The 60,948-nt window shown below is 39.1% G+C and overlaps 3 protein-coding genes and 1 long non-coding RNA gene across 4 annotated transcripts; all 4 read right to left on the bottom strand.

Annotated features, from left to right (window-relative positions):
- Positions 1-8,133: 8,133 nt before the first annotated feature.
- Positions 8,134-15,059, bottom strand: LOC148880483 (azadirone synthase LFS-like). Its single transcript, XM_088962388.1, has 11 exons — positions 14,782-15,059; positions 13,976-14,168; positions 12,682-12,759; positions 12,397-12,448; positions 11,835-11,956; positions 11,110-11,210; positions 10,934-10,992; positions 10,384-10,440; positions 10,166-10,211; positions 8,625-8,704; positions 8,134-8,393 (listed from the first exon to the last, which is right to left on the bottom strand). The coding sequence occupies exons 1-11, from the start codon at positions 14,887-14,889 to the stop codon at positions 8,330-8,332; spliced, it is 960 nt and encodes a 319-aa protein (XP_088818514.1). The 5' UTR covers positions 14,890-15,059; the 3' UTR covers positions 8,134-8,329.
- A 3,081-nt stretch (positions 15,060-18,140) lies between these two features.
- On the bottom strand, positions 18,141-20,214 carry LOC148880482 (transcription factor DUO1-like). The gene is made up of 3 exons (XM_088963874.1): positions 19,808-20,214; positions 19,363-19,600; positions 18,141-18,814 (listed from the first exon to the last, which is right to left on the bottom strand). The coding sequence occupies exons 1-3, from the start codon at positions 19,999-20,001 to the stop codon at positions 18,290-18,292; spliced, it is 957 nt and encodes a 318-aa protein (XP_088820000.1). The 5' UTR covers positions 20,002-20,214; the 3' UTR covers positions 18,141-18,289.
- A 1,320-nt stretch (positions 20,215-21,534) lies between these two features.
- LOC148880481 (uncharacterized) lies at positions 21,535-22,058 on the bottom strand. Its single transcript, XR_016104578.1, has 2 exons — positions 22,001-22,058; positions 21,535-21,918 (listed from the first exon to the last, which is right to left on the bottom strand). It is a non-coding gene; the product is annotated as an uncharacterized LOC148880481 (long non-coding RNA).
- Position 22,059: 1 nt separating this feature from the next.
- Positions 22,060-37,162, bottom strand: HOS1 (ubiquitin-protein ligase; the record flags this gene model as incomplete). Its single annotated transcript, XM_088976509.1, has 9 exons — positions 36,832-37,162; positions 31,308-31,698; positions 30,346-30,480; positions 30,052-30,227; positions 29,063-29,470; positions 28,814-28,972; positions 27,818-28,345; positions 24,234-24,371; positions 22,060-22,491 (listed from the first exon to the last, which is right to left on the bottom strand). Coding segments are annotated over exons 1-9 (2,484 nt in total), but the record flags the coding sequence as incomplete, so codon positions are not given.
- Between the last annotated feature and the right edge of the window lie 23,786 nt (positions 37,163-60,948).

Raw genomic sequence — 60,948 nt, 5'->3', positions numbered from 1 at the left:
CATGCACCCTCTAGTGATGATTCTTATTTTATGATTGATGCCATTGAATTGACAATTGATGAATGCTTTTAGGTAAGTAGAATAACTGATCCTCTTGCCTGAACGATAAGCCTAAATTCAAGGGAAAGGGGTTTCTTAAATTAGAGAACTTAGGCAAATTGCCTGGACCATTAGGTAAGCCATCACTCCAAGAACCCCCCACCCTTGAACTGAAGCAATTACCATCCCATTTAGAGTATACTTTCCTTGAGGAACCATCAGATCTCCCCGTGATAATTTCTGCAGTGCTGAATCCCTTACAAAGAGAAAAATTATTAAGAGTGCTGCGGGAACACAAAAATGCTATAGCTTGGAAGGTAGAAGATATCAAAGGCATTAATCCATCAATCTGCACTCACAGAATTTTGATGGAAGAGGACAGCAAGCCTTCCATTCAACCCCAAAGGCGCCTGAACCCCAACATGAAAGAAGTGGTAAAGGCTGAAATAATTAAGTTGTTAGATGCTGGGATCATTTATCCTATTTCTGATAGTTCTTGGGTAAGCCCTGTGCAAGTTGTGCCCAAGAAAGGGGGTACGACTGTTGTTCCAAATGAGAAAAATGAACTCATCCCTACTAGAACCGTTACCAGATGGCGTGTGTGTATTGACTATAGAAAATTAAATGAAGCCACCCGGAAGGACCATTTCCCTCTCCAATTTATGGATCAAATGTTGGAGAGGCTAACCGGGCATGAGTATTATTGTTTCTTGGATGGATATTCAGGGTATAACCAGATACCAATTGCACCAGAAGATCAAGAAAAGACCACTTTTACTTGCCCATATGAAACCTTTGCATACCGAAGGATGCCCTTTGGGTTATGCAATGCCCCAGCAACCTTTCAGCGATGTATGATGTCTATATTTTCTGATATGGTTGAAAAATTTATTGAGATCTTCATGGATGATTTTTCAGTTTTTGGCTCTTCGTTTGATACATGTTTGAATAATCTGGAACAGGTGCTTACTAGATGTAAAGAAACACATCTTGTGTTGAATTGGGAGAAATGTCATTTTATGGTGCAAGAAGGCATAGTGCTTGGACACAAGATCTCTCAAAGAGGTATAGAAGTCGACAAGGCCAAGGTGGAGGCAATTGAAAAATTGCCAACCCCAACATCTGTTCGTTCTTTGAGAAGTTTCTTAGGACATGTCGGATTCTATAGGAGGTTTATTAAGGATTTCTCAAAAATTTCCAAGCCATTATCTACCTTGCTTCAGAAAGAAGTGCCTTTTGAATTTTCAACTGAATGCCTTCATGCTTTCAACATCTTGAAAGACAAATTGATCCATGCACCTATCATGGTAGCACCAGATTGGACCCTCCCATTTGAATTAATGTGTGATGCGAGTGATTTTGCTATAGGAGCTGTTTTAGGACAAAGAATGAACAAACATTTTCAGCCAATTTACTATGCTAGCAGAACCTTGACTGGACCCCAACTCAATTACACCACCACAGAAAAGGAGTTGCTAGCAGTAATATTTGCACTTGATAAGTTTCGTTCATATATGATATTATCCAAGGTTGTTGTCTACACAGATCACTCGGCATTAAGGCACTTGCTTACCAAGCAAAACTCAAAACCAAGACTGATCAGGTGGATCCTTTTATTGCAAGAGTTTGACATTGAGATTAGAGACATGAAGGGTGCTGCAAACCTGGCTGCTGACCATCTCTCCCGGTTGGACACGGTAAGCTCAAAAGAGGAGATAACCAGCAACATTCGAGAAGAATTTTCGGATGAGCAGTTGTACTCAATACAGAAATACTCATATCCTTGGTATGCTGATTTTGCTAATTATCTAGCTGCACAAGTCCTTCCTCCTAACCTTTCATATCAACAGAAAAAGAAATTCCTTTCTGATGTAAAATACTATCTATGGGAGGAACCCTTTTTGTATAAATTGTGTGCAGATCAGATCATAAGGAGATGTGTCCCCGAGGAGGAGATGGAGTCGGTACTCCAATTTTGTCATGATAAAGAAGCAGGAGGTCATTTTGGAGCTAATCGCACCGCAGCCAAGGTTTTGCAATCAGGTTTTTATTGGCCCACACTTTTCAAAGATGCCCATAGGTATGTGTCCACATGTGACAAATGCCAAAGATCGGGAAACATTTCCCAACGGAATGAAATGCCCCTTTCCAATATTTTAATCTGTGAAATCTTTGATGTTTGGGGTATAGATTTCATGGGACCTTTCCCGAATTCTTTTGGAAATAAGTACATCCTCGTTGCAGTTGACTATGTATCCAAATGGGTAGAAGCCATGGCTTTACCCACAAATGACTCAAGAAGGGTGGTACACTTCCTAAAGAAGCTATTCTCCCGATTTGGCACTCCGCGAGCTATAATTAGTGATAGGGGAACTAACTTCTGCAATAGCCAATTTGAGAGGTTAATGCAGAAATATGGAATTACACATAAATTAGCTACCCCTTATCACCCTCAAACCAGTGGCTAAGTGGAGTTGGCTAACAGGGAACTCAAAAGAATTCTGGAAAAGACCGTAGCATCTGCCAGAAAAGATTGGTCCATCAAATTAGATGATGCATTATGGGCATACAGAACTGCATTTAAGACACCCATTGGCATGTCCCCCTACAGATTGGTCTTTGGTAAAGCATGCCATTTACCAGTTGAATTAGAACACAAGGCCTATTGGGCTCTTAAATTATTAAATTTTGACATTCAGGCCACAGGGGCTAAAAGGCGGTTGCAATTGAATGAATTGGATGAATTCAGACTTACCACCTATGAGAATGCCAAAGTTTATAAAGAAAGAATAAAAAACTGGCATGATAAGAACTTGCTGAGACGGAACTTTTATGTAGGCCAACAGGTATTGTTATATAATTCCCGTCTCCGCTTGTTTCCAGGTAAGCTGAGATCCAGGTGGTCTGGACCCTTTACCATTTCACAGGTTTTTCCCCATGGGGCTATAGAACTCACCCACCCGGTTCAGGGCACGTTTAAAGTAAATGGTCAGCGCCTAAAACCATATTTAATGGGCGGTACTGTACCCCCTCCATCCACTGTTTATCTTGATAACCAATAATCTTTTATGCTTGCTCATGAACAGGTTAAGGAATCTTTTTGTCATTTATCTTTTTAGAATATTAGTTAGTAAAATAAAGATCTTTTTCTCAAAATTCCAATTCTTTAAGGACTCAGTTCATCATTTTCTTTTCTTCAGTTTGCTCTAGCAAGTGTGATCCCCTAACACTACGAACATTGAGGACAATGTTCATCTTAAGTGTGGGGGAGTGAGCCCGAGGCTAGGATATGGGGGCTGAAACCATGCACCCCAACACACATATGCAGGCAATGACATAACCAAAAAAAGACTGGAACCCCTCAAATTCATTACTATTTATTTGATGATTTTTTTTTTAAGAAAGAATTCAATGAGTTGAGGGAGACTGATGTACTTGTTAAGTTTTTATTCTTGTGAATAACCCAGTTTGATATATGCATGAGAAAAGGAGAGCTGAATATGCCTTTCAGCATGACTAGCCCTAACTTCCTTCATGTGTATGGAAGCCCTTGATTTCATTGTTAATGGTCAAGAAAGCTAGTGCACATCTGAAGTGTTGATTCTTGAGGTTCAATAATTGTAAAGAAGGACAAAAACCCAAATTGACTCCGCTATTCTGAGCTGAATAGTAAAACTAGCAGCTTAGAACATGAGTCCTATTTACCTACCTCAAGCAAGTGACCAGTGTGAGATGGAGCATAAGATGCACTCACACCAAAAAAAAAAAAAAAGAAAAGAAAAGAAAAGTGTGAGATGGAGCATAAGATGCACTCACCCCTAGAATTAAGAAATTGTGGTGATAGCTGAGGTTCAAAGGGGCACTCTAAAGTTGAACTCTCATTAAGATTTAGTTACAGATGTGAAACTTAGTGAAATTTGATTATTAACCTTGACAATTAAGGAGCTGATTTATATATGAATTAGGAGTGAAGGGTAGACTATGATGAAATTCATATTCTCCTTTCTTTGGATCTTATACATATCTTAAATAGTAATTTACAAGAATAAGAGTTGAGCACCTACAAAAGTCCCCCAACTACTGAATGAATTTCTATCTTAAAAAGTTCACCAGGTAAATGGTGAGAACAGAAGGGGGAAATGTTAAGTTTATGGCTGATGTCTTTGCTTGAGGACAAGCAAAAGCTTAAGTGTGGGGGTATTTGATGAACCTACAATTTATCTATATTTTATGAGGTTTTTGCATGAAATTTTATGCTGGTTTAATTAGATTTTGCCCTATTTTAGATTGATTGCAAGAAAGATTTCAGGGGGAGCCAAATCAACAAAAAAAAGGCAAAAGCAAGAAAAAAAAGCCCAAAATTTATCAAGTTCAGCCCGGCCCAACCATGAGAGCAAGGGAGTTTCATTCGGCCCAAGTAGTGCAAGCTAACTCTTTGGAAAACCCAAGGGAAGAAGCATAGCAAGAAGGAAATTTTGGCCCAGCCCATTTTTAGCCCAAATAACAGCCTAGAGTGTAGCCCACATGAGCTCAAAAGCAAGCTAAGTTTTAGCCCAAATAGCAGCCCAAAGGGAGCTAGGGGCGGCAACTCCTAGAAGTTTCTTGAAGAGAAGGAGGGAGCACTCTAGAAGGTTCATGAGGGGTGTAATACACCCAATTCTAGAGACTTCAAGAAGGGGCAAGAGCCCCCTTGAAAAACTATATAAGGAGGCCTCTAGGAAGGGGGAGAGGTGTTCAATTGCTTGAGAGGAAGGCTCTCCCACTCTTAGAGGTTCGGCCACCTTGAGAGAAGAGAGGAGAAGAAGGCTAGGCGCAAGGAAGAAGAAGAAGAAGGGCTGAAGGAAGTTCAAGACAAGCAAGCTAGAAGAGAAGGTGAGTTCGAATTGAGGGTTTGTGATTCAAAGATCTTTTGTAATAAATCAATTGTATTTCATTCTCTTTTGATTCGAATTCAGTTTTCTTTGTTATATTTTCTTTCTTCTTTCTCCTTGTTAAAATTCTTCCTTGATGTATTTCAACTTGTAAAATTTCAGTTCAGCAATCCAATTCTTTTTTATTCATTCAAATGGTCATGAATTGTACTTGAAGTTTCTTGAATAAGGGTGTTATTGTAGATTAATTCGGCCAACTAACCTTCAAAACTCAGATCTGAATTTGCAAGATCTGAATTGCTTGAAAGAGAATTCAGATCTGCAATTTTTAGATTGGCCGAATTAATCTACAGCTTGGAATTCCTAGAGTGCTTGAGAGAGACTCTAGGAATTCAGATCTACTATTCAAGAACTGAATTGAGCGCAAGGTTAGAGATAACTTGCACAATTCAGTTGGTGATCAATTCATATTTGAATTGATGCCTTAGAAGTGTTTGAAGAAATGCATGCATGGGGATTAGATTCTTGCTAGACATAGAAGAACCGTCACTCATGCATAGGATGAACATGCGCTTGAGAGAGGCTGTTCATGACCTTGGGGTTTCACCAAACCAAGGCTCAATCATGATTTATTCGAATGATCCAAATTGATAGATTGCTGAATTCTGATATTGACATTTACTGCTTACTCTTCTAACCTGATTTGAAGGCAATTGGGCCAATGATTTAGATAGATTTTAATTTAGGATTTTTTTAGCTTTCATTAAAGTTTTGATTTATTTGTTGATCAGATAAGAAGTGCTCAATTTAGTATTGGTAATTGTTTTCTAAATCCTCGTGGGAACGATACTTCACTCACTACTTTATTACTTGAACGGCTAGTGCACTTGCTAGTGTCACAATGAGCCACACATCACATTCACCCAACTGCACGGGGGCAAATTCAACTTTAAGAAGAGTGACCAAATAGCACGACTCATCCTTTATATTCACTACAATTCTCAGTTCTCAATAACAGTTCTGCAATTCTTCTGCATTTCGGGTTTGGAAAGCATTCACTGATAAGTTCCCTTTCTACCTTTCTCTGTATAATTTTTACAACAATTAATTTGTTAGATATACTATACATTTTCAATATCATAGCAGGACCTTATTATTGGTTTTAACCTTCAAGTTTTCTCGAGCCACCTTTTAAGAACTTTCTTTTATTAGCACTATACCAACTAAAAAACTAAAAAAGCAAAAGAAAATGAGCAATTAATCATTTAAATTAGTAATTTATTCCACCATTTCCCATTATTTTCTTAGTATATTCCTTGTTTATAATAATTTGATCCTTATTGTTATTGACATATTACTGCAATTTTTGTGAGTTCCCTACTTATCACACCCATGCATAACCCGATAATATCCACAGTATCCATACTCAATCCTGAAATTTTGAACCTTGAAAGAAACTCAGATAAATGGAGAAAAAAAAGTGATAGCGAACAAGTAAATAAAAAGAAATGAGTAATGTATCTATACTAATTTGCACATCTAAAGTCCCATTCAATCAAAACTCTTCTTTTTTTGTTGGATACTCTGTAGGTGGATATTTTAGAACTAATAAAATCAATTTAGTCTTAGTATTGAGTATGTCGGTTATCCTGAAAAGTCATCTATATTTAATCATAGAAACATACAAATATATTGCAATATTTTAAACCTTTAGGCTCAGTTTGGAAGGAGTATAATTATAAACATGCACAGTGCAAATACATATTTGTATTTGTATTCCTTCCAAACTGAGCCTTAGTTGCGTTTGGATAAATTTTAGGATCTGTGCTTTTGAAGCCCAAAAACACAAATCCCAAAGTTAGGCTTTGTGTTTGACGCTTAAATGTGTTGGTTTCATATCATTTGTCTTTAAAAGCAACGCTTAAAGAACACAAAATATGCTCCTTCGCTCAATTTTGTTTTTCAGCAAATCTAAGATGTTAATGCACAGATGAGAAGGGCTGTGAAAACGATATGAGAATGATTTTGTGAAAATCAAATCCGATTTCGTTCTAAACGCTTTAGAACACCATTCTGGCCTTCCTTGGCCGTGTCTTATTTTGCTTTGGAAATCCGGAACTATCCTCACTTGCATTTTGCTGTATAAATAGACGATATAATACTAGGGCGCACCTTCTAGGCCAAGCTGCTAAAACGTCTGAGCACCAGCAATTTATATTTAACCATAAACCAGCTATCGGACCTTAAAACTAACACAGGAGTACTCGTATGTATGTTGTTGTATCAGACCATTGAATCCCTCAAACTCATCGGAACAGCCATCAGCCTTTCAACTAGTAAGTACAATGGATCAAAGGTTTTAAAAACCGATCTGGAACCGGAATCATTTTGGCTACCAGTTTTCAAGTCAACTGTTCAAATGCCTGGTTCAAACAGAGTCTGTTCCAACAAAAAATTAAAAAAAAATAATAATTAAGATAAAAAAAAGGCTAAAAACTGTTGAACAGTTCAACGGTTCGACCGCCTGAGTCAATGAATCGCTGACCCATTCAACGATTTTTTTTGCCAAGAATAGGATTTAGGGTAACAACTATGAGCCGTACAAGTGGATGACGATAGCAACGTTGGAAATTTTGGTTCTCATTGAACCCCACCAAAATACCAAAAAATTTGAGCCCACCAAGGCACCAAATACAATCTGCAACGTAAGAACTTGTTAACATTTCCACAAAATCAATGCGTTTATAAAGTTTCGTCACAGAACAAAATGTGGGCCAAGGATTATCTCTGCAGGTGTTATTTCTCGATTCTGAGGTGGTTCGGAGTAATAGGAGCTATAGTGAAAACTGAAAACCATGCAATTTCGAGAAGGTGGTGAAGAGAAACAACCTAGCTTTTAAACAAACCTTCCCTCAATGGTCAATACAACACAAAATGTAGCTAGCACAATACTATTTACCTAGGTCATAGGCTCAGCTCGAAAATAGGGAAAAGCTTCTTAGCTTTTCAAGTCAACCCAAAACACCAATAACTAATCAGTGATATTAGGACTAAAATCTAATGAGATGAGGGGGCCTATACACCATGAGGTTGGAAGAGCTCATCTACACTGAACATGTTCTAACCTCATCTTTCCCTGACAAAAATACTAGAGATTTTCCTTTTCTTTTCCCTTTTTTGGGCCACTCATGTGATTAAAGCTTGATCACCAAGCAATAGCATAGAAAACAGAAAGATAAGTTCGAAGTACTTGTCATTAATAGAAAGTGTACCATATTCCAACCAAGCTGCCCCAGAGACTAATTTTAGGTCAAACTGTTACCTAATAGACATTGTAGAAGATGACCGAAGCCGTTTTTATTTTACAGACCAACCAAGTAAAGATTTTCTAGGTCCCTCATATTGTTAAAGTCACCTTGTTATGAAGAATATGTTATCCTGAGACGCTCATTAAGATAGTCCCCACTGCGGATGGGAGGAAACCTGCAAGCACAATAAAGACTTTCTTTTGATAAATAGAATGCAACAAGAGTCAGGTAAATAGATTAACGTGAATTCTATTTATTTCCAGTATATATATATATATATTTTAACAACAATAACAAGTGAAAATTATCACAAGTAAGCCCACAAATGGACCATCTAGAGGTGATTCCCAACCCATCTGCATTTGCACAATGCTTATAGGACAGCTGTCAATAAATATATCCGTACCTTGGGGGAAACGTCTCTCTGCAGCAACTTTCCAAGCATTCAACTACACAATCAGAGTTGGGATCTAAAAAGAAGGCTGCCTGCAATATTGCAGGACAATAAGAAATATGTTTTCAAGTATAGATATAGTTTTTTAGTGCAACCAAAGCACAAGAGTTTCTTATAGTCTGAGACACAAGGCAATATGTGTGCCTGAATGAAGTGATACACACTTCATAGGTTGTACTCTTGTAAGTTCAAGTCCTACATAGAATATATTGTTCAACTCAACATCTGAAAATCATAGCTACAACTACAACCTACAAAATAATATATTAGCTTTTTAAACAGCAGGCTTGAGGTTAACTAATCAAAACATAGCAGCAAGCCAGGTGAGGAACACATAGGTTCAGGCATAGGTTCAGGCAAGGCGCACCCATAAAATGAGAATTGCCTGCAAACTTGGGTCTGCCTTTTGAACACTCTACTCAACAATAGCTCAAGTGCACAGACCAGTGTTTAAAAACAAAAAGAAATGCTCGGCCTTCTGTTATGTAACCAAGTAAAGAAATGGTAAGGTGGTGAATGGACTCATAATTAAAGGGCAGCCCAGTGCACAAGGCTCCCATCAATGCGGGGTTTGGGGAGGGAAAGATTTATGCAGCCTTACCCCAGGCGCATACAGAGACGCTATTTCCAAGCTTTGAACCCAGGTCACAATGGAGCAACCCAATCATTGAACCAAGGCCCACCCTTGGACTCATAATTCATTACTAAATTTATTAAAATGCACAAATACATTACAAAAATAGAAACTAAGGAAACACAGAGGAGAAGCCTAAGGTTGTGATGTCATGCAGTTAAAAGGCAAGTTCTTATGTCTTGGATGAAACGGCAGAGAACACATTGCACATCATAACAATTCTCAAGAAACAGATTAAAAGAAAATTTTAAGAGAATTTGAGAAACAAGCATATTGATATAGAGATAAATTTATAATCTGTTTCTTGAGAATTGTTATGATATGCAATGTGTTCTTCTCTGCAGACATTGAGTAAACCTAGTCTACTGCTGCTCTTTAACCTTTGTTCATCATCATCATCTAAGCCTTGTCCCAACAATATGGAGTCAGCTACATAAATCCTGCTCCGCCATTCTGTTGTATTCAATCCCATATTCACTGATAAACTGTTTAAATCATTTTGAACCACGTCAACAGTTCAACCCATGCCCTTTTGGTCTACCCCTAAATCTTCCAGCCCCTTCAAATTGTCACAGATAATTTCTCCCTAACCTTTATTTTTTCCTTCTATATTTTTATTTCTTGCTAAGGTTGGTTCCCTGTGATATATCTTCATTAAAATCTCCTTTCTAATTCATTTCTCTTAATATGTATCATGCGGGCATGAACCAAGCCAAGCCATCGTTCTTGGGGCCAGTCCATTTACTTGAGGCCAGTGGGCAAGTTCCTTAATAGAACAATGGCTTATTTAAAATAGGTACAACTATAAAAGGTTATATTAAACCAGGAAAAGTAAACTGGGAGGCAAATCAATAAGTACAGAATAGCGTTCTTCTCCCGTTGCCATAACTCGATGCAATGTTGAACTGCAAATGAGGAGAACAAGGCAAAATGAAATGTCAAAACAATGTCTTTCAATAAATCCAGTATTGGTATCACAATTTGTAAGAAAAATTGGAATCTTGAACCTAGAAAGGAAAAAGATTGTAAGTGCTGAAAGAAAGGCCCATAAATTATACAATGAGGAAGAGGAATTACCGAAACAAACAATTAGTCCATCTCTCAGTCATGTCACCAATGTTAACAATAAAAGCTCTGCAAGTCAATAATATGCGACAAGAAACTTCACAATTCTGAGGATATAATATATCTAGGCTGATAAAAGTGAAACAAACTGCTATTCATTAAAGTAGTCCATGACAAAGGTGACCTTACTAATTGAAGCTAAAGGCAAACTTCTGGAGTTCTGGTTTAGAAATCAACACAACATAAATAGCCAGTCGGCCAGACTTCCCCATTTACCCTATACTTGCAAATTTAGAAAAGCATGTTTACTCAAGAAAAGAACATCTGCTGAGGTAAAAGTTAATGTACAACTAGTCCTAGTGGAATGTAGATGCATCCTAGCAATGTAACTCCCTGAAACATAAACAACTCAGAGACTTTGAATTAAAGTCAACTCTATCTGATTATCTTATTCTTAGACTGCACTGACACTTCAGACAATGGAACAAAAGATTGCACTCTGCTCACGTGCCAGAGTTACATCATCAGGTATTATTAAACTGCATGAAAGTAATGCACTTACCCATTGAGATGATGAACATCCTCCCATACCTGAGGCAGATTATCCTTTTCTCTGCAGATCTGTTAAAGAAAAAAATGTGATATTAGAATAATGTCAGCAATCAAAATTTGAGAGACAATCATTTTTTTTACCAATAGATATGAGACAATCTTTTTTTGACCATTAGATATACATACCTGAAGTCCACGGACTCCATCTGTTGCTAGAAGAGTTATCATCCCATAATCTGAATGAGCAGAAGCACCATATGTTCCATCACTGGAAACATCCATTCCACCTGAAATCAAAGCAGTTAATATTTGTTAAAAAAATAAAATAACCCATAGAAGCAGAACATTTGCATGGTCGAAGTACCAAGCAAATATAAAAGAGGAAAAACAAAAGAAGAAAATTACCAAAGGGAGCTCGATGCCCTAACAGCACCTGGATTTGGCATATGGATCAAACCAAGTTGGGAGCTAAAACTGGGAGACGTCAAACATCCCCCCCCCCCAATAGGTGTGAATTGTATTTTAAGTAGTATAAACTCTCAATCACTGACTCGCTACTAGAAGTTGGTATGATGATCAACCACAATCATCAATCCATTCATGCAAAGTGCAAGCTTTGTTTCCAAAATACAACTTATGACAAAAAATGAAGCACCCAAAAATACATGCATGTGAAACAGTGTATAACTTAAATTTCCCTAAGATATATAGCCAACTAATAAACTAAAATGCTATTTGTAAATTATGTGTATAAAGGATAGAACAATAAGTAGCTTTCTGAAACACATTATGGCCATCAGTGCAGAAGAAAAAAAAGTCAAGAATACAAATAAATAGGATAAATGATTACCTGTGAAGAAACTACAACAAAAGAGGGAGAAATTTTAGAAAGAAAATTTGTATTACCAAACCTGGATAGTGTAAAAGGCGAAGAAATGCCATTGGTGAATCCAATGCCCCAATTTTCTCAAAGAAATTCTCTTCCAAGTTCAAAGCAAGAGCAATCAAGGAGATTAACTTTTTCCCAGCAGTGCTGACAAAGTAAAATGCAATATCCATTATGACATGTTCTTAGAGAAAGAAAAGGGAAAAGACATAGAAAAGGAATCTTGCCCCTATATAAGCACATGTACATCATCATCATCTAAGCATTGTGCCAACTATATGGGGTTGGCTACATGAATCCTGTTTTGTCATTCCATTCTGTTCAGTGTCATATCCATTGTTAGAAGATTTTAACAAAAAGGAAATTTATAGAAGACACAAGTCGCACAATAAAACATTGTGACCTGGGTGATCAGGGTTCAAATCTTGGAAATAGTCTCTGTGTATGGGTAAAGCTACATACATCTGTCCCTTCCCATACCCTGAATTTGCACTAGGTTGCCATTTTTACACAAGAAAACATTGCTTCACCCCCCTCCCCCACAAAGAAGTAAAGTTAGGATTGAATGATAAAATCATGAAACTTACAGGACTTTTTCATAATAAAATTCCATAGTTGGTCTCCAAGATGGCAGAGCTTCTACAATTTCCTAGCCAAAACAGTATCAAGATTTCTGTTCAACAAAACCTCTTCAATAAAAAGCAATTCTCAAGGTAACAGCAAGAAATGCAACAAGAGAATTGAAAAATAAAAAGATAATGTCAGACACAAGGCAGAAATTGGTTCATGCTTGTTATCAATCTATGATGATAATACTAGATACATGAAATAAAAACTCAATAACCCTTAAAGATGATGAGAACAAACAATACCATCCGAAGGCCATTGATTCAGATGACTTTGTGCAAGGCCTTCTATAGGGCCAATATAGAAACTCTCCTTCAGGTCACCTGGTTCCCATTACATGCAGAAGATCAGTATTGTATCATGTTGTGTGTGTGTGTGTGTGTGAGAGAGAGAGAGAGAGAGAGATCCTGACATCGCAAATATGAGTTCATGACATGGCCAATAGGTAATAGTGATCTGATAGAAATTTTTGCAAATCAAAGGGACTTCTGAATAAAATACCAAATAAGCCTTCCAGCGATGTAATAAATACCCCAAATCTGACAGACAAGAAACATAGACGCAACTCAAGCGGTTATGCTTAGTATGTATGATGTTCAAGGACCAATAACTAGGAGCACTGTTGCCAAGTTTTGTAAAACTAATCCAGCCTTTCAATTATAAATGCAGGTCGGGAGTCAAAATTAAATAATTCCTTCCAAAAGAATCCCCAGTAACAAGGATGCAGCATAGAATATTTAAAAAAAAAAAAAAAAAAAAAAAAAAAAAAAAAAAAAACTTGAACACCATATTAAGGTATGTCAACATAGGAAAAAGGAACCCAGATAGAAAATCACATTTTAGATGGTATCATCTTGCCAAAGGTGTATCAACGTAGTGTGACAAAAGATTAGTCAATTTTCTTTCAAACAACAGCAAACACAATTCAGACATGAGAATAAACTTAAACAAGGTGCAGGTTCAATGCAGAACTACTGGCTCCTACCTAAAAGTGCGAGTCTTCAGTATGTAAATTGAGGTTTTCCCATCAAGTTCTTATTAATCTATCATTTGGATTCCATTACTTATAATGGATCTTATTTGGTTTCTTCTGTTATGTTGCAGACTTCCATTACAATACATTGTGTTGGGAGACTCCATCCCTCAATATCCTCCAAAATGGAGAGACTACTTAATGTTTGTATCCGTCCAATTTACAATTCCTTTTTCCTCTCTACTTACTTTTTTATCAATCCTAGTTACCACCTGTACCTAAATGCTACCAATTCAAAAAAATGCCTCAATTCCATCCACCGTTTCACCCTTAGTGACATTTTAATCTCTCCATTTTTAAAATAATCATGTGTTATGATTTTTGGCATGAAACCTAACTACCAATTTGTTATGGTTTTCAGCATTATAACCTTCTTTATTGTCCCATTAATTGGAGGGTCCTGATCACCACAAGAACAAAATCAAGGCGAAGACACATATAAACAAATTCACAAGACTGAAATAGAGATGAAAGGCTAACAGACTGATAAGAGTACAGCGGCAAACCTCTAATATTTAATGAAGGATCAAGTTTCTCGGCATAAAAAGGTGTGTAACCTCTGTGTTCCTTACGCACGAGTTTCATCTTTTCTTCCAGAGGAAGCGAGAAGAATTTTTTACTCTCCGCAAATACTCTCTTAAGCAGTTCCTCCTCAACCCCATGATTCACAAGGTAAAAGAAACCACAGTCCTCGCATGCCTGAATTTTCCACTACAGTATTAAAATTACATGAAAAAAAAAAAAGAAAGCAGAGAAGAAACCAATTTTAAATTAAGCAAGGACTTAGAGTTCGAGATGAAAGTACCAAAGAGAAATTATCCCACTTGTAAAACAAGTGGTTTGAATAAATAAATAATTTCCGGTTAAGAAGGAAACTAGTAAATCAAATTATTCCAGATAACTAGTTAAAATCAATTTATCCCAGGAAACTGGTACCAAAGAGAAATCATCCCAGATAACTAGTTAAAATGTTAAGAAGGAAACTGGTAAATCAAATTATTTGAATAAATAAAGAATTTCCAGTGAAGTCAAGCTATCTGGTCTCTACGACGACATTCTTATTAAAAAGGCTCCCAGAGCAAAGAGAAAGAAAAAAAAAAAGGAATGATGAAAAACTAAAGAAAACCGATAGGTAAATTAATAAAAACCTAGAAACTGTTTAAGTTAAGCTGCTCAATATTCAATATAGTATGGAATTTAATAGTGAAGTCTTAAACAGTTAAACTACGAATACGCTTAATTTAATATCAAAATCATGGTGTTCGAAGAAGAACCAGAAATAGAGATAATTGTAGGGTTTTGAGGAACAAACCTGACGGATCGATTTGGCTGCTGATATGCGATCTGAAGATGATAAGTCGACGATGGGAAGCTTCAGAGTTGCCGCCATTTCTTTCCCTCCTTTTTTGTGTTCGTGCATCTGTTGACGGTTGTCTTGCCGCTCCGTGGTCTATCGCTTGGGAAGTTGGGATAACTAAATCCCCAAATAGGCAAATACCAAGTGATCGTGGATCAGGCCCAAGCGCGCTCAGCACCTGAAAGTCGGAATGGGCTCAACCTAGGCCTGAGCCCAGTAATGTTCGAGTGGACGCCCGGTAACACATTTAGCTCTAATTTATAAATGCAAGCAAGAGATTGAAAACAGCCATCAAATTCAGCTAATTCTTTCTCGTATCAAAAAATTAAAGTCAACCAATTTGTTACCGAGGATTATACCGAAACCAGTATTTTCAATCCATCGTTGACCCCAGCCGGTAGAATTATTCGAACCATTACCCAGTTAGGATTTTAGGTTTGGTTCTGTTAAAATCGGTCATTCAATCTTGATTTGGTCAAAAATCAACTAATCTCGGTGATTTAATTATTGACCCGTTTATAATTTGGTAAAAAATTGTTGACTTTCAGATGTTATAACTTTACACTCCGATCAATTGGGGTGATTTTTTCATCGTGTCCTAACGCATCTTGCCTGCTATTTTTGCGGGAAAAAAAATATATATTTGGCCTCATGTCACAATTTTGTACACATCCACACATGCACTCACCCATTCACACACATATATATATTAGGCCTTGTTCACTTTTCGTGAAATTGTTTATCCAGGTAGGGATGTCAATTTTTCTCTTTTCCTCAATACTCGTGGGGATCTGCCCCGAATGGGGCGAGGATGGGAATGATTTACCCCTTGCAGGGACGGGGATGGGGAAATTTTCACCCCCGTTAGTGGGGATGAGGAGAGCACTCCCCACCCCGCGGGGACCCCGATCCCCACCCATGGGATCCCTACTAATATATATGTATATATGTATGTATATGTCATATATGTACACATACATCTATATATTGATGTTTTAAAAATATGGTTGAATATGTTTAAGTCTTTTTTAATAGATTGTAAATTTTAGTTATTTTATTTATTTTTATTTTTAAATAAAATAACAAAACAAAAACAAAATTATTAATATTATAAAAAATTATGGGGAATGGGGATCCCCACGGGGAACGGGGTTCCCCGTGGGGATGGGGATGGGGATAACCTTGTCCCCATTAGAGGGGATGGGGACAAGGACAGGGATGGGGATTTTCGTGGGGACGGGATGGGGAGAGGCTCCCCGTCCCTGCCCTGCCTCGTTGCCATTCCTATATCCAGGTAAATATGTATCTGGGTAAGTATTTCCTAGAAAACACTTATTCAAATAAGTATATTTACTGATATTCTTTTATTTTAGGCAATTTTGTCCCATTCAAGTATCGGCAACTTTCCCCCATGTGAGAAAGTTAATCCACCTAGATTTAGGGGATGGGTATCGCTTACCTCCTAGGAAAATAAATTTTCCCCTCTCTCAAAAAAAATTGAAAAAGAAAAAAAAAAACAAAAAAAACAAACGATCAAGCCCTTAGTTATACATCGGAAACATCTTTGAATGATAACATATAGTTAAGGCCTATTGTGATAAACAGATCAGCTATGAATCCTCCATTATCAGGGTTCGGATCTCCCGAGAGCAAAAACTCTAAGATCATTGAACTGCCAATACTTGGCTAAAATCCTAAAGAAAAAACAAGTTTACTGAATTTCAGCCCAAAAAATTGTTGTATTTGGTTGCGGTGCAATGTTATTTGGAATTGATGCAAAATTTTGCACTATAGCCTCTTTAATTTGAAAGAAGTCTTTTATATATTAAAACTCTTTTTTTTTTTTTTTACTTTTCCTTTTTTCTATCAAACCAAACACACTCTTAATGCTTCTCCAAAACAAATCAATTCCACCAATGGAAAATCTATGATGCGGGAAAGATATTGTATGAAAAGAGTTTTGACCAATCAAAACTCACCCATGCATGAATTTTGATAAATAACACATGATTTGCTACCATGTTTATGTTTATGATTCAAGTTGATTGGTCAGATGTTTTTCTGATATCATATCTTTTCCATATCATAATTGAACCCATCCTGCTGTTACGGGGGATCAAGAGATTCAAGACTTAAGGTTCTGTTTGGGATATAACTTTGTATTTTTTTTTGTTATTTTGTATTTGCATTGTATATATTTGTATTTTTATCCTTCCCAATTTTCAAACTAGGACTCAGTCTCCTGGGTTGTGTAGGTCCATGGAGCGGAAAACAAAAAACCACCAAAGCTTCAACTAAGGGTGCAAATGGATCAGATCCTGATCCGATCCTATTTGGTCAAATTCATATCACCCTTGTTTGGATCTTCGGATTGGATTTGGATAAACCCCTATCTGATCCAAGAAGATTCGATCCAATGTATATTACATATTTTTAAACATAAATATAATATAATATATATATATATATATATGTTATATTTATTTATAAATATATTTTTATAAATTTGTTATATTATTTATTTTTTTATAAAAGACATATATATATGATCAAAATAATTAAAAATATTTGTATTTTTTGTTTTTATTTTATTTAAATTAGTATATTTTATTTTTCTTTTAATAGTTTATTAATTTCTAAAGAAAACAAGTGGGATTGGATCAGATATGAAAATTTGACTTATCAATAGGATTCGAGTTCAAATCAAGTCCTATCAAATCTGATCGGATCCAACATAAATAGTATCGAATTGGATCCGTTTGCATCCCTCCCAACTAGGGGTGTCAACGATATTCGAAAATTTGATTTTGAATTCTAGATTCGACATAATCGAGTCGAATTCAAATCATTTGAATATCTAATTGGTCAAATTCGGATATCCTATACATATTGAATAGCTATTCGGATTCGAATTCGGATATGAAGTGATTCGATTCGATAAATATCCGAATTCAACCAATTATTTAATTCTTATATATAATATATGAAATTTTTAAATATTTTATATAATTTATATATATATAATAATTAAATTATATAAATAGTTTATATATTTATATACTTTATATAATAAAATATTTATTATTTTATATATTTATTAATTACCTAAAACAATTAATTAGTCAAATTCATTGAATTGAATATTCGAATATTTAATCGGATTAAAACTCAAATATTAATTTTTAATATCGGTCAGAATTTTTCAATCGGACTAAAATTCGAATTCGATCCGTTTAAACCCCTACTCCCAAATAGGCCATGAGTGATGATATTTTTCTTACAAATAATTGATATTCAGAATATAAACATCCGACGTAACTAAGATTTTCTTGCAAGTAAAACCATGAATACAGGTCCAGACTCCAGAGTACAAAAAATATAAGCAATTACTGGTACTGCGATACTACCAACATTCATTTGAAATATACTATCCCGTCACCACCACCCTCATAACAGTGCTCCGTTACCCCTCCGACGAGATTGGATTTGGAAACTGCTCGTCGTAGTCAAACATGTCGGTCGGAAAGTCATCTAAGAAGCTATCAGGCATCACTGGGTTGTCATATCCTCTTCCACAACCACAACTATCTTGAGCAATCCCTCCCGATCCAAAACATGGGAGCCCCGCAGCGAACTGTGCACCATTACAGCCAGGTTCATCATCAGGAGCCAGATGCCGTGAGAACACGTCTAAAGGGTTTGTGTCTGCAACTCCAACCATGAGGTCTTGGCTTTCTAGCAGAAGTGGAAGGTCCAGGGGATGCTGTGGGAACTGGGGAAATGGGAACTGCGGTAGAAGCTCCATGCATGGCTTCTTCTCAAGTTGGGTAAGGTTTGTATCCAAATTAAGCAGATTTAGCTCTACCAAATCCGGCAGAGGAACCATCATCTTCACCATTTCTGAGTTTTCCTTGTAGCAAGGTGAGTCAGACTCATCCTTGGTTGATGACTCTTCTCCCACATGAATGGAACTGATCAACTTAGGAGCCTGAAAGAAAAACAGAATTAATGGGGGAGTGATGAAGCAAGATATGGAAGAAAAGAAAACTAGAAGAGTTTGAGTCGTCTTTTTAATCTGATTAAAATGTGAAAGTATACCCAAGAAAAAGAAAAAGGAGAACCCATATGGGATAAATGAAAATTCCAGGAAAAAAAATGGGTTACAGAGACCCATCTTCATCTTGTTCTCTGGAGAATCCATGTGTGAGAAGTTCGTATCAGTTTTGACTGCTTTTTAGCAAGATGTAAACCATGCTGTAAGAATAATCCAAGCTTAAAACAATTTTGACTGAAACAGATACAGAGACCAAAATGGTCAAACACACTGGAGAACAGCATTGTGGATTGTTATTCTGTGGAGATATATCTTTGAAAGTAAGACAAACACATGATAAAATTACAAACTTCGTCTCTCTGAATTAAAAAATACTGAGAATCTAACAATTTATGAGTCGAGAAATACTGATCAGTTCAATGACATTTAAAAGTCAATCATTTATCTATCTTTTTTGGGGTTCTTTTCCATTTTCGTCATACCTCCTCCAAAGGTGGCAATTCATGGACAACAAGGGTTCTCCCATTGTTCTTCTGCGACTTGCTTGGTTGTGGAGTCTGAAGAATCCTTGCCAACCTCTTCTGTCTGCTACTCCAGAAGTTCTTCACATCGTTGTCCGTCCTACCAGGCAAATACGTCGCAATTCTTGCCCATTTGTTCCCGAATCGTGCCTGCAAATCGATCACCACCCTCTCTTCTTCTGCTGAAAATTTGCACCCACTTTTTCGCACGAATGTTTACAGTATTAATCAGCCACAATCAATTTTGCAACACACAGCAACAATTACACATTTATAACTACTGGGAAATGTTCAGGAAATAACACACATTGATATCACAGAAACAACCGAAACAAAGAAATTCGAGAATGACCCATGAACACAAACAGAGAACTTGTATGGAATTAGAAACAAAATAGAGGCTTACGTCTTTAAATCAGGTTTAAGCTTATTAACCCATCTGAGACGACAGGATTTTCCTGTTCTGGGCAAGAGGCCTTTGAGTCGAATGGAGCTCCAATCTCTGGGGCCATACTTGTTCACGTAATTCAACAGAATTTCGTCTTCCTCAGCCATCCATGGCCCTTTTCTCACTACCATTTCGTTCTTCTTTCCTTCCATTAATAATTGAATTTTTAAGTTGTTAAGATCGTCGTCGTTTGATTCTACCTACGAAAGCACTCTGTATTTAGTCAATTAGTTCTTCTCTAGCACAATGAGAAGCATATGGAGATGGAGGAAGAGGTCAATAGTTCATCATGGCTTATCGCTCGAAATCTTTTGAGACTGACATGATGATGATGTCTTTTAACGTTTCCTTCATTTTTTCTTTTTCCTTTTTTTTTTTTCATTCCCGCTATTTAATGGTGATTTAAAAGTGACGGTTAAAACGGTTACGGGCAGTCTGGCACTATCGAGTCCCACTAACCCAACGCCCACATCCCCATCATTTCAAAATAGTGATTGAATTTACATTTATACCCTTGCAAACTTTGCGGAATTACCAAACTCATCAGAACTTTCTGACCGTGAAATGCATATGATCGAGCGGCAGATGAAAGCCTTTGATGTAGTGATGCGGCCCCACCTTGAATCAGATGAAATGACATCTTGGTGGGGCCATAGCACTAAATCTAAGGTCTTGATTTTCAGTTTTAACCCAAAATCATGGAAGAGGAAGTTCCAGCCGGTTGAACCGTTTAAACCATCATCTGACCAGGATTTTAGGCCTGATTTGTTTAAGACGTGTCAATTGGTCAAAAATTGTTGACTTGGTCAAAAACCATTTGACCTGGTTGATTCAACCGTCGATCCATTCAACTCAGTCATCAGATCACGAGTTGCATACTCAATGCATGCAAATTTTGGAAGCCATATCTTTGCACACCAATGTGGGGTGATCTTTTTTTTAAAACCTTTATTGGCCTCAATCACAATTTTTAATATTTTTATAAATAAAAAAATTAAAGACTGAATTAAAAAAACATAAACTATATATAAAAAATAAATATAACATATCTAAAACATAGTTATATGTTATTTATTGATAAAATATGTATTTACACATTGCAAATTGTAATGACAGTCTGACCCATTTGACCCAAATGGTCGAACCGGTGACCCACGACCCACTGCAACAAAGTTGCCTTTTGATTTAAAAGGGCATTTTGGGCAATAAAAAGGAGGCCACGGTAATGACTTGAATAGGTTGTAAAGGGCTGAAAGCAACTACTCTCTTCAGTCTTACCCAGCGTTGTCGGGCGCACAAGTCATGAACCTACAAAAGCAGAGAAAACATAGCACATGGGATCCAAATAGGTGGGAATCGGCCATCCAATAACCGATAGTTTACAAGGTTGGAGGTGAACAGATCATTTAGACAATAGTTGGACTGATGATATCTACCAAAAATCTTCTATGCGCCACTTTTATATTACGGCTCAGAAGTCAGAATATAAGGAGGATAAATCAGCCATCAAATTTTTAAATGTGCCTAGTAACGTCAATGGGTTCAACATCCAAAATAGGTCTTTGGAGAACTACAGAGAGAGAGAGGGGTCAACTTGTATAATACAGAATTGCCAAAAAAAACGTATTACTTCACACAGCAAAACAGGTTAGTAAAGCCAAAAAAAAAAAAAAGGAAAATTTGAGTTAAGCACTTAAAACTCCACCAGTCCAACCTATATAAAATTTTACAAAAATGCGGGCAATCTTCCCTGTATCGATTTGAAAGTAGCATACAAGGGCCACTTACATTTATAACGGGTGAAAATTAACGAAGGGGAGGGGGAAGAGACAACCATCAAAATTACAATTTTCTCAAGGATTCACAAACCCAAATCATCTGTATCTGCTAACCCATGATAGCCTAAAAAGTCCGTGGGGGAGCAATTATTGTGCCCAATCCATGATAATCAGGAAGAAATTTCAACACCATAATCCCCCGCCGATCCTTGCAAAAGACATCCCACCGCTTGTGGCTATTAGTTTCTCCATTCTTGACCCATTCGTAATCGAGATCATGCATTTCCTCCACTTACAACAAGATTTCTGATAATTTAGACCAAAACCCCAAGGTATACAGGGAATTTTACAAGACATAGTTGTAGATATGCACCTATCATCTTCTGGTAAACCTGCTTCTTCTTGTTCGCCTAGCAGGAGTCACAGAGGAACATCATCCCGTTTAAAGTTCTGCCTCATGCCAATTAGAGATCTCTGCTCTCTGGTGGAAATGTAACTTAAGGTCAAATTGTCCCTGTTGTGAGGACTAGAAGTGCCACCTGCAACAGAGGTGAGATACCTTGCAGGGAGAATGGATGGAGAGTAGAAGTTACCACGTTCAAATTGGGAATTTCTGGCAGATCCAACCAATTTAGCTGGAGTGTCAAACAATGAAGTTTTCTTGTAAGGAGTTGTATGATCCATCTGGAGAAATGAAGGATCACTTGACATTGGAAGCAGAAAATTGGTGGAAGCTGGCTGCTGTATCTTGGGAGATTTTGCACAAGTTTCAACATCCTTAGCGGCAGGAAGGCAGCAAACATCCAAGTTTCCACTGATAATTTGTTGCCTATGTACTTCTGGGAGCAACTCTATGCATTTATTCTGTCCATGACATCAAACCCAGTTCAGAACTTCTTACTTGCATACATACATTTCCTCTTGCATATATTTATATCTAACAAATATTAGAATAAATATCGAAGTTCCTAAATGGAATTCACAAAAGACCAAAGGCAGAAAAAGCACTGTCCTCCCATGAAACCACCAAAATATAACTAGCCCATACCCGAAAAAATTACAACCCAGAACAAGCACCGTCTTCTCATGACTAAGTTCCATATGAAGAAAACACACATCTCAAAGCATAAAGCAAGGATCAAAACATCGAAATGTCAGATACCAACAAGTGGGTATCAGTGTGACTATCAATATAACCAATATTGTAATTTTTTTATTCTTTTTATTTTATCAGCATTAGAGGTTAGAGGGATGTATCCTACATCCCAAAGTTTTAAACTTCAAAAACCCTGTGTATTACAATATGCCCCTTTCAATATTTTTTATCCTTGGCATGAAGTAAACAGACCACTTAACAGCATGCATCCCCCACCCAAAAAAAAACATGGAAATCCAAAAGGTGAAATGCAAGTAACCATTGATCAGTTCTATGAGTGGAGAGGGGAGCAAGTGATTTGGAACCCGAAATTCAGAAGACCTTTGTTGGACCAAGAAGTAGAAGAGTGTATTCTGCTACTGGAAAAGTTACAAGATACAAATATATCCAGATTAAAGATGTGTGGAGAAACCCAGTGCCCCCAAGGATAGAAGCTTTTGCTTGGTTGGTGGCGCATGACAGCATCCTAACATTAGATCACTTGAAATCCAAAGGCATAAAGTTAGCAAACTGCTGCTATATGTGCAATCAGGAGGAAGAAACAGTTCATCTCTTCCTTTCATGTAGTGTGGCAGATTTCATCTGGAAGTTCTTCTCTTTCGTATTTGGAGAGAATGTATTTCTCCCTTCAGTTCCAGCAGAGATTTTCTCCAAATGGCCGAAAATCAGAGGAAATAAGAAAGCTAAAATCCTAGGAGTTGCACCCCATGCGCAGTATGCTGGTCCATTTTGAAAGAAAGAAATAGAAGGGTGTTTTTTTTTTTTTTGATAAAAGAAAGAAATAGAAGGGTGTTCGAGGATAAGAATAGAAGCATCGAGTGTTTGATAGCAGGAGTGGGTAATCTGATTTCAGCTTGGGTTCTCAGCCTTCCAGATTTTGACCAAGTGAACAAATCTGATCTGTTAGAGAATTTCTGGGGCACTTTGGAGCTGAATCCTTTTTTATTCTTTTTCGGTTTGAGTTGACCTGTATTTGGTTTGTCAACTTAACAACCATCATTTTGAGATGTACTGCTTTTTATTTCAATAAAATTTCCTTTTATCCTTCAAAAAAAAGGTGAAATGCAAGATCGCACCTAAAATTTCTCCCTCCTACAACCCACAGGCAAGAAAAACAGTAGGTTTTCCACTAAAATATTGTGAATGGGTGGATGAAATGCAACATACCACAAAAAAGCTGCTGGACAAGTAGAAGGGGTAGGGATGAAGAATAATGGGGAAGAAAAGGTGGACTCTGCTTCAAGAATAAGACTTACTACTGATGTTCAGTATTTACAAAGAGATGAGATTCTTGGAATGTGACCAGAAATCACCCGAAATAAGAAAGAAAAAATCTCCATCCACCTACCAACCCTTCACCAAACTCTCATTTGGATATTCAATGGCATGACACTAACACTCAAATCTCAAACTCTCAAGTAAATAAGCAAAGAAGTCATAAATCACTTACCACCAATCCTGTTCTCCAGTGACTGATTGATTTAATTCTGGATGCAGCCAGATCACTGATAGGTGTCTTTGAGGTGAAATCTTGCTCCAAAGTCTGAAGTTTATGATCAACTTGACATGCCTCAATGTATCGATAACGCTGGAAAAATAAATAAAAACAGATTTCTATGGTAAGCGCTCAATTCATTTTCTGCAAATTGTAAAACATCACACTAAAATTAAAGGGAAAAAAGAAGAAGGTTCAAAGTAAAAGGTATAAGATAATACAGCTTCTAAGTTTTCCCAGGCTAAAGTTCAACATGCAAAGAAGGATGTATGATCTGACTAAAAAAAATAGAGAAAAAAAAAAGCATGGACATTGCCACATTGGAGACAAATTTTTGTAATAGACATTGATGCAAGATGTCAAAATAAGTTAAAACTCCAAGTCCTATTAAACTTAAATGCTTGTCAGATTTTCAAGGTAATACAGAAATATTTTTTAACAGAAATAGATCGACGGTAATTTAATTACAGGAAAAAGGAGTTATGTGGGATCACCTGCTCTGGTATCATATTGATGTAGGAATAATAACACCGATATCCATTGATGTAGGACAAACAACTCTGATACCCAATTAATGTAGGATGACCATAACCCAAGAGGCCAAGAGTGAACCTAAGAAAGTCTTTATTGGCTAGAATAGAGTTAGGGATAACTATAGGACTAAAAACAGGGTTAAGGACAGATTCACCTAGGGAAGATAAAAATATAGAAAAAAAAAAGAAAACAAAGCCTAGGATATAATTTTCTAATTAAACTTTGTAGATAGATTTAGAATATTATGGGGTGATTTAATTCGAAAACCTTTTAAGTAGGTTTTCCATAGAAGGCCAATATTTTTCCTTCATGAGAGAAAGTGAGAAACTGCCAAGATTCTGGAAATTACGGTTTTAAATGGAGATTTAGGATGATATTTGGTACAATGAAAGGTGATGAAGACTTATGGGAGGCACACAAATATAAGAGCAATCACCAATGATTTGGCACAAGAAGGCAAAATTTGCCAACACATGAAAGAATAGTTTTCTATTTGAACTTGAAAAATACATGTATCTATTTTATCCTTTAAGCTGCATTTGGTGAGAATGCAAATGTAGAACCGAGGCAAATTTGTACTCCAGTTTTGCAGGTGCTTGGTAAGAATACGTCTTTAAACTGAAAATGAATATAAATTTGTTTTTTTTTCCTGACATGTTGGCATTTAAAATAAGGACAAGGCTTGCTCCAAAAAATGGAAGCAACTTTTGCACTAAAAGTTAGGAGTGGGCACATCCCGAGCTTTTCACGAGTTATATGAGCTTGGCTTGCAAAAAGCTCAATTCAGATCTAGAGCTTCAAGCCGAGCTCAAGCCCAATGAAGCTTAACTTTATTTCTATATGTAATGTTTTTAATTTTTTATATGTATAATTGTTTATTTTTTATATGTATAATTTTTTATTTTTATATGTAAAATAAAATAAATAAGAGAGAAGCCACACAACAAGGAAAGAGAATCTAAAGGAGAGGGGCATAAAAATTGGAGTTCATTAGAAAAAAAGTTGGAGAGGGAAAGGAAAGGAAAGAGAGAGAGAGAGAGAGAGAGAGAGAGAGAATAGGGATAGAGAAGAGAATCCAGATAATAGAAAGGGGTGAGAAACAGAAAAATTGGACTTCATTAGAAAACTAAGAGAAAGAAAGGACATAAAAGAGAGAGAATCTAACGGAATGATAAAGAAGAGGATATGTGGAAATATGCTAATAGTACATGGCAGATCAGTACAGACTGTACAAGGTAAAAAGAAAATGAGAGATAAAAACTCTTATCTCTCCCCACCCCAAGTTTCTGACTTACAATTGTGCCCAGAAAAAGTTTTTCTTCCCACCCTTTGTCTGGCTAAAGCATCAGCTACAGAATTAGCACAACGCTTTATCCAGTTGAAAGATAGTTCCATCTCTCTTGTCAGCCATCTAAGTTTTTTCTTTTCATTGCTGCAAATCCACATCACCATCTCATCACTTTGTAGGATATGTGGCTCATCTTTAATGAAATTACCATGCATTATATTTTCTCAAAAAAAAGGACATAAAAGAGAAAAAAACCACATATCCAAGAGGACAGAGAATCTAAAGGAAGGAGTAGGGAGAGGAGAGAGAAAAACCCAAGTTACATATGGGAAGATTAGACATTCTACACATAATATAACACCCCTATTTATAGTGGTCGCTAGGAGAGGGAGACTAATCTTTTCCTCCCATAATATTTTTGATCAATATATTCCTCCCATCATACCACATTTAAAATTCTTCTCTTCTGTTGCACACACTTCAAGATCACCATATTATGGTTTCAGAACAACAATTATTCCAATATTGGTTACGAAACAAAAGATATGTGTAGTTTTACTTTTCACACAATAGACTATGGAACCAAAATAAGGAAAAAAAAAGTATATATGAGAGTTCAGTAGGTCCTTATTAACACCATACACATAAAAGATTGCTTGTTGGCTGCAGCCAAGCTATACTACTACCCTCAAATCAAATGCCACTGTATCAAGACTGGAAAATGAAAATAAGAACTTGGATTTTCGTATACTTTAGCAGATAATAAATATGTTCTATGCAATAGGCACTCAATGTCACAGAAAAAAAAAAAAATAAACAAAGTCTCTTATTACCAGCCAACATTATAGATAAATGTTCCCAAATCCTAATTGGATCAAGTAAAGACCAAAGAGCTTCCTACAAAAGCTTATCTGTTTGTGCTGCATATGGCACATCAAGACCATCCATCAGATAAGGGACCCACAGGATTGGCCACTTGTTTAGCTCCACAGACCATATCAACCTAATATCCAACTTTGTATGGAGTTTTAACCAATTGGAAAATGGAAATAGCCAACAATATAAAAAGTCATTACTTAATGATGGTCCAAAGCTATCCAGGGTCTTGGGCAGGGTGGACTGAATACAGGCCTAATTAGCACAAAGTGGCTGCTCTAAGACTCAAACCCCGTTCTCGTGCTTCTCATTAATACTTTCAATTTTTTAATATAAAGATTTTACATAAAAAAGCATCCATTTTGAATTTGTAGCCAAAAGACCCTAGTTCATTTAGGGAAACTTACCAAACTCCATATTGCCAAACTTATTTCCTTATAACATAACCCTTCCCCAACTTCTAACTTATTTTAGATTTAAGGATTAAACAAACTGAACAATACGTAACAGCTAACAGGACAATCAGTGTACTCCCATTCAGTAAAACAGTCCAAAATTTGTCATCAAAGTTCCAATAAAAAATCAACTTTACTAGCACAATCCCATCTAAACCATCAAACAATTAGATGTAATGCACACCGTAAAGAAACCAAAAAAAGTAACCGAGTATAAGCATCATGTCTTAAACAGAGAACAAGTTCAGTTACCTCTAAAAGCAAACATACAACCTCCAGTTACCTCTACGATACAGTATTTTGGATGTTAATGTGCACAATGTTATGGGCCATAAATGAAATTTTTTTCTCAGTCCCAAATTAAATGTATAGACCTGAATGGATACCTGAAGATAAAACACAACAAGTAGACTTCCAATTGTGGTTGAAGGATCTTCAGTGGCATAGTCTAAGAGACATTTGTGGAGATACTTCTCCTCATCAGAATTCCAAGGTAATTCTATCATTCGATCAACTAGGTTTCGTCGAATGCATAGACAACAAATTTCTGTGACCAAAGCTTCCATCTGGTCCACCCAACTCACATATTGACCATTTAATCCATCTGATAGGGCCCGGGAAGATCCGTGCTTCAAATTATCTTCCTTCACCTTCATGCAATGTGTCCTCTGGTACATAAAGGATTCAGTCAACAGTCCACACTCAACTCTCACCCGAACTGCTGTCACAGCCTCACGAAGGGTGACCGGTTGCGGTTCACCATGCTCAGTATTAGCATAACCAGACAGCCCATCACGCCCAGACCACCGTAAAACCATCAGAGCTGCTTCAGGATTTTGCCTTTCTAGCAAAACTTGGGAGATCTTTGGATGTGTTACAGGGCTTGCAATTTCTGGAAGAAGACGACAAGCTTCCTAAAAAGAAAAAAGAAGAAAAAACAATTAGAAGAGTAAAATAAATCGAGAATAAAATTCAGACTTGACACTCCATAACAATCTATAAATTTCATCTCCAAGATAGTAGGAAGGACAATCAATTTTGGATAGAATGGATACAGAACCAAAAGCCTTAGGGAAATTTTATTTCATATAACAAGCAGAGTTATTATTTGAGGATATTGCCCACGCAAAACCAGGGTTCTTGTAGTAGATCCCAGCCAGTTAAGACTTAAATTAGGCTTTTTTACTTTGATCTGAGTTGAGTTGAACAGGCATAGCTGTTGAATGAAATGCATATGCATCAATTTGAAGGTAGTAAATGGGATGAACCATAATATAATAAAAATACAATGAATATATGTAATATCATCTTAGTACCCTGATAAAAACCAGATCTAGGATTTAGATCTGAAAGAAAATATGAAGAAATTATCCATAACTTACCTGCAATGCCTCATCTGTATGATCATCCAGAAGATAGAATGTTAACGATTCTAGTAGAGAGTGCCTGGTTATACCAAATGTAGCAGCAAAATCATCTATAACATATCTCCACTTTTCATCAGGCATTGTCCAATGCCGATCAAACAAGTAATACAAGAACTGCCATAAATTAAGGGGAACAAGGGAAAGAAATCGTATGTAATTGGAATTAGAACCATGAGCAGAAGCATTTATACAGATAAAGGATACAATTGCACGTTTTGCAACTACCATATCAGAACTTCCATATAAAAACAATATGTCAGTAGCAGCCCGCAAATTTTCAAATGGATAGCATCCCACAGCTCCCATCCTAGACCTGAAGATTGACAATGAACTTACATCCTTCTGCAAGGATGTAACTTCTAGTCCATCTCCCATGGCTTGCCCATAACCTTGTTCTATCTCAAGGTTTGATATTGCATCTTCAATGAAGAGGGTGGACCCATCTTGCTGGGCAGACTCTTGAGAACTATTAATCAAGTCAGGCCATGCACGCCTGATTGCAGCTGACTTCCTTTCACGAACGTGAGTGCACCATGAAGTGAAATTAGAATAACGCGACTTAACGCTCTCAAGAAACTGATGTTTTATACACCAAATCATGATCTCCAAATGCTGAGAAGACAAGAAAATGTATATAATGGGAAGATAATCAATTATATGCTGAGACAGTAGATTTTTTATCACTGTAAGCATCTCTTAGATCTCCTAAGCACAATCAAACTCATAAAATAAAATATGATATCAATATGATGTGATGGTAAAAATAAAAATATAATAAATGCATGGAAATAAAAAAAGCCATATCATATGAAAATGAAATTTGATACAAGACAATAGAAGCATGTCTGAGTCCAACTGACCCACAATATAGAAAGGAAAAAAAATAAAGCAGATGTCATACAACTTAAAACACAAATATAACTATCAACATGTGGTCCCCTCATACATGCAATACAAAAGCACCAACCAAATTAGCATCAAAAAACTGAAATGTGTAATGTAATTTGGTATTACAAAAGTTAACAATAATGACATAATACAGATAATAACACATCACCTTATCAGGCACACAAGTTCTTTCAATTCCGAATCCCAACTCACAAGTTCCAGTAATAGTTCAAACAGTCAAATATACATACCTAATGACTCATCAACTCAATAATAAATGTTTCAAGGGTTTAGAGTAATCAAACCTGCTTTGCTTTTAATACATTCTCTTGAAGGTGGTGCAAGTCATTAAGCTGTGCAGAAAGAGTTCCCCTAAAAGATGATTCCAAAACCTCAAGCACAGTGGAGATACCAGAGAGATGCCCTGAAAACCTTAGTAGTAAACCCAGTCTTGTTCTCATCCCTTCTACTTCAAGAGTATCTGTTAAAAATGTGTTTAAGGACCTGAACGCAGAATAGGCCTCTGGCTTTTACGAAAAGAAAAAACAAACCAAAAGTAACTTGATTCATATGTAAAATTAAATGAAACACAAGGATACATATTCCCCCAAGATCTGAAATGATATTGTCGAATGTCCGCCTGCACCAATCTTTAACAACTACTTCATCCAGCAGAAAAGCAACCACGGGGTTACTAGACACAGCACTTTCATCCATACAGACATCTGTAACATCTGATGAATTTTGTCAAGAAACAGACAAACAGAAGCCATTCACAATGCTCCAGTACCTCAGATGCCTTGTTTCATTTATTTCAGACTTTTGTGAAAAATATAAATGATTACAATATTACACTTCTCAATGGTCACAGAAGATAATACTTTTCAACAAAAAAAAAAAAGAACTGCAGCAACTGCACTTGTAAAAAGCATTTCCAAGGATGCTAAATACTAATGTTTACCAAAAGAAAAATACAAAAACTTTATCAACTTTCAGTTTTTTCCATGCGGTTTCTTTTCACTAGTTTTCTAGAGAAATCCCTACATGAATAGAAAACCAAAAGAAATTAAAAGAAACATTGTCAACTTGTACAAGATATTTATAACTGTGCACCCAAAAAGAAGATTCCAGGCAGGCCCGGCTTAAGATTTGCATACATAAAAAATGGAGCAATATTCCCTCAGCCAACTAAAGGAAATAAAGCACCTTAGCCAACACTGTTATTAACCAGCAGCCTTTGGCCAATGGATGTTGACCAATTCGACCTCGACTATTCTCTTGGTCAAATGATGAGACCATGACTATCTACAAAAGAAGGCAAAAAGAATGATACAGTGGCTGATCAAAGAAGATGTGCCACTATACAAGATATTTGTAACTATGCACCCAAAAAGAACAGGTAGGCCTGGCTCAAGATTTAAATACATAAAAAATGGAGCATTATTCCCTCAGCCAACTAAAGCCCTTGGCCAATGGATGTTGACCAATTCAAGCTCAACTATTCTCTTGGTCAAATAATGAGACCATACCTATCTACAAAAGAAAGCAAAAAGAAGGATACAGTGGCAGATCAAAGAAACCAAGTTGTTCTCCATGGCAACATCAAACAGGCAATAAAGCCGTTGGATGTCAGCTGTCAACTGCTTCTCCCCATCTTCTTTCTCTTGAAATCTGTCATCATATTTTTTTGAGATAAGACCAGCCTCCATGCATTCATAGTAAAGACGATGACTGATTTTGTTTCCAGTCTTTGGTATTGGAATTCTACAAATTGGGCATAGATCACACCGCTGACTACATTCAGCACACAGTGAGGCATGCCTACATGAATTTAACACATGATGCACATAGCGCCCACATCTCCCCAAGTCTCTAGTTGCTCGACAGCGCTCAATTTTTGCTTCATTGCACAATTCAATAAGATCAATTGATGCCAAGTATTTCAATGCTTCCTGAAATAAAAAAACACAGTTAGAAAAAATATATATACAGAACATTTCAAGAAGTAGTATAACACTCGACAAGAGAAAGATTAAAGTAAATTGCATAAAAAAAAAAACTGAAAAGTTAGATGTGGGTAGACCATAGATAATCGCCACTTTTGTTGAAGGATACAAAAGAAGCAACCTTTACTTGCTTAAACATAAATTCAACATAGAAATTTTGAGTGAACTAACTTACCAATCTCCATGATGAAAGAATGGGACAGAAACACCCTTGCATTTGTTCTTTGGGGCGGATGAAAGGGAAAAAAATTCAGCTAGAAGGAGTTGAGGGAGAATAAGATAATTGTTGAAAGAATAAAGAGGCCCCAAAAAATTGCATAGGAGTAGCAAAATCTCAAAGCTAAACATCCACAAAGACCCCTTGGCCCTGCCTCAGCAAGAAACCAACCCAATTGCATTCTTGGATGAGATATTTCACATAGAGTTTGCAGTCTGGACAGGCTTTATACCCTTTGCCTTTCTGGAAAGTAAAAATTCCAGATGAGAGGCAAGTAGACTAGGAGAGACCATGAAATCAGAATTCACCTTATCCTTTAGACAACTGGCCCAAAAGGACAAGGAAAGAGGTCTTTAATGGGAGTTCTGTCACACCATAAACCAGTCCAGAATTTAACAGGTTTATGAAACCCAGACTTCTTATGGGTCACTCCAGAGGACATGAAATCTATGTTACCCAGACAAAGCAATGCTTCAGTTATCAAAAGAACAAGAGGCAGATACAATCACACCTTTTTGCATGAAGCATAACAGCAAGATTACACTTACTAAGGATGACTCACGAGTTATATCACCAACAAGTGGAATGAGTTTATTGATGTAAAAGAATGAGTAACACCTATACCCCGGTAGGTAAAGAGAATAGCATATAAAACAGCCTTAGGCTTACCATGCATACCTAAATAAGCAATATTAGTTCCAGGGCATGGTGCCCTCCAAACAAGACTATCCCTTGGAATCCTAGCCCTAGCCAAAGAATCTGCTGTTTTATTTAGCTTTCCTGAATAAACAGTTCAAGCTGGTTAAAAGAACTTTTTTTCCTTCTCTAGGTAGAAAATTTAGTGCCCAAGGACCACCTGAATCTTAAGGCATCCAATTTTACCAGTTACCACCATTTGGCAGTCTCCTACTACTACTATTACTATACCCATGGCAACCTGAAAAAAAGGCCAATTATGAGGAAGATCCCTTCACCTGCTGGGCCCAAAAAGCTGATTAGGATATTCTCCCCATCATCTTTAAAGTTACTCCTATATCAAAAGCCCTTGGATTACTTAAATAGCATCCATCAAAATATAATCTTGTTCTTCCAATTTCTGGAACTTCCCTCACCAATCACATATTCACATGCTTTCTTCCAATAAGCAACTCTCAAGTGTAACACCATGATGAGATCATAACCAAAGACTTTTGGGTTATTTAGAAATTTAAAAGGCATTTAGTAAGAAAGAGGTTTTCAAGTTTCCAAACACTAAGATTAGCATTGTTGATCCCCCCTTTTCTGATATACAAATTATGCCCAGTTCAAAAGATGAGTTTTTCCACATCCCCCCCCAACCAACCTCTTAGCAAATCTTTTTCAAACACCAGTTCCAAAAATAAAACTGCCTCAAGATCCCCCTCCCCTCTCTGATTTACAAATTATGCCCAGTTCAAAAGATGAGTTTTTCCGCATCCCCCCAACCAACCTCTTAGCAAATCTTTTTCAAACATCAGTTCCAAAAATAAAACTGCCTCAAGATCCCCACCTGAAAGATGTCCCTAGAACTATTTATCCACCCTATATTAAAATATAAAAAGGCAGCCCAGTGCATGAGGCTCCTGCACATACAGAGAGACAGATGTACACAGCCTTACCACTGTGAATACAGAGAGGCTATTTCCAAGATTTGAACCCTGGTCACCCAGGTCACAATGGAGCAACCCAACAGTTGCACCAAGGCCCACCCTCTCCTATATTAAAATAAAAACAATACCTAAATAGAATGTTGCAATCTTCCACAAATAGATTAATTCCTAGCAAGGAACTTTCTCTTCTTTCATGCACTCATTTCCAACTGGAGGATATCTAAGATTTGGTCATCTTCAAAAAAAAAAAGCTCCACGAGGAAGAGATGATACAACATCCCATCCACCTGTACCACCTACCATCTTTTCAATGGAACTATGCAATAATCTAATAAATCTAATCCTTGCAAATGAAATTAAAAAGGTTGAAAATAAAACTATGAACACTCTAGTGAGTAAAAAATTGATAAATAAGCTTCATCAGGCATTACTTCTTGGAAAGATTGTATGGTAACAATTAAAAAATTGCAAATGTTTCTTGAAAACCCATATTCTAGGCATTTCTCAACCCTCTGTTTTTACAAGGGAGAGGGTGAAGTGGACATAAATTTCATGGAACCAGATAAAATAGATGCTGCTTACTCAGCAAAACTAAACAGAAATATCAAATACCTATAGTGATGAAATGACAAAAAAAATATCTAAGACAAAATCCAGGCAATAGAAATTTTCTCAACAGCATAAGCATTCAGAGAAAAGATGAGTTATTAATTGAAAATGGAGGAGAGAATCCAGCCCCTATTATGAGTATCTTACATCAAGATGTAAAAAAGATCATAAGATGCCAGACAAATCATTAAATATTGCATCATTGAGATATTCATGCCAAGCAGAAACCAAGAGGTTAGAGCTGATTTAATTTCTACTACAGAAAAGGAAAGGCATCAGTGTATAAAATACATATAAATATAGAGCATTTATTCCAAAACTCAGGTTCAACATCATTTTGCCTGACTAGAGAGGCACCCATCTAAAGATAATTGAAAGATAAGCAGTGCATCAAAAGTGAGAAGCAAAAGAAAAGCACAAGGGCCCTCTAGCACCTAAGGCACAAGGTGACGCATGTTCCTTGACAAAGCAAGCCTTACATCTATGGGGGGGAAAAAAATTAACAAAAAATTAAAACATAAAATATGGAAATTTGAACTTCAAAAAGTTTATTAGCTCAAATCCAAATACACAAACATAACAAACAAATTCAAAGTAAAAGTGAAATGCCCTGCATTCTACTTTGAATACTCAACAATTCAAACATGCTAAACTCTGAATGTGTTTGTTTATCTCGTAGTTGTACTACTTCAAGTACCTAGTGTGACATTAGACACCAGATATCTTGCATTCCCAATCCCATGAGATTGCGGCCTTTACATTGATATCTCTTCAAGGCCACGGGGGAAGGGGATCAAAGACAGTGACACTAACCCTTTTCTTTGCTCATATATATAAGAGGGTTGGTTTTATGGTTTTGGCTGCAGTTCATTCTATTTAGAATTAGGGGCCATAGATTAGGTGCATTAATATTGCTTCTTTAGCAAAAATTTTGCTATTTAAGATCCAATTGGTAAAAAATGTGAATTCAAAACGCCAATGTGTTTTGTTTCTTTTAAAAATTAATAGACCATTACTAGTTTACTAGTGCACAGGCATTAATAAAAGGTAATATAAAAGCTATTAAACCATCATAAAGGTATGAAACAAATAAGAATGTACAAATAAATAACCAAAAAGGCACATTTTTTGGTTAGGTGGGCACTATGAGATGGATGTTATGTGATGATTAAAAGATTAGTTTTATTTTGCTGGAGTGTTGATTGAATCTGACAATTTTAAGCATTTTGGGGCTGTGGTGTTGGGTTTTAATTGTAATTGCTTGTTAGGTGGGGCATTATTATTCTTTTTGTAGTTTCAGTTGTTGTTGGGGCCACAGTGCCTTTTTGATAAGCTTATACTTTTTATTTTTAAAGAAATCTCTTGTCAGGTGTGCCTTTTAAAACACTAAATATAGCCAGTATTTTTCAGGTCCATGTTGGACAATACTGGCCTAGGATGGATATTAATCAACTAAAACTTGTTACGTAGCAACTTAAGAGCCATATTCTAATCAATAGATTAGTTAAAACTTTCCAAATTCTCCACTATGTCGGTATAGGGTGAAGATGATTGTGGATTGCGTCTTGCTTATCCACATTTGCCACCTTCATCATTATTTTTATCTTTTTAGTCAAATGCATAGTCTGTAATAGATGGTTACCTTTAGACTCCTCATGGAGTGAAATAATGATGCAAGGAATCAAAGAACATAGAATGGAAAAATGCATTCAATGCCATAATCCTGGACCCAAATTTCAATTCTTAATCCATGATGGTTGATTATTTGGTAATGAGAACCAAGTGCATTCACCTTCTAAGGCAAAACCATTGTGGATCCACAATCCAGGATTAATGTTGTATAATGAAAATGAGAACCAAGTGCTTTAAAGTTCTATAAGTTATAGAAAAGTGGTCATGCACTTTGAAAAATCTAATGGCACTTTGTTTCTGGCATCTAGAAGTGTAGGCATGGTTCAGTGTCTAGTTAATATAGTCGGCAATGTCAGGTCTCTAAAAAGTCATCCTCACTCAAGTATCATTATCCCATCAACTCGGACTTGAGAAATGACTGTTATAATCAAGATATGCATGGAACAGGGCAAAAGTTGACAAACACCTAGCTAGTCTTTGTATCATCCTCATATCATCCATCATGCAAAACAGACTTTGTAAATATATATACCTCGACGTTTTTAAAAAAGAAAACAACTATGGCTATAAGTTGTTGCAAACTCGCAGCAGGGGCATATCATATCGTATTCCTAGCCAGATTAACTCCCACATAATAAAAAGCTATAATAATGGGTGAAATTGCTCGGTAATTTCTATTGATTTTCCTTGAATTGTACTGCCAATTCAGAATATGATGAACTCCGTTACCATTACTTCTTATTTTAGGAGAGGTGAACAAGCAAACAGATAAATCTTCAAAACCGTGGAAGCCGCCAATTACCCGTTTCCTTGATTCAGATGATTGCTATCGACTATGTTGTAGAGCATCAAAAATCAGAAACTTGCAATGGTCAAATAACTTAAGTTGATCCCTTAGGTAAACCGATCCTTGAAGCTAAAGGTTTCAGTTTCGTAAGTATATGTCCGCAGATATACCTAAGCAATGAAGCAAAAAAGGGGGGAAAGTAGCACCTGGACATCCTTGCTGTTGTAGTTTGGCTGCAGCGTCGGTGTGGCAGAGCGTAGAGGGCTTTCACCATTGACGAACTCGGAGGAAACGACACCTCCATCGGATCTTCTCCTCTCCATAACACGAGCAAAGAGGCCACTTGCAGAAATGCGAGTTGATCAAGGACTGCAGCGAGCAGCAGAAAAGTATATGGAAGAGAATAAAGGAGTTGGCTATTAGCCTTAAGGAAACAACGCCATTGTTCAGTGTTGAACCTCGAGAAGAGTTTCTATTTTCTAGGTTTTGTGCGTTCTGCGCGAAGAGAGCAGGTTTTTGAAAAAGAGGGGAAAAAATGGAGCGTTCTTTTTCTCTGCTAATAATATACGGAGGTAAATGTAGACCTAACTATTTGGCCGTTGGATTAGAATCTTTGGATCCAAGTATACCACAAACAAAATGAGGAAAATTCCTTGCCTCTCTTCGCATGAGCTCGGATCTGCTACCCGTAAAGACTCTACGCACAATACTACAACCCCACATCGGGATTCAAGAAACCGGAAACATCTATTGTGTGTAGACTTGTGGGAAGTACTGTGTATAGGCTTCTATTTTAGTGTCTTTTTTGTTTTTAAGAGGTTTTATTAATCTATGGAAATAATGATAAAAATTATTTGAGTAAAATACAAAATCTTTTCCTGAAATTTTTAACCATCATAAAAACCTCCCTTATAATTTTATTTTAATAAAAACCTCCTTTTCGTCAGACGAAAACATTAGATTGATGCACCAGCTTTTTCCAAATATCCATTCTACCCTTATATAAATTATTTTACATACAAAATTACTGAAATAATCTCATTTTAACTCAACAAAAAAACATATTTCAGTAATTTTATATGTAAAATTACTGAAATAATCATTAAAAGAGGTTTTTATTGAGTTAAAATAGGGTTATTTCAGTAATTTTGTATGTAAAATAATTTATAAAAAAGTAGAATGAGTATTTGGAAAAAAAACTGGTGCATCAATTTAAGGTTTTTGGTATAGGACAGTGAGAAAGGAAGGTTTTTGTTAAATTTTTCAAGTTCTGGAGAAGTATTTATTAAAATAAAACTATAAGAGAAATTTTTATGATTGTCAAAAAACTTCAAAGGAGGTTTTTGTCTTTTACCCAAATTATTTATGCCTCCAATCGATTTTCTATCAAAATTCTCACAGCTAGAGGTAACTTTTATCTCAAAAACTGGGCCGGGTTAGATGGGATTGAGGCTAATCCAATTTGTTAAGCCCCCACCCGTAATCCAACTCTTTTTCGGGTTGGATTTGTATCTCTGGCTGGGTTGACATTCCGTTTTTCCTTTTTAAAACATGAAATTAGGATCGTTTGTTTTTAGTTTTCGAGTGCTATTTATTTTTTGGACTTGAAATTAGGGACCGTTTGTTAATATCCGAATATGCTGAACTGGAAAGTTTATCCATGGGATGTGGGAATAAGATTTTAAGGAAGTTGTGGGCTTTTTATTATTTAATTATTTTAACAACTAAAAACTTCCATAAAAAATATTTTAGCAACTAAAAGATAGAGCAATAAGCCTTTTAATTCATCAACTGCAGTCATTACCAAATGAGCTCGAATCCCCTACCCACAAACTCTTGCCCTATGTAGAAAATAGCAATGCCCCATTGTCACAAGTGACTCCTTCACCATGCTATCAAACACCTATTGTCGTGCCATTAAAGTGCCTACAGCGCCTTTATGGTGTCATCATGTGTGTCATGGGTGGGCTATGTATATATCTTGTAAAGGGGGATTGCCAATGGCGTTATTGTAATTACTTAGTATGATTTTCCACTCTTTTGATGTTTTCTTATGCCACTCCCCCAAAAGCTTAACATACTTTTTGAGGGGAGGTAGATAGTCGAGTGAGTCATAAGCGTGTAAAGGTTAAGCACAAGATCCCCTCGACACTGAACTGTGTGTTTGTGCTTACCACTGATTAATGCAATACAAGTTGCCTTTTGTTTAATTCGTGTGCCTTCTTGTTGCCTTTTGTGTGTTGTTGCTTGCATTTATAGGCTTTCTTGACCCCATCGAGCACCGCACGGGGCCTCGTCGATTAGCCCCGAGACAATTGGTATCAGAGCAGGTTACTCCTCAATGCACGTTACCCTTGCATAGCAACACTAGTGGTGGCGCAATGAAACACAACAAGGAACTCATCGACGAGATTTAGCATGGCCTTGCCCATGCTAGAGAGACCAATGAGGCTCTAGGCGATGAAACCATTACAGAGAAGGCCCCGAAGGGTCGCACATCCAAAACAAGCAAGCGCGACAAGTCAGTTGACAAGCTTGCTGCTTTTGACACACGCATCATTCGTTGCAAAGTGATTGTTAGGGAGATGTGTGATCGAGTAGAAGAAATCCACCTAAACTTGGAAACAATTGAGAGCTCCATAGTGGAGCTAGAAGCCCGTTTAAATGGCATTATGAACGAGGTCCAAGACGTCCTGAATGGCACCCTCAAGGAAGTCCTTGGAACAACATCACGACAAGAAGGGAGCTCATCTCAACCCAACATCCAAGACTAGGTTGATGAGATGAGAGCTGAATGGATGGCCATTAAAGTAGCCATGGTCGCTCCTACTGACCTCCAAACACAATTGGATGAACTAACAGGAGATATGACGCTCCTCAAGAGACTAGTGGCTAGCACTCCAAGCCCCTCCACAACATTGGCCCTTACTTGTGCGAAGATTCGAGAGCCCACACCTTATGCCGGCTCCTGAGATGCTAAAGAACTTGACAACTTCTTGTGGCAAATGGAACAATATTTCCTTGCCGCTGGCATTGATGATGACCTAACTCATATTCGCCCCTACTTGTGTGAAGATTCGAGAGCCCACACCTTATGCTAGCTCTCGAGATGCTAGAGAACTTGACAACTTCTTGTGGCAAATTGAACAATATTTCCTTGTCGTTGGCATTGATGATGATCTAACTCATATTCGTACAGTAATCATGTATTTGACTGACATTTCTATGCTATAGTGGCGCAGGCGATGCCAAGACATTGAACGGGGTACGTGCACCATTAAGACATGGGCTGATTTCAAGTGAGAACTAAAGCGGCAATTCTACCCAAAGAACGTAGAGTACCTGACACGAAAGAAGTTGAAAGCACTCAAGCATGGGGACTCACTCCACGACTATGTCAAAGAGTTTTCATCACTTACCTTGGAGATCACGGACATGTTTGACAAGGATCTACTGTTCAACTTCATGAATGGACTAAAGCCATGGGCCGAACTAGAGCTCCAACACCGCAACGTGCAGGACATCGCCACAGCAATGGCAGTGGCGGAGCAATTCAATGAGACGAGCTTGTCAAATGAAGAAGCCCCTAAGCCAGAAAGCCCATGTGCCCCAAATTTGAGTGGGGCAGCAAGTCATCCACACCCTCCGTACGACAACTCCAACTTCAACAAGCCAGCCAAACAAGACTATGGGAAGAAGCCACTAGGAGATAAAGGCCCATAGCACCAATACAAACCTAGAGCCGCTGGGCCCCCACGTTCTTGCTTCCTTTGTGGGGGGAATCACTTGGTTCACAACTGCCCAACCAAGAAGAAAATCAATTCCCTTGCCGCCAAGCTCAGTGATGACGAGCAAAGTGATGAGGAAAAGTTAGTGCAAGCGCCAAGAGTGGGCGTCCTTCAACTCTTCAACGCCATGGTGAAAGAAGAGGCCAATCATAGAAGGCCAAAGAAAGCCCAAAGGGGGCTGAAGTATGTAGACATCCCCCTCAACGGGAAGCCGACTCAAGCCCTTATTGATACAGGGGCCTCCCACAACTTCATTTCGGTTGCCGAGGCTAAGTGACTCAATCTGAACATTATAAAAGAGACAGGGTGGCTCAAAGCCGTGAACTCCAGGGCCAAGGCGATTGAAGGCATGGCTCATGGGGTTGATCTCCAAGTTGGGCCATGGACAAGCAAGACTAATCTATCAGTGGTACCCCTGGATGACTTCCAAGTTGTCTTGGGAATGGACTTCTTGACACAGGCGGAAGCAACACTCATGCCTCATATCAACTCTCTGTGCATCTTGGACGAGCACTCCCCTTGCATGGTACCGGTTATGACTTCTACTAGGGTTCATGGGAAGCAAGTTTCTGCACTACAACTTTTTCATGAAGAAGCCTTGTTCGATGCCAACATGGAGGAAGCAGAGAAGTTCCCCACAACCTCAACAGCAACAAGAACCAGTAAGCCATCAAGCCATCAAGCCATCTACACCACTCCAGCAACAAAGTTCGTGCGCATCGACAACCGTCAAGCAAAGCAGAAGACCCAAGGCTATGTCCAAGTTTGCCCACACCTACTACCACAACCACCGATGAGAGCGAGTGCCACCCAAGCCATTTAGGAACCACTTTCGCACCATCTCTCAGACTGAATCACGTAGTAGCCCTATGAGTCACCCTTGGGGAAAAATTCATGGGAACCGACACCCTAACAATCCAAAATACCATTTTGACCCTTACCTGGCCCAAACCTTCCCTATAGCCAAGCTGAATCAGCCACCAACATACCTTGAAGCCGCCAGGAAAGGACTTAGCCATAGGAAACCCCAACAGAACAAGCCAACCCAACCATGCCACCAAAATATACACCTCGGCCTTGGACGATAGCCGGTTCGTGGAACAACAGAAGAACCTTCCTTCCGCATCAGTGACTCTAAGGGACCAGTCGAAGCCGATCTCCGATGACGTAGATTGAATTGAGTGGGGGAGACTGTCACAAGTGACTCCTTCACCGCGCCATCAAGCACCTATCGTCATGCCATCAGAGTGCCTACAGCATGCCTTCATGGTGTCATCATGTGTGTCATGGGTGGGTTATGTATGTATCTTGTGAGGGGGGACTGCCAATGGTGTTATTGTAATTACTTAGTATAATTTTCCACTCTTTTGATGTTTTCTTATGTCACTCCCCAAAAGCTTAATGTACTCTTTGAGGGGAGGTAAGTAGTCGAGCGAGTCATAAGCGTGTAAAGGTTAAGCATGAGATCCTCTCGACACTGAACTGTGTGCTTGTGCTTACCACTGATTAATGCAATACAAGTTGCCTTTTGTCTAATTTGTGTGCCTTCTTGTTGCCTTTTGTGTGTTGTTACTTGCATTTATAGGCTTTCTCGACCCCATCGAGCACTGCATGGGGCATCATCAATTAGCCCCGTGACACCATGGCCCCATGGGTACTGGGTAAGGATGGGGGAAGAGTTTGTGGGTATGAGACCTAGATTGTTATCAAACAAAGTTCCTTTTCGTATTGGGCTAAAACAGAAAAGCATGGCCTTGGATATATTACAATGGCCCCACAAAAAGAATTGGGATATATTCTTCATACAGGGCACCTCACAATGACCTTACAAGCACATCCAACTGTGCATTGGGAACATCTCCCGTAAACAATTACACAAAAATACAAAAGATATTCCCAATTCACGATGAAATGTGCCTATGAGGTTATTGTGAGGAGCAGATCCGATCTCCCACAGAAAAAAAAGAAAGTCACTTTATCTAATTCAAGGTGGAGCCATGACAACAAAACAAAGGCTTTGATTTATTTGTTTCTAGGGTTACTAGTTACAATACTATTGTAGCAAATGTGAGTTATATTAAACAACCTCTTACTAGATCACGAGATCGACATTCATTAAATTTAACATTACCATATGTACAAGAACAAAGTCATGGTGGTGGTGTTTTGGCAAATTTGTTGAAAAACAATCTTCGCATCTCACATTCTGCATATAAAAATAACAGATAAATGACAAGAATGGACAAAGAATTTGTTAATGAAGCTTCAATTGATTTAGTTTTAAGAATGAAGAAAAAATAAGCTAAAAACAAGTGTATTTTTAGGTGGTTGCCTCGAGGCAGGAAAAATACGAGAATTCCCTATCCCCGATGGGGAGTGGGTGCCCCGCCCTACCATTAGGGACGGGGCGAAGGACAGGGTAGAGTCTATTGGTTTCAAGCAAGGGACGAAAGGGGGATGCCTTGCCTATAACCCACCCCATTGCCATTCCTACACGTAAAACAAAAGAACATGGTAAGTACGCTTACTTGGATAAGTGTTTTTTAGAAACATTTGCCCATATAAATAATTTCCCAAAATTAAAACAAACTAGGCCTCAACAAAACAAGTAACCCAATTCCATCATCTCAAAATTCCCCCTACCCCATTTCTAACTTGTTGTTATTAAGAAGGTTCAAAGCATTGAAAACACCAAGTGTATTGGAAAGACAATTTTAAGAGACGTATCGGGATACACCTTGGGTACGCATGAATATCGGAGAAAAACTAGGATACACATAGATATGCTTGAAAACACTATAAATACTTTAATAAATCATAAAAAACATCAACAACACTAAATATAAGACCTCAATGAGGTGTATATACATTAAATTAATATTTTTTAATGGTTTTATGAAGAAATATATTGTAGCTAATTATAATTTCATTAAAAAATCCTATACTTAAATATAATTTATAATTATAATTCTTAAGTTTTAATGTTTTATGGGATAGAAAAAACCCAACTCTCCTATCCAACCATAAAACATGCATTGGCACAACTTCTATGTGAAAATATAATTAATAATTATTATTTATTATTCATTTCCAAAAATTATAAAAAATAAATAAACATGATATAATATATTCAAAAAATAGTTATTAAAGAAGAAATTTCAATTGCTTTGTGGATATGATAGGTCATCAATAGAATTATAATATATCCAATCATTGCAAACAAATAATAAAATATAATTAATTAATTAATTATTTTTTAATTCTAAAAATATAAAAATAAAAACAAATAATTATTAAAAAATAGATTTCAATTAGTGTATGGATATGATAGATCATCCACAGAATTACAATATATTCAATTGTTGTGATCAAATGATAAAATATACTTAATTATTTTAATTTTAAAAATATAAAAAATAAAAAAAATATTAAAGAAGAAATTTCAATTGCTTTGTGGATATGATAGATAAATCTATAGATCTAAAACATATTTAGTCTTTATAGGCAGAGAAAAATTATATTTTCAAATTTTTTGTTAATTTATATTTTCCCCAAATATCTTCATGAAATTTCCATAAATCTGCTGATAACACAAAAAAAAAGTGATATTGAATGTAAGAAATGTGGATCAACATAAATTTAAAATTTCCTGAAAAAAATCACAAGATATCATTAAAAATTGAAAAAAATTTACATATTTTTGCCATATTTTTTCAAAATTTGAAAAATCTTTAAAAAAATAACGGTTCACACTTGTTTTTTGCAAACTTTTGCAAATCTAGCACTCTAGGAATGAAGTTTGGAATTTTAGAGTCATTTGGGGGTGAAATAGGCTTATTTTGAGGAAAATAAGCTTGTTTTCCCCCTTTATTTTTTTTAAGTTTTAGTCGTATCTTTTTCGTTGGTATGCTACTGATACACCCTCAATACGGGTCCGATACGCATGAAAAAAAATGAAATGTTCGATTACCATGTGTATCCTGTATATATTTTTCAAATATACAATACGCCCCATATTGGGTGTATCATATCGAAATTTTAAACCTTGGCTATTAAGTAAACATTTCTGATGATACAAATAATGGTAGAAAATATCTATGATGCCAAAAATATGTGATATAAAAAAAATTGACCAATTAACCCCTTTTCAATTTTGATGAAACCCGTCTAATTGATTACCACTTTTATGATGTTGGTATTGGTTATAAGTTTTTTTTTCCCGGTATCATGCCTTTTGGCATCAAGTATATATATATATATAACATAAGGTATTGGCTTATGGAATTTTTCTTTACTAAAATACCCCTCCTCTTGAATTTAGTTCATTTCCATTGAAATGGTAGAAAATATAATTAAAAGAGTACCGTTAACTACATATAATTACATCTCGTTAAGTCTCACATTTAAGTCATCAAATAAATTACATTCTCTATCGACCTGATGGCATAAGATCTCGATAGGACTAGGTTGGCAAAGGAGGCAACCTACCTTCGCCGACCTAACGAAGACTTAGGTGGTTACCTCATCAAGACCAAGCTAAGGACCTTGGCATTAGGGGCAACCTCCCCTGAGACCTTGCCAACCTAACTAGGGCCCAGATGACGATCTTCCTAATGCACCAGACAACCTCCTCCTTAAACGGGTTGTCATCTCTGACTTCCTCAAGATCACGATGCCACGTCAAAAGAGCCGAGTATCACCCTGCTTGCTTCGGGTGTGACTAGATAAGCACTACTCGCTTATGCGAAGTCCACCTCCAGGCATGAAACCACCTTCGAACCAGATGGGCCGGATATCTCAGATGCGCTTCGTAAGCCTCACAGAAGGTAAAGCACCTACTGATTTAAGCATCGAAGTGCCCACCCTAAGTAAAGCAACCCAGTCACTCTAATCTCTTTCTTTGCATTTCAGCTAGGCGACCTACTCAGTTAGACACCCAAGTTGTCTGCCAGTAGGGAGCACTCGATCGCGCACCATCATTGCTCATGAAAGTACTTTCTGGAAGTATTTTATGAAAACTACTCCTTGAAAGTACTTTCTGGAAGTACTATTCAATATTTGTTAATTATTTTTTATTATTTGTTATTACCAATATTATTTATTATTTATTTTATTATTATAGTCAATTAAATTTATGACTTACGCATCTTGCATTTTGAACTATGCCTCACACCTCTAGGTAGTGGAATGCTACATGTCACACCTCTCCGTTTTAAAACATTGTTTATAAATAGCAATTAAAGTTGGGAACTTCTATTTTACCCCATAACCGTTATTTAGCAAAAAACCGTTGATTTGTGTGGTTAAACCATTCAAACCGTTCAACGGTTTGACCATCTTTTATTATTATTATTTTTTTGTCAAAACGGGTTGCCTATTCAGTTCAAGCAGTCAGATCATTCGACTCGAGAACCAGACCCCTAACCGGTTCATTATCTGATTTGATTTTAAAAGCCTTGGTTAACATTGGTGACTTGATGGAGAGATGGACTAATTGTTTGTTTCAGTAATTCCTCTTCCTCATTGCATAATTTATGGGCCTTTCTTTCAGCACTTGCAATCTTTTTCCCTTCTAGGTTCAAGATTCCAATTTTTCTTGCAAATTGTGATATTGATACTGGATTTATTGAAAGACATTGTTTTGGCATTTCACTTTGCCTTGTTTTCTTCATTTGCAGTTCAACAATGTATCGAGTGGTTTTACATATTGTAAATAAGCTATTTTTCCATTTAAGGGATTGGCCCACTGATAACCCTGCATTTTGATGCCTTAAGGGCACTAATTCAGGGGTATTTTTGACCTTAGAGGAGTCAAAGTGCACCCTTTTCCAGTTAAAATCAATTATGTGACCTCTGAGGGTCTTTGTGCAAATTATGTAGAAAACTGAGAAGTTTTCATGGCTGAAGTGCAGTTTTTGGGAAGTTGGTGTGAAGACCAGCTGAGAAAGGTCGTAAGAGGGCACTTCATATCTGCTAAACCCAGTTGGTGCCCATCCTACTGTATTACCATGCCCCCCTCTCCTTAGCAAAACCTAGGGAGCCTTTTTAACCCATTCTTTTCCTCCTTAGCTAACCCTAGCTGCTCCATCTGTGTTATCTCCACCATCCACTCCTTCTAATCTCCACCATCCATTTTAGGGCTCTTCTTTGTAGCTTTTAAACCCTAGGGCACAACCTATTCTGCTAATCCACTCCCAACTGATGTGGCATAATCCGGCTGCTCCCTGCTGGATACGATTTGGCTGCCAACAACAGCGAGAACTGAGGTTCCTGCAAGAAATGAGTCAGAGATCCCGAGGTGGCTTACCCGGCGGGGACACTCCGATGGCTAAGTTAGCACTTAGTAGTAGAGAGCTTGAAGATAATAATAGAGGATTAGAGAGCTAGAGAGCAGAGATCACACATTACCTTCACCCCTAGGGGGTGAGGTCTTTATATACCGGAGTCCTCGCGGGTTTGGTGGAGTGGTTCCTGGATCCTTGCTGTGATGGGACCCGTTTTCGTGTTAGGTGGGAATAGTGCCACCAGCCGGTAAGGTTGCCCACTTCCGTCTGAATCGGGGAGTGGGTTAGCTAATGTAGCCGTTACAAAGTACGATCTCATAGGATGTGGGGTACGGTGATGAGGTCTTCAAGGTTGCCACATGGTGGCGAGCTACTTGGTAGCGAACTGCTTGGTGGTGAGCTGCTTGTGAGGTGCCAAGCTGCTCGGAAGCAAGCTACTCGTAAGGTGCCAAGCTGTATGATGGCGAGCTACCTGAGCTCGTGTTCTTCAGACCCGACCTGCTCTGAATGTTGAAGTGCCTTAGTACCAAGGTGATCTTGCACTAAAGTGGGCTAGTCTCGAGGAGGATTCTTTTTGAGGTGGGCCTAGCTGTCCGAGCTCGATTTGTAGCGGACTTGGTACCACTGTCTTGGTCGTGAACTATTACTGGGATGATCTTAGCCCGAAGTAACTTTAATTCGGGGTACTAGGGCACCCGAGGTCGCCTTGTAGCGAGCTGATTTATGCTAACCTGTCACTTGTGTTGAGTCATGTCCACGTGTCTCCCTGTTACGAGGTCGGGCCAGATTTCCCTTCATCAATTGCCCCCCACTCCTTGAGCTAAGGGTCTTGACCAGGTGCGGGGAGTTCACGATGTGACAGGTGGATTTGGCTTGAAGTCCAGGCCGCTCTGTCAGATAGGTTGCATGCGATTTACGCACGAACGTCACACGATCTATAAATTCCACGGATGCCAAAAAACGCGCTAAACTTTTTTCGATCTCGAGGGTCATGCAGCCGGTTTTCTTAGGAGCCATCAAATTGCCTTTGATCTTGACCGTTGCTTCTTCGGTACAATGGCTATAAATAGGGGGAGCCGAGACTCATTTTCTTCACCATACGCTTACTAGCCTTCGATCTGAGGTCGCGCTTAGCTTCTTTAGCTCGGGTTTTCTAGTTCACCACTTTCTTCCAGTTCAGTCGTCCTTCTTTGGTGAGTCTTCCTTAGCTTTTCTTTTTAGTTCAGTTCAGTTGTCAATGTCTTCCTTTAGTTTTGATAGTCTCTTAGATGAGGCCGAGGGGGGTACCTCGGCCCAGGTCGGTAGCCAAGATGAGGCTACTTCGGGCTCAGAGGCAGTCCATGGCCCTCCCGGGGTGCAGTCACCCCGGGAGGCGCGAGAGGCCTCGGGTAGCCTAGCATCCACTTCTCATCAAGGTCGGGTGCTGGACAACTTTGGCCCTTCAGCAATGACCTTGGACAGGCTCCAGGCCTTAGTATACCGATACAACCTCCCAAGAGAGCTCTCCTACAGTCTCCCTGTAGGTAACTTTCCTTGGGAACATGATCACAATGAGATCGTAATTTTTGAAGAGCAACTCACGGCTGGTCTTCGTCTACCTTTGCATCCCTTGATTATAGAGGTCCTGAAGTTTTTTAACATCACCATAGACCAGTTACACTTGAACTCTATCCGCAATGTAGTAGGGACCATTTCTCTTTTTTCTGAGTACTGTCTTCCCCTCAACCTCAAGATTTTTTCTTCCATTTTGTCAATCAAGAAAAACTCTTCTTGTGCTTTTCCCAAGCATAGGAGGACCTACTACCTGTCTCCTTGCTCGGGCTGTAAGCTTTTGCACGAACTACCCAATAGGGTCCCAACTTGGAAACGGAATTACTTCGTGGTCCACAATCCTATGGGGTGGCCTTTTCCAACCCATTGGAGGGCAGCCATTCAGGATTCCGGTGTTAGATTGGACCTGAAGACAAGGGAGACGCTCTAGTCTTGGGCAGAGCTCGGCTTCATCTGTGCGGACTACCTGGCCGAATATAAGTTCGTGCAGGCCGGCTTGAGTCCTGGTAGGGCGCCTTGGGTTTTTTACTTTCTTAAGGTTCTAATTAGTTCGTGGCTAACCTTCTTTTTTGTAGTCGCCATGCCAGAGGTTGATGCCAGGAATCTTTTCAAAAGTATGCAGAAGGGGAAGAAGAGGAGGGCGAAGAAGCCTCGTTAGGAGGCCAGCCCTTCAACCCCTGCCCCGTCCGATGTCCACATCGCAAAGCCGATCTCCGATGAGCTTCTCCAGGAGGAGGTCCACCCTCACCCTCCTGTGGTGGATCTGGATGAAGATGAGGGAAGTGCTCGGCAGCAGGAACCGGAGAGCACCCCAGCGCCTGAGCCGAAAGTTGCTCAGCCTCCCGAGCCGATGAGCACTTCCAAACCTCGATATGATCCTTCGAAAAGGAGTATCCTGACCCACCAGTTCGGGATTCGCAAGAGCGAGGAGTCCATCTTCTCCGAGGAGGTCGCGGATTGGGCTGATATGCCTACGACTCGGTTTGGGGGTCGGGCTGCCGGCCACTGCATGGTGGTAGGTGCTTTTACTTCACATTTTGTTTCTTTGTGAATTTTTTTAAATGTACTTACCTCGGTTTTTCCTTGCCAGGTGAACTCCTCCATTCACGCTCTGATGTGTTAGTCACAGATTCATTTGAGGCAGCTTTAGGAAGCCAAAGAGGAGGCATAGAAACTGCATCGCAAACTCGATAAAGCTCGGGGCGAGGTGCTCTGGGCCAAGAAGGGAGCTCGAAGTCAGAAGGAGCTAATTCTGGCTTTAACTGAGGAAAAGGAGAAACAGCAGGAGCGGATCTCCGCGTTGACCAAGGAGAACTCGGCACTGATCGAGGAGAGAACAAGGCTTCGACGAGAAGTTGAAGATCTCAAAGTGACGGTTCAAGAGTGAACTCGGATCTTCGAGACCGCTATTGAAGAGGCACGAAGCCAGGCTGTTGAACACTTCAAGCAATCTTCAGAGTTCCACAACCTCCAAGTTGAGTATGGTTCGAGTTCCTACCGCTTTGGCTTCAAATTGTGTAAGTACTTGATGAGAAAGAATTTCCCCGACCTCAATCTCAAAGTCGTCTCCGCATCTGATCTTACTCCCGAGAATGCAAAGGCAGCGAATGCAGAGCCCAGCTTGTTAGAGGAAGGGAGTGATGACGAGGTCCAGGAGGAGTGCCCCTCGAACTAGGAGAACGTGGAAGATCATATGGAGACTGATCCAGCTGTCAGTCAACCATGATCTTTGAGATTTCTTTTCTTGTATTGAATGTACAACCCGAAACCGTCGAGCTCGAGTTAGAACAAAATCTCTGTACCTGCACTTTTTTTGTGAATGAAATGCCAATCCTTTGTGTAATCCTTTGTAAAAGATATTCTAAGTGTAGATAATTTCTGATTTGGGCAACAAGTGCATAGGTTACCCGAATTGTCAATCTACTGAGCTAGACAACAAGTAAGGAGAACCAAAGTATAAATGTTTGTTACTCCGAACTGTATGGGTTACCCCAAACTATCGAGTTACCGAGCTTGGTAACGAGTAAGGGTAACCAAAGCAAATTTTTTTCCAAGTGTTTGTCACCCCAAGCTGTATGGGTTACCCTGAACTGTTGAGTTACCGAGTTTGGTAATGAGTAAGGGTAACTGAAGCGGAATTTTTTTCGTGTTTATCACCCCGAGTTGTCTGCTAGGGCTATTAGTAGGGGCGACCCTGGTGAGCGACATCGTAGGGTATGTACACGATCTGTTCGCGTATGGGCTAATTTAAATGTTGGGTCCCCGATGGACCCGAACTGCGATTGCTGCCGAGGTGGTATAGACATCGTAGGGTTTATACCCGAGCTGTCTATGCCTTAGGCATTAGAAGTAACTTGCCTATGCCAAAGAGACGACTAGGTCTTAGATGCCTATGCCGAAGAGGCGACTAGGTCTTAGCTCACCCATGCCGAAGAGGCGACTGGGTCTTAGCTCGCCCATGCTAAAGAGGTGACTGGGACTTAGGTGCCCATGCCGAAGAGGCGACTGGGACCTAGCTCGCCCATGCCGAAGAGGCGAATAGGACTTAACTCGCCCATGCCGAAGAAGCGACTAGGTCTTAGCTCACCCATGCCAAAGAGGCGACTAGGACTTAGCTCGCCCATTCCGAAGAGGCGACTAGGACATAGCTCGCCCATGCCGAAGAGATGACTAGGACTTAGGTGCCCATGCTGAGGTCATTTGTTAGCTCGGCCTTTGGACTTCTAGGAGTGGCTTGCAGTTTGCTCTTTGGTTTGGTAATCACAAGTAGTATCACCTTAGATTGCCGATGTTCCACGCTTGAGGTACTTGCTTTCCTTCTAATGTTTCGAGCTTGTACGTACCTTCCCCAAGTACCCACTTAACTCGGTAGGAACCTTTCCAGTTTGGTCCGAGCTTACCTACACCAAGCTCAGGCACCATAACTTTCTAAAGGACAAGGTCGCCGACACAGAAGTGCCGCTTCCTGACCCGGGCGTTATAGTATCGAGCTACTCTTTGCTGGTAGGCTGTAGTCCGAATGTATGCAAGGTCTTGTACTTCTTCCACCAGGTCAAGGTTGGTACGGAGCTCATTACCATTATCTTTGTCGTCGTATGCCTCCAGGCGTAGTGTAGGTACCTCGATCTCAACTAGGATTACCGCTTCTGTGCCATAGGTGAGGTTGAAGGGGGTTTAACCTATGGCGGTCTTGACAGTTGTTCGGTAAGCCCATAGTACGCTGGGTTGCTCGTCTACCCATAGTCCCTTAGCTCGGGCTAAGCAAGCTTTTAGTCCGCGGAGTATAGCCCTGTTTGTGACTTCCACCTGCCCGTTTGCCTGAGGGTGTGCTACCAAAGTGAAGTTCTGTTGTATCCCCATCTCGACACACCGGTTTTGGAACTTGATATCTTCAAACTGCTTACCATTGTTAGAGATGAGCATTCGAGGCAATTCGAAGCGGCATACTATGCTCTTCTAAAGGAAGTTTTGTATAGTTCAAGCTGTGATTGTTGCTGGGGGTTCCACCTCTACCCATTTTGTAAAGTAATTCACTGTTACCACCAGGAATTTCCTCTGTCCTATTGCTGGTGGGAATGGTCCAAGAATGTTGATTCCCCATTGTGCGAAGGGCCATGGGCTAGTGAGGTACTTCAGGTCGGCAGCAGGTTGGTGTGCCTCTGGCATTTATTGCATTTCTTGACAAGCTCGAGTGCGTCTTACTTCATCGTGGGCCAGTAATATCCTTGTCGCAGTGTTTTCTGGACGAGAGCCCTGCCCCCCAAGTGTCCGCCACACAGGCATTCATGAGTGTCGCGGAGAACAAACTCAGCCTCTGAAGGTCGCAAGCAACGCAAGTAGGGGAGCATGTAGGATTTTCGGTACATCCGTTTGTCTATTATGATACTTGGCTGCTTGTCGCTCTACCCTTCTGGCCGTGTTGCGATTTGCAGGTTGGGTTCCATGAAGCAGGTAGCTCGCGAGTAGGTCAATCTGGCTTGGCTCTATTTGTGTAACAAGAGCAACCTCTTCTGCCCCCCTCCCCCCCCTCCCCGAGAATGCTGGGCCGAGGTAGGTTCTCCATGTACACGGTCCTCATGGTATTGTTGCTCGTGCTGGCTAACCGGGACAGGGCATCGGCCTCAGCGTTCTCGAACATTGGAATCTGCTTGATGAAGTATGACTGAAAGCTGCATAGAACCTCTCTAACTTTGGCTAAATAAGCAGCCATGGTGGGGTCACGAGCTTCGTAATCGCCGGTGACCTGGTTGACCATGAGCTGGGAGTCACTACAGATGACGATGTGTTTTCCTTGTACCTCGTTCGCTAGTGTGAGCCCGGCTAATAGTGCTTCGTATTCCGCTTCATTATTAGATGCCACGAACTCGAACCGAATTGCGTACTCCAGCTTCACCTCGCTTGGCCCGTGCAGAATGACACCGGCTCTACTTCTTGCTAATTAGATGAGCTGTCTACATGGACGATCCAGGGCACCTCGTCCCAGGTTGGCCTTGCTCTAACCGGGGCCGGTGCCGCATTGGTTGAAGCCTCCTCTCTATGCTCAAGCTCAATCAGTTCAGGGGTTGCGGTGCTGAAGGTGCATTTCAGAACTCGGCCAAGGCTTGGACCTTGATCGCCGTCTGAGGCTCATACCGGAGGTCGTACTCGCTGATTTCGATGGCCCACTTTGTCAATCTGCCAGATACCTCGGGCTTGAGTAAGACTTGCCTCAGAGGTTTGTTGGTGTGGACGATGACTATGTGGGATTGGAAGTAAGAACGAAGCTTCCAAGCTGTTGTGACCAGTGCGTATGCTAACTTCTCAATCTCTGGGTACCTGGTTTTGGCGTTCTGCAAAACTTTACTCATATAGTAGATAGGTTGTTGGACCCGATCTACTTCCTTTATTAGTACCGAGCTAACCACCTCATCGCTCGCGGAGAGGTACAACTTTAAAACATCACCCTCTTCGGGTTGGGTCAGAACCGGGATACTAACTAGGTATTTCTTCAGCTCATCGAAGGCAAGCTGGCATTCTTTAGTCCATTCAAGGTCTTTACTTCTCTTAATTGCCTTGAAAAAATCCAAGCAACGATCTGCTGACTTGGACATTAAGCGGCTTAGAGCAGCCATACGGCCATTCAGCCTCTAAACCTCCTTCAACTTGCAAGGTGGTTTCATGTCCAGGATTGCCTTTATTTTTTTAGGGTTCGCTTCGATGCCACATTGGTTAACTATGTAACCTAGGAATTTTTCCGAAGTGACACCAAAGACACATTTGTTAGGGTTCAATTTCATACTATACTTGCGTAGAATTTCAAAAACACATTGCAAGCCACTTATTAAACAATTCGAAAATTGGGTTTTGATGACCATGTCGTCTACATAGCATTCAACGGTTCAAACAGTTTGCTGACAAGTCTTTGGAAGGTCGCCCTGGCATTTTTTAGACCGAAGGGCATGACCTTGTAACAATACAATCCTATTTCGATTATGAATGTTGTTTTCTCTTTGTCAGTGGGGTCCATCTTGATCTGATTATAACCCAAGTATGCGTCTAGAAAACTGAGCAACTCGTGCCCTGAGGTTGCATCCACTAGACGATCGATCTTAGGGAGTGGGAAACAATCCTTCTGGCAAGCTCAATTCAGGTCAGTATAATCGACGCACATGTGCCATTTACAGTTGACCTTTTTTTACCAGAACGGGGTTAGCCACCCAACTCGGGTAATGGACCTCGCTAATGAAATTGACTGCGAGGAGTTTCTCGACCTCCTCATCGACTATCCTCCAACGCTCCTGGGCGAGGTTGTGTTTCTTCTGTCTAACTATCCAATCGAGAGCGGAGAGGCTCCTCAATCATTGCTCCGATCTGGAGGGTCCTGGCTGGATCTTCGGTTGAGGTCGGGATGTGGACTGTCTCTTCGGTTGGCGTAGCTCGCTCCTCGAAATACTTCATAGGTCTCTCTAGCTTGATGTCGTTTGCCAGCTTGGCTTTCCCTTTGAGGGTTGTGACATAGCACTGCCGAGACTCAAGCTGGTCTCCTCGCACTACCCCAACTCTGAAGTCCATGGGGAACTTCATAGCCAAGTAGTAGGTGGACACCACTGCGTGAAGCGTGTGGGTGATCGGCTGACCTATAATAGCGTTGTACAGGGAGGGAGTTGTGACCACCAAGAAGGTGTGCTCGAACCTCGCGATACTAGGCCAGGTGCCGACCTCCACAGGCACTGAGATTCGCCCTAGGGGCCTGACTTCTTCTCCGCTAAAGCCTACTAGTGGAGTGCTTGTTGGCTTGAGGTTACCTTCCTGAAGTTGGAGTTTGTCGAACGCGTCCTTGAATAGGACGTCTGTTGAATTGCTGGAGTCAACTAGGATACGCTTAACCTCGAAGTCGTTGACCCTCATCGTTATAACCAATGCATCATCATGGGGGTATTGGACCCCATGTGCATCATCTTCTGTGAAGAATATTGGGTCTTTGGGCCTAGGTCGCTTTGGCGGATTCTACTCTTCGTGTTCCAGTTCGCAAACTGAGGACTTCCCCGCAGCTGAGGTGTAGCCCGCGACTATGGATCCGCCAGTGATCGTGTTGATCATCTCGTGGATCGGTCTCTCCTTAGGAAACTGTCTTTGTGGTTGCTCATTGTGCCGGCTGCTGGACTCGGGAGCATCTCTCCTTTCCTCCCCCTACCGATCTACTTGGTTCTTATTATTTTTTTGTACAAAATTTTTTAAGTATTCGCGATGGATGAGCTCTTCTATCTCATCGAGGAGGGTTTTACAACTTTTGGTACTATGACCGTGGTCCCTATGGAAGTGATAGTGCACATCTTTATTTCTTATGGCGGAGTTTCCCTTTAACTGGGGTGGCCACTTTGCAAAAGGGGCGTCTTTAATCGCCAAGAGGATTTCTCCCCGCTTTGCGTTGAGGGGTGTGAAGTTTGTTCTTTCAACCGGGGGAGCTCGGGGATGAAAATCTAACCTGTTCCCTCCCCTGGTTGGGGACTTGTTTTTCTTTCTTTTGCCGCCACCATTGTTCAAGTTGTTGTCTTCTCTCTTTCTTTTCTCCGCTAGGGCTTCAGTCCTTTTGGTTCATCTCCTCTTCGGTCCCGATGAACTGATCGGCGAGCTTGAGGAATTCAGTGATGTCTTTAGGCTTGTTTGCCACCACATGCCACTTAAATTCCCTATGGGTGATGCCCTTGTTTGCTGCCGCATGTCTTACGGCGGGATCTAGGTCCGGGATCAACAAACAGGTGTCATTGAAGTGTTTGATGTAGCTTCGAATCGACTCTCCCTCCCTTTGGACTATGTTGAGGAGGCTTTCTTGTGACCTCAGACACTTCTTGCTGGTGATGAAGTGCGAGGTGAACAACTGTACGAGTTGCACCCAACTTTTAACTGTCATGGGCATAAGGTTTTTATACCACGTGCGAGCTACCCCTTTGAAGGTCATGGAGAAGGTGACGCACATGCAAGCTTCGTTAACCCCAACGAGGTGGAAATGGGACTAGAAAGAGTCTACATGGTCACTGGGGTCGAAAGACCCATCATACTTGTCTAGGGGGGGGACCCTGAAGTCTTTCGGCATCAGAGTGGATAGGAGCTCGGAGGACAGAGGAGAGAGCACAGAGAGGAGGGGAGTGATTTTTGTGATTCCTGAGCTTACCTCCTTCTTACCTTTAGGCTGCTCAGGTCGGCTAGGTCCTGCGAGCTGGCTTGGATCTACTGCTCGAGGTGCCTTGGCACATTGTCTTCGCTGCTGCTTGACTGGTTCCACAGCAATGCTACTGACCTCCGTGCTGTCAGATGGTGTCTTGGCTGGAAGTGATTTGGACAATTGACGCTAGCTACTATGGACATAAAAGTCTTGTCTGGAGTCTGTAGCTAGGACCTCGAACTAGTTTCTTGCAAGTGAACCTTCAGGTTGCGAGGGTCGGGGTGGACTGGCTCTGGTGGATCGAGTATCTCCAGACCTGTTTACTTGCTGCGAGGCGGGAGGAGCAACTTGCCTTTCCCTTCTACTGTGAGACAAGACCTGGGAAGTCTCTCCCTGGCAAGGAGGATGGTTGTTCTGATGACAAGGCTTGCTTGGTGTGATCGGGCACTGAGGCGGGGTTGGCTGCTGGTTCTGCTGCAGCGGTGGAAACTGCTGCTGGTAGAGGTGGTGCAAAACTTGCTGCTAGTAATGTTGGAACTGTTGGACCTGCTGCATTTGGGCTTGAATAGCCCGTACACAGTGTACCAGGTCACTTAGTGGGTTTTGCCTGACTCCAGGGGGAACCACAAAGGGTTTAACAGAAGTCGCACCCACTACAGGGGGAAGTGGGGCGTTCATGGGCACAGTTGGTTGGGGCACGGCCAGTGTTGGGGTCCCACCCATGGAGAGCGGTATGGTAAACTGACCTATGCAGACAGACGGGAACTGAGGTTGCCCCCCGGAGACGTTCGCTTCGTTGTGTTGTCTGGCGTTGCTGGAGGAAGCCATGGATTTGATTCTGAGTCATGGTTTTGGAATGGAGATAAAACGCTTTTAGTAACGACTTCCCACAGACGTCGCCAAATGATGTGGCGTAATCTGGCTGCTCCCTGCTGGATACGATCTGGTTGCCAGCAACAGCGAGAACTGAGGTTCCTGCAAGAAATGAGTCAGAAGTCCCGGGGTGGCTTACCCGGCGGGGACACTTCGATGGCTAAGTTAACACTTAGTAGTAGAGAGCTTGAAGATGATAATAGAGGACTAGAGAGCTAGAGAGCAAAGATCATGCATTACCTTCTCCCCTGAGGGGTGAGGTTTTTATATACTAGAGTCCTCACGGGTTTGGTGGAGTGGTTCCTTGATCCTCGCTGTGAGGGATCCGTTTCCGTGTTAGGTGGGAATAGTGCCACCAACCGGTAAGGTTGCCCACTTCCATCTGAATCGGGGAGTGGGTGAGCTAATGTAGTCGTTACAAAGTACGATTCCGTATGATGTGGGGTATGATGATGAGGTCCTCGGGGTTGTCACATGGTGGCGAGCTGCTTGGTAGCGAGCTGCTTGGAAGCGAGCTACCTGTAAGGTGCCAGGCTATATGATGGCGAGCTGCCTGAGCTCGTGTTCTTCAGACCCGACCTACTCTGAATGTTGAAGTGCCTTAGTACCGAGGTGATCTTGCACTGAGGTGGGCTGGTCTCGAGGAGGATTCTTTCCGAGGTGGGCCCAACTGTCAGAGCTCGATCTGTGGCGGACTTGGTACCGCTATCCTGGTCGTGAATTGTTACTGGGATGATCTTAGCCCGAAGTAACTTTAATTCGGGGTACCAGGGCACCCGGGGTCACTTTGTAGCGAACCAAATTTCCCATCATCACCAACCATTCAATCTAGGGCGCCATCTATTCTTTTAATCTTAATCCTTCAACCCTAGATGTTATAATCTATACCCTCCATTTTCTGGGTGCCAAAATCTCACCCCTACATAATATTGGGCACCCTCTCCTTCCATTCTCAGCCATAGGATCACCCCAAAACCATCTTAGCCATCCATTAGAAACCCTAGGGTGTCCCTAACTTTTCTAAATCCTAACTGCCGCCCCCATCTTTCTCCCTATTTCCAGTGGTGTCCACCCTTCTCTATAAAAACGGTCCGAGGGGCCCTGTAGAAGGGGTTGGTCAATTCACCCAGGTAAGAAGGGAGGCTGATCTTGAGAAGTTCAAGGGTAGAGGAAGAGGAGGATGCCCATGCAAGAGAAGGGGTTCCTACTTGCAATTCGCCAACACCACTACTGCCACCTCTGGATTTGAATCCCAACCATTTTTTCTTCAGTTTTAGAATTACTTTCTGTTCTTTAATTTTCAGTTCATTTTTCCTTCCTGCAAATTTTAATTTTATTAGATTTAATTTGTACTTTATTTCTTTTATATGGATCTAAAATTCGGCTAGGTCAGACGGAAGGCCTAGCTCGAGAAGTTCAAGGGTCTAAGTAGAGATCCGAAGACTTCTACCTTTGATCGGATTCTCAAATTTATGTGCCCAAATTTTCTCCTTTTTTTTTAATTTTTGTGATTCTTTGTATTTTCTATTTTTAAAAATTTTATTATTTGACTAGTAATCATTTCATCTTTAATTTGATTTTAAATTTGGTATTCATTTTCATCATCAACAAAACTACTTTTTATATTCCATACATTCTAGATTTAATTAGTAGAATTGAATGATGAGAAAAGAATATGTCTTAAATATAGGATTTAATGAGATAGAATAGGAAAATGGTTTTATTTAAATTTTACATTACATTTTTATAATTAATAAAATTATTTATTATTTATTATACTTATTATTGTTCAATATGTCAAATATATGATGTTAAAAATGTTCTCAGTTTTTTTTTGATTTTTTATATTTTATCTAATTTTGAGTTTTATGATTTAATTATAACAACATGGATTGGCCTATTTGACCCAAAATAATTTAATCTCTTACCACCACTTAGATGAAAACACTATTTTTTCAAGTACATTTTAAAATTATAAGTTTTTATGTTATTAGAATTATTAATTTATTATATACGGATTTAATTAATAGAATTTAATGATGAGAAGTAATAAAAATGCCTTAAATATATGATTCAATGAAGTTAAATGCAAGTACCTTAAATGTTGGATTTAATGAGAGGGAATTGAATGAATTGAATATCTTAAAACTACATCTTTTCAACTTATTTAATATCAATAACCAATTATCCTCTTTGCCCTCATTTTTTATCAATAAATTTAAATATAGAGGGGTAAGTTTTATCCTTAAAAAATTATAAAAATATTCTTGAGGCTATTCATGCTTTTTAAAATAGTATAGATTTATATCTTATTTATAGTCATTTTAACATTAGATTTAGTGTTATTTATATAATTTAGTGACTCATTTGAATTTTTAACATATTCAACTATATCTTAATTATTTTTCTTTGTATGTCTAATCGTTTCGCAAGGATATCTGATATGTCTCTTAATATTGTCTATTTTATCTTCTCAGCAATACTAATAAGGAATCATGTTAGATAGAAATAGCGTAGACATGGAATTTTTTGAAAGTTTTCTTGGGAAACACATCACGTGTTTGTAAACTATTGGTGTGGACATGTCTATATCACGTCAGAAATGAGTCCAGATTTTCTGATCACAAGATGCTGGCCACAAGACTCCATAGTCTCGCATTGGGAACATCTCTCATACGTGTATGTTCCCATTATGGGGAGATGTTCCCGATATGCACCGCTATAGTCTTTCAATCAGCATATCTAAACTTCCCAATATTAGGAATCTATCTCTTGGAATTTTTTAAATCTCCCCCAAACACCAAAGTCAAGGGTGACCGTTTCCTTTATTGTTCTTTTTAAGGAAACAAACAGAAAAATGAAATGAATAGTTTTTTCTCGCCACTACCACCATCGTCCAAGCCTTATTAGGTAAATGCACTTACCCGTAGTTGGATAAATGCATTTACGCATGTATTTTTATTTTCCAGGTAAATAAGGCAATGATCATTTTAGCCATAAAAATTCAATCTTAAAAGTGGTATTTTCGTCCCATTCAAGTGTTAGTGACTTTCTCCCTTATTTATCCACCTAAGAGATGGGTATAACTTACCCAGGAAAATAAATTTTCCCTGACCCAATATAAATCTGGAAAAATCCCATTGACCAACTTCCCCCCTCTCAAAATTCAAAACAAGAATGCCCATTTAATTCTATTTAATGTTATGCCCGTTATTAAATTATGGATACTTAAATCATTTGTAACTACTTCGGCTTTGGCCTAGGTCTTTTTTGGCCTATCCCTAACCCTTTTAATTAGCTCATTGAACTTGCAACAAATATTTCTCTCTTACCAAATATCCCCTTAATGTGTTAATCCTTCTAAGAGGTCAGCATATACCGGGTCTAAGCGGATTAATCCCTTCCATACCTAACTAAAGGGGGCATCTTCTTGCTTATGGAAAGAGGCACAGCATGATGAAATGATGAAATGATATATATAGTCATTTTATCGATGAAACTTAAATGTCTGCATATATAACTGCTTTTGTTGAATGGGTCATCTTCATGAAAAAAGTTGGCCAACATGTGGAATCCTTTTGTTTAGCGCAGGCAACAAAGTCATGATGTGAAAGATTCCATCTTATAAATTTGCTAGGTGATTGTGAGAGGAATCGTTATCCACAACTTTTTTATTCACTAACACCATACATAATGTGAAGCGCCATAATATGAACAGATGGGAAATGGAGAAAGATTGAAAGTAACATAGATTAGGTAGTGTTTGGTTCATTGATAGTTTAATGTTGGAAAAGTTCAATATATTATAATGTATCGATTTGCATCATATGATAAGTATTGGTTATTGGTTATTGAACCCAGCAAAATTCTGAAAATTTAATATATATCAGCCCTTTGATGGTTATTATAAACAAATTCCAATTATTCAACCTAATTTACTTAAGCTTATTTATCAAATCTTTTATAACCGAACTTACTTTATTTTGGGTCAAGTTTGTAAGGCAAAATTTAAGGGTCAAACGCAATCTATTACTATATGAAGTGAATTAGTGACTTTGATGAACTGAATACAGAAAAGAAAATACATAAGAGTAACTTCTTATCTTTAATTTTCTTTCATAGTTCCTTTTATTACCATTTTCAATGCATATATATTATATATATATACCTCCTTACTCATAGGGT

This window comes from Nelumbo lutea, chromosome 1 (assembly GCF_056320005.1).
Source record: "Nelumbo lutea isolate HS-2025 chromosome 1, American lotus-T2T, whole genome shotgun sequence".
Classification (NCBI taxonomy): Eukaryota; Viridiplantae; Streptophyta; class Magnoliopsida; order Proteales; family Nelumbonaceae; genus Nelumbo; species Nelumbo lutea.
Note: the sequence above shows the minus strand (reverse complement) of the source record. Positions and strands in the feature narration are given on the sequence as shown.

Excerpts from the sequence above, each read along its gene's own strand:
- LOC148880482 (XM_088963874.1), bottom strand. The coding sequence starts at position 20,001 with ATGGAAGGAAAGAAGAACGAAATGGTAGTGAGAAAAGGGCCATGGATG. Across the intron at positions 19,601-19,807 it reads CTTAAACCTGATTTAAAGAC|TGGGTGCAAATTTTCAGCAG; the intron begins GTAAGCCTCTAT and ends CGTGCGAAAAAG. Across the intron at positions 18,815-19,362 it reads AATTGCCACCTTTGGAGGAG|GCTCCTAAGTTGATCAGTTC; the intron begins GTATGACGAAAA and ends TTTTTCTTTCAG.
- LOC148880483 (XM_088962388.1), bottom strand. The coding sequence starts at position 14,889 with ATGCACGAACACAAAAAAGGAGGGAAAGAAATGGCGGCAACTCTGAAG. Across the intron at positions 11,211-11,834 it reads TCGCCTTTTACACTATCCAG|GTGGAATGGATGTTTCCAGT; the intron begins GTTTGGTAATAC and ends CTTTGATTTCAG. Across the intron at positions 10,212-10,383 it reads TGGACTAATTGTTTGTTTCG|TTCAACATTGCATCGAGTTA; the intron begins GTAATTCCTCTT and ends CCTCATTTGCAG.